We start from the raw sequence: 72,089 nt of genomic DNA on the forward strand, positions 1-72,089 counted from the left end.
TTAATAAAAAAAACCATTGAAAATGATAAAAATTTGTATATACCATCCATTTCCAAACGACTGCAAGTCTTTTCGGTATCACCAAAATTGTTTACCATGGCCATATATTTGTGTTCGGTTAACATTGCGGCTCTCATATTCTTCCAGCGAATACCGAAAACAGAACCATAAAAATCATCAAAACTCTCAAGAGCTCTATCGGTATTTGTCTTTTTCTTTTGTTGAATGGACCATCGCGTTTTGCCACTTTTCCATCGTTGTTGTATGATCCAGATATTGCGTGTTTTTAACATTTTAATTTAAAAATTTAAAGATGTTATGTCAAGTAAAAATATAAAATCGTATTATACCACACGTTCTTCTGCCGGTATTCTTTGTTTTGTTTGAACAGCTGTCTGTGGAATAGTCATATGTTTTTTTCTTTCATTGTAATAGATTTTTAAAATACCCAATTGGAAAATCAGAGGTTCATGCTTTTTATACCCTACCCCACTTTAGTGGGGAGGGTATATTGGATTTGTGCTGATGTTTGTAACATATAAAAATATTCGTCCTAGACCCACCTTAAAGTATACCAATCGGCTTAGAATCGTTTTCTGAGTCGATTAAGCTTTGTCCGTCCGTCCGTCCGTCTGGCTGGCTGGCTGTCCATGTAAACCTTGTGCGCAAGCTACAGGTCGCAATTTTCTAATTGGATGAAATTTGGCACGCACGTTTTATTTGACCCAAGGACGAAGCCTATTGAAAATGGTTAAAATCGGTCCATTATTTCACCTAGCCCCCATAGAACAGAACCCCCCGAAAAGGGCTTCTGAGCTCATAATTATGTTAAATATACAGATATATCGATAAAATACGGCACAACTAAGTTTTATAGAAGTCTTGATAACCCTGCCAAATTTCATAAAGATCGGGCCCCATTTGACCCTAGCTCCCATACAAAGTCCCTTCAGAAAATTACTTGAATGTCCCAAATTAACTTATAAAAACAAATATCGCGATGAAATTCAGCACAATTAAATATTATGTAAATATAAATATATTCACAAAATTTTATCGGGCTTGGTCCATATTTGCCCCTAGCCCCCATATAAAGCCTCTTTCAGAAAATTGGTTTTTCATCCATAAATTGCTTTAATGTATCGGAACAAGGGAATATTGAAGATAAATGCGATATTATGAAAAATAAATCACATTTAATATTCATAACTGGTGTAGGGTATCATATGGTCGGCCACGCCCGACTATACTTTCTTACTTGTTTCATATTTATTCTGTTTTCATCGAATTTTTAAATAAATTTTTTTTATTAAATAATTTATAAACTACATTAAAAATTCTTCGAAATTCACAAAAATTTTGATATTATTTTTAAAAAGTTTATATTAGAAATTGAAAAAGTTAGATAATGTGCTCAAATATAACTAAAATAATATTTTTGATTAGAGATTATTTTAGCATATTATTAAAGATATTTTTGGAACTTAACTTCGAATTTTCGAACATAATTTAAAATTAAATTTAAAGTTAACTGAAAAATAGAAAGAGATTGAACTCGTATTGTAGAATTAAAATGTACTTTAATGAATCCTTATAATGAAATAATTTTAATAGTTTTAAAAACTTTTCGAATATAAGTTTTCTTTAGAGCATTACTTCGAACTTCCAAACATAACAGTACAGTGTTCAGATCTATTCAGAAGTGCTAAATTTCTGCAAATTCGCGTTAAGAAAATTTAAGTTATTTGACCTAAATTAATATAATCATAAACTTAATGACTGAAGAAAATTACAATTCAATAGATTATTTAGATGGAATTTAACATTCCACTTTATCATAATATTCATTAAACTACGAAAGCTTTAAGAAAAAGAAAGGGAAGCAATTATACTTAAGTTTAGTACATAATAAAAAATTTAAAAATCTCGGTATTAAATCTTAAAGAAAGCGTTTGAAGAATGATTAAAGATTCCTAATTCCTTCGATTTTTGCTGTTTGTATGTTTTATACATTAGTCGAACTCATAATCGCTGTCGTATCGTTGTATGTTGTGCAAATTTTGTATTGTTTTTAAAAATTAGTTTGAGTACTACTTATGACATTGAACGATACGACACCGATTGTGAATGGGAAAGTTTTAAAAGCTTTTCTTTCGAACCGATATATAGAGTTACTCATTCCCTGTAAACCTCTAATTAAAGGTTCCACCCAATTAATAAAACCAAAAGTTTTTTTAATTTGTCATTCCTATATATTTTTCTTTTAAATTCTCTCAATATTTATAACATACAATAGAGACATTTGAATTATATATATATATTTGTTGTTGTACATAAAAAATAATAGTATGTTTTGTTGTAATTATCATTAAATGTAATTAAGTATTTTTTAGGTAAGACTACGCTTAATTATTTTTTATCATTCAATAATAAAATTGATAGTGATAATGCAAATGATTTTTTTTTTGTAAGTACAAAGGCGGCGGAGATAGTTTGTATGTGTTATTATAGGTGTATAATAATAATAGGTAGTATTAGGTATATATTTTTCTATATAAATTCAGAGGTAGTTTCTTTTTTGTAACATTTATAAAAGTACACAATGAAAAAAAGAGAATTTAACATACTTTTAATTGTTAAAAACAAGAAAAAGAAGTATAAAAGTAATTTAACGAACTTAAAACTTATACAATTTATACATTTAATTTAAACTTATAATCTTAATTTTTTTTGTTTAAATCCTTCAAAGGATAAAATAGTTGTACATTTTGTTGCTTTACTTGCTCGCTAGACTTAAGAAGCATTAGTAGTTTTATTCATGCCTTTTAAGGGAGTATTTTCATCTTGTTGCGCTTGTTCGGGATCAGATTTTTGGGCCATTTTATTCCAAGGTTGTTCTTCGCCCGAGCCAAAAATGACAAATACCAAGAATTCAATAATGAATAAGACAATGGTTACAAAGAAAATAATACGCCAGGCCCCAATGTTTTGCTAGAATAAGGAAAAAGAAACAAATGAATAAATTCCATTTTTTTGGCGAAATTTAATTTCAAAACTTACATTTCCTTTGGTAATGAAACCAACAAACAAGGGCACAATAATACCGGGTAAGGTAGCTGCGGTATTGGTGATAGCCACCAAAGTACCGGCATAATTAGGAGCAATATCAATGTGATTGGACAAGAAACCAGAGAACATGCCACCCATGGCAATAATGCCAATGGTCATGATAATAACAGCAGCAGTGTGTTTGCAGCCAATGTAGCACAAACTCAATAGACAAATAATGGGAATGATGGTGCAAATAGAAGTGGCAGTTTTACGAGCAATAGTGGTAGTAATTTTTTCTGTAAGATAAAGCATCAAGTTAAATTTATATAAGTATTTAGGGACTTAAGTTATCAAGAAAACTTACGTTTAGCTTTGAGTGTATCGAGAGTTTTACCCAAAATAATACTGAAAATCAACATGGGGAAATAGGGCATAGCACTGGCAACAGCATTGCTAGAGACATTAAAGGCCAACACTTGTTTCATATAGAAGGGAATCTCAATCAAGAACATGTACCAGCCCCAGTTGCTGCAGCAATGAGCAATCAAAATAGCCCAGAAAGGAACCGAAGTCAATACCTTCTTCCATGGTACGGGGGGATGTTCTTCCTTAACGGACGTCTGACCCAATGAAGAGTTAATCATATCTCTTTCCTCCATACTGATAAATCTTTGTTTATTGGGATTATCTGCCACCAACACAGTCCACAACAACATCCATAAACAACTGAGACCACCCATGACATAGAAGACAGATTCCCAACCAAAATTGCCAGACAAGACACCAGCTAACAGTATAGAAATAGCAGTACCGAAAGATGTACCCACATAAATAATGGTGGACATGACAGATCTTTCATTGGGTGGAGACCAGGCAGCAATCATACAATGCATAGCAGGGAAAGTGGCACCACCACCAATACCCTCCAACACACGCATAATAATCAAACCAACATAATGCAATTCAGTCATAACGGGAGTCAAGAGTGTACAAATAACATTAATGGCCACTGAGAATAACATAACCCATTTGGCGGAGAAGTTTTCAGCTACACGAGCCATGGGAATTTGTGATACCAAGTAACCCCAGAAATAGCAACTGAGCAAGGTACCCTGCAATGGTTCACTCCAGATAAAGGGACCATCCTGTAGAAGGGAAAAATACATTTTAAATTAATTATCATTATCATGGTTTTCAAAATAATTTTTGAATCAATATTTGATTGCTAATTATAGTATTTTTAAAAACATACTTAGTATTTGCTTAATAAATTCTAAACACCTGTTATGGAAATATTTTGCACGAAATACGTATCTAATACAATTATATTTAAAGAAAAGTAAACAACCCGTGTCTTTAACAAAAGTATTGTTTTAGAATGGAATTTCCGGCAATTGATATTTTCAAATCTAACGTTTTTGAAATTTGCAATAATACAAATCTATTTACTGTTCATTTAAAATTCAAAATGAATGTTTATCTTTTACTCACCTCAACCTTTGTGGTTTCATTTGTAGCACCACCAGGTGGTTGACAAACTTCATATTCTGGCGAAGCTGCACTAACATTTCCACCATGATCTCCACCATGAGAACCATGGCCAACAGCAGTGTGATTTAACATAGCAACCATAGCAACACTAAGATTTACTTTCAAGCCATAAATAATGGCCATACCTATTGAACCCAAAACGGCCAAAATATAACGTGCTGGTAGACATTCTGTTAAAATGAAATTAAATAGGAAATGGTAAATAAATTATTAATAAAAGACAATATTTAAGGAGGGGTTTGGGGAATTATTATAGGGTTGGGCCATATCCTGCTGTCAAATCTAAACATTTTTGATTTCCTTAACACATACTCACTATAAATAGACATTAACCGCGTAAGAAATTTTGTAACCTGGATTTACTACAAATATTTATTACGTCAGATTGTAAATGAATACATATTTGACTTTCTTTTGATTTTCAAAATATTCAATTTCAAATTGTCAATTTGTTGTGTTGTTTTTGATTTAGACAGTATTGGGTTACCCAATTAAGTATAGTTTCATAATAATTATGGGAGATTTATTTAATATAAAAGGATACAAAAAGTAAATTGTTTTGAAATAAGAAAATTCCTTTCTGTTTCTTAAATTTAGAAAACAATTTTCAATATAACTTTTATTTAGGTTGCAATGTTGGTTTATTTGTTGTTTTAAACCATAATTTATAACCAAATTTGAAATTTTCAAAAATTTAGTTTTGATTTTTAGATCATTCGAACTTTTGTTCAAATAAATTTTTCAATATTCGAATTTATGTTTGAAAAATTTGTATAGCAGTTTCATAAAAATATAATATAAGTTTTATTTGAGTCCAAAAAATTCTTGAATTTTTTAATTTCGAACTTAAAAACGTTTAAAATTATTTTAAAATTTTCTTAAATTTTAAAAGCTTATTTTAAAAGTATTTACTTTAAACTTCAATATTATTAAATCGTTTCAGTAATATAATAAAAACGTAAGTCGACTTCAGATAAATTAACTAAATCAAAATTGTTATCTATTAGCTTGAACTGTTGCAGTGAAAATGTACAGTGTTAGTCATAATTATTTAAACAAATTATAATTTAATTTAAAACTTAATATTTTATGCATAAACTTGCAACAAAAACTTTTCTATTAAAATTCTCAAAACAAAATTTAAAGTTCTTGATTGAAATCCCCCAAAAAATTATAAAATATATGAAATATTTTTAAATTTATTTAAAAAATATATAATGTGGGTCACTGCAACCTTGTCTACAAATCGATGATGTCAACAGTTAAATATAGATTTTGACGATATTTGAATTTAAATAAATCTCATTTTTATTTCACCCTCTATATAATGTTTTGTTGTCATGTCTAGCACTCCTGCTATTATATAACATTCCCAAAAATAATGACATCCGTCAAATTCTTAAGCAGTCAGCAGATACATGGTAACAAATGAAAATATACAATGTTATATTTTTATTTTAACAAATTTGTGTTAGGTCAGTTATCAATCACGACGCTAAACCATGTGCTCTAATATAAAACTAAAGACAATATTTTAACGGTGAATTTATGAAGAGTATTAAAACGTAATTGATTGGCGTGAACAAAAAAAAAATGTGTAGGCATAGTATTTTTATCAGTTCTCGAATAAGAATTTCCTTGAAAATATAAATTTATTTTTGATAAAAATAAAAAAGAGATTTTTATTTGTAAAGTGAATATAGAAAAAGTTTATTAGTTTTAAAGACATTATAATAAATAACAAATATTGTTATTGTAATTGGTAATATTTGTTATATTAATAAGCATAACTAATGCTGTTGGTGATAATATTCAAATAACAAAACTAATAAATAATTTGATGAAATATTGTCAATTAGAAAAACGCGTCTAGATATAATTTTATCTATATAATTAGTGTCGTGTCATATTAAAGTAATAAAATGGTAATATGACATATTTCTATGCAAAATTATACTTTTTAATATGTGCTATATGATTTGCAATTATTATTATTATTATATGACTCTTGCAGTTTTCTAATTTGAATTGTGAAATTGCAATAGATAAATAATGAAGACCTTATTATATATCAGATAAGAAAAGTTTTTTTTTTAGGCTAAATAATAATAGTGTGGTTTTGAAATTGTGCATACAGTGTCATAGGTTTATAAATTATAAAAATATTGTAGATTACAAGACAACTTCTGTTTTCTTTTACTTCTGTTGAGTATATAATTTGTGGTTATGGTATTTGTTTCTTTGATATATAGTAATGGTAAATAATATTCTCATTATTACGTTAGTTTTTAATAAATTTTCTAATAAACAAACTCGGTCAAGAATTATTATGAGACAACTTTTTTCACATTATTTGAAAAAGTATTTTATTAATAAAATAGTTATTAATAACATGTTTTTAAGAGGTTTGGATCGCTTTCGAATGTCAAAATTTTTCCCCTGTTTTCAACAATTTTCGAATATAAGATCGAATTTTCTAAAAAAAAATTAAGAATCCTAGAATGTTTTACGTTATTTTAACAGCTTAAATATCAGCTTTAACATAATTTCGAATTATCGTGTTAAGGGAACTGGTCCCCTTTCTCTTTTCTTGTAAATTGAAGAACTAGAAATTGGCTTTTTGGAGGTATTTTTCATGCTTTTATGGCTATAGTGATATGTATTTGTAACGCACAAAAATATTGATCATATACCCAACTTAAAATATACCAATCGACTTAGAATAATTTTCTGAGTCGTTTAAGCCATGTCCTCCGTCCGTCCGATTCGTTTCGATTTTGGTTGAAATTGGTTCATTATTTCACCTGGTCCCCATACAATCGTACCCTCCGATTTGGGCTTTTTAACTAATAATTTTATTCAATGTGCTGGTACATGTCTCGACAAAAGGTTGTATACTATCCTTTATGAAACTGGCGAATCTTGTAATGATCGGACCTCATTTGACTCTAGCCCCCAACAGAAAATTAAACTAAAATTCACTTAAAAATATTAATGCAATTAAAGCCACTTTTACATTATACCACAATATGATCTATCGAAATGCGTAGAAGAGTACGGATGTGATCGTCTAAACGCAATATGTAATGAAACCATTACACATTGAAAGAAGTATGGCTCTCTTAATTTTTTGAAATGATTCAAAAAACAAGCAAGTCGCATTAGATTAGGGATGTATTTTTATGTTAACACATACAAAAAAACGAAACAGTTGTTTGTTATAGTTTTATAAAAATCGTGATCGTGTGATCGTGTAAAGCGCCCTTTAAAAAGACTAATGCCCCGAAGAAATTCAGCATAAATAGATTTTATGTAAACGTAAATCCATCTGCCAAATTTTATGAGTACCAACCCATATTTTCCCCCAGCCCCACATAAAGCTTCTTTCAGAAAAATAGTTTTTCACCAATCAATTGCTTAAAATTTAAGCCTTAAATATATCGGAGACAAGGAACAATTCAACATAAATGCTTTATTGTGAATAATGAATTACATGTTCATTCCCATAACTGGTCTAGGCTATCATAAGGTCAACCACGCCCGAATATAATTTCTTACTTATTTGTTAATATTTATTATCATAGTCTTAGAAAAGTTCGGGACTATTTCTTTGTGTATAAAAACTGTTTAAAATTTTAACTCGTTATATGCAGCCCTATTCTGCATTAGGATTACGTTTCTGCATATAGTTATACTATGATCGAAAATAGGGGTTCCAACAAAAAACGGAATCGTAAGAAAAAGAAGGAGCAATTCCATTTTATTTCAATGCTTTACGATTGTGTGTATTCTGCATTACGATCGTAGATACGTTTTTGTAAGTTGTTAAGCTGGAGGTCCACACTACGCGTTTTCGCGTCAAAGCATTGCGTGCTTTTCATACCTTCTTTGCATCAAGTTACATGCAACGCTTCTTAAGCGTAAATTTTTTAAAGAACTTTGCATATTTTTTAAGTGTTTATACCCTACACCACTTTAGTGGGGTTTGGGTTTGTGCTGATGTTTGTAACGCACAATAATATAGGACCTATATCCACCTTAAAGTATACCAATCGGCTTAGAGTCTATTTAGCTATGTCCGTCCGTTTGTCGATTTAGTTGATTTAGCTATGTCCGACGGTGCTTGGAATGTAGTGACGGAGCTTAGAATCGAAATGTAGAATACCAATACGATTCGAATTGAAATGCAGAAAAGGGATGATGAAGTTTTCTTATCGTAAGTCCCTAATTTATAGGAAAGAAAGGTAAATGGAATGAATAGAAAGGTGTGCAAACTTGCTCGTACTCCGAAACTTATTTGGTGTCAGACGCAGACCAGGATGGCGCTCAATATGTGTCAGACGCACCATGGATTTAATTTCAACCAAAAACATTCGGACTGACAAAACTAGATTGTAACTTCCAGTCGTCCTTAACATAGGGAACAGTCCCGGACCGACATCGAAAAGAAAAACGAGGGAGGAAAAACTAAATGTTTTAATTGTGCACAAATTTCTGGCCTATTTAATGAAGGCGCAGTCTAAAGGTAAATGAACATAAAATTTTGAATTCATAAATTTTTAATTTGTTTATCAAATAGTGTTCAAAATTAGATTTTTTTAATATTGTTTTGATTTTAGCATAAAATTAACAAAATTTTTATACCGGCTTTTAAAACAAACATTTATATAGTAGGTAGTAGGTTTGTAAATTCATTTAAAAATTGGATATTTCATTTTTGAGAGAGAGAGTTTGTTAAAATGACCTATTTTCAATAACAAATGTCATATCTGAAGTTTTGTATGTGATGTTGTAAATGTTGGGAGGACTGGGTTTGTTTGAAGGTTTTTCTGTTGGAATGGAATGTATGACTTGTTTGACATTCATTTCTTATTTATAGCGGTGTTTTTTGCGGTTTTCAAAACCTCAGAAAAAATTACATGCTACTTATACATAAGTTGACATTGTTTTCTTTAGGTTTTTTTTCTAATATTTGTTTACTTTTTGAATAAAGCTAATAATTTCCAAAAAATTAAAATAAACGATAGATAACAAAAATAAACATAAATTTAAAAAACGTGCATACTTTAAATGTTAATAGGTACATATTTAGATTTCTTAACAAGTTTTTAATAAAAAAACAAATTGGTAAACAATAACATATTAATATTGTGGAAAATATGTTTGCTTTAAACAAAGTAAACAAATTCCCAAATTTTTACATGTTTTTTTTATGATTTAAAGAAGAACGAGTTTTATTTTCTGCTGCAATTTTTATATCAATATTTATATTCTTGGATACGTCAATCAATGACTTTTAAACGACCTTTATAATTTACCACACTACTACTAAATGTGGAACTGAGATATTTGAAATCTGTATTTATTTCATTTTTTGTTTGGTTCTTTATTTTTTGTTTGGAATTTCAATTATGAAATTTTTGCGAAATAGACAGAGAAAATATTAGGAAAAACTATAAATTTTGAAAATATGTATAATACACTCATACACACACAAACACATTTTGCCGCAATAGATAAATATTAAAAGAAGCTTTCTCTTCTCTTGGTTGTTACTCTCTTCTTCTATCATTAACTTTCGTTATTTTTTGTAACGGTGTTGGAAAACAAGTCCTGCAGGATTTGATGGTTTTATGAGATATTATGTCTTGTTTTGTAGGTTTGTGACCTTTAAATAATAACAGAAGGTCATACGCGTGTAAAAATTTTTATGCGTTAGAAACATTAGCACACGTCTTTTTTTGTTGTTGTTGTTTAGGGTGGATACACAACCACTTTTTCCAGTTTAAATTTAAATTTACTTTTGTTATTTTTAAACACAAAAGCTTATTTTTGGCAGCCGTTATTTTATTTAATTGTTTGCTTTTCTTTTTTACTAAATGTTTTTCTTTTTTTTTTTAACAAAAGTCTTTTGTTTAGTTTATGATACTTACTTCCTAATATGCCACCCTTTGCTGGTACTTCTTCTGCCATATTTGTAATATTATTTTTTTTTTTAATTTTTACACTTTTGTTTCTATAAATTAATTCTTAAAAATTAAAAATTCTTTTATTTTGTTTAACAAAACACATCCGTTGTTTTATTTGAATTTATTTTTTTATAGAGCGTTCTCACACTCACTCACGTTTGCCGGAAAATGTTTTCCGTTTGACAACAATCTTCACCAACTGTGTATTAACAACTACCACTGAATTCTGGATAACTTTGGGCTTTTTGTTTTATTTGGTTGCCCTCATTGGTGGTTTAAGTACCATAGTGTGTTAACATTAAACTATTTTACAGTAAATGTTAAGTAAAATGTTATGTTAATAACATTTATCTACTCTCTTAAACGTTTAAATAACATTTGTTTCCAATTTTGTTTGCTTTTGTTTTATTAGTTTGGACTGTACCGTGACGTCACGTTTCATGTGAATAAATTTTGAATTACAAGTGTGTAGAAAAAGTACGTTATTTAATTGCAATGTTATTTTTTAAATGTTAATTTTTTTCTTTATTGACATTGTTTTTTTTTTGTTATCGCTTACAAATCGCCACATTAGTTAGAAGTTAATTTTAATGAAAATGGGAATTTTGTCATTTAATATTTTCTAGCGTTGTAGTTTTAATGTAATTATTGCACTTTTTTTAGAAAATGTTTTAAATTTCATAATAAATTTAGAAACAATTCAAAATATCGTATATGTTTTGAAACCGTTGTACATTTCATAAAAGTAATTTAATATTTATACTCTACACCACTGTAGTGGTGAGAATAATGTGCATTTGTGCTGATGTCTGACTATAGAACAGTCTATAGTATGGACTATAGAACAGTCTATAGTCTGGACTATAGAACAGTCTATAGTCTGCACTATGAAACAGTCTATAGTCTGGACTATAGAACCGTCTATAGTCTGGACTATAGAACCGTCTATAGTCTGGACTATAGAACAGTCTATAGTCTGGACTATAGAACAGTCTATAGTCTGGACTATAGAACAGTCTATAGTCTGGACTATAGAACAGTCTATAGTCTGGACTATAGAACAGTCTATAGTCTGGACTATAGAACAGTCTATAGTCTGGACTATAGAACAGTCTATAGTCTGGACTATAGAACAGTCTATAGTCTGGACTATAGAACAGTCTATAGTCTGGACTATAGAACAGTCTATAGTCTGGACTATAGAACAGTCTATAGTCTGGACTATAGAACAGTCTATAGTCTGGACTATAGAACAGTCTATAGTCTGGACTATAGAACAGTCTATAGTCTGGACTATAGAACAGTCTATAGTCTGGACTATAGAACAGTCTATAGTCTGGACTATAGAACAGTCTATAGTCTGGACTATAGAACAGTCTATAGTCTGGACTATAGAACAGTCTATAGTCTGGACTATAGAACAGTCTATAGTCTGGACTATAGAACAGTCTATAGTCTGGACTATAGAACAGTCTATAGTCTGGACTATAGAACAGTCTATAGTCTGGACTATAGAACAGTCTATAGTCTGGACTATAGAACAGTCTATAGTCTGGACTATAGAACAGTCTATAGTCTGGACTATAGAACAGTCTATAGTCTGGACTATAGAACAGTCTATAGTCTGGACTATAGAACAGTCTATAGTCTGGACTATAGAACAGTCTATAGTCTGGACTATAGAACAGTCTATAGTCTGGACTATAGAACAGTCTATAGTCTGGACTATAGAACAGTCTATAGTCTGGACTATAGAACAGTCTATAGTCTGGACTATAGAACAGTCTATAGTCTGGACTATAGAACAGTCTATAGTCTGGACTATAGAACAGTCTATAGTCTGGACTATAGAACAGTCTATTATAGTCTGGACTATAGAACAGTCTATTATAGTCTGGACTATAGAACAGTCTATTATAGTCTGGACTATAGAACAGTCTATTATAGTCTGGACTATAGAACAGTCTATAGTCTGGACTATAGAACAGTCTATAGTCTGGACTATAGAACAGTCTATAGTCTGGACTATAGAACAGTCTATAGTCTGGACTATAGAACATTCTATAGTCTGGACTATAGAACAGTCTATAGTCTGGACTATAGAACAGTCTATAGTCTGGACTATAGAACAGTCTATAGTCTGGACTATAGAACAGTCTATAGTCTGGACTATAGAACAGTCTATAGTCTGGACTATAGAACAGTCTATAGTCTGGACTATAGAACAGTCTATAGTCTGGACTATAGAACAGTCTATAGTCTGGACTATAGAACAGTCTATAGTCTGGACTATAGAACAGTCTATAGTCTGGACTATAGAACAGTCTATAGTCTGGACTATAGAACAGTCTATAGTCTGGACTATAGAACAGTCTATAGTCTGGACTATAGAACAGTCTATAGTCTGGACTATAGAACAGTCTATAGTCTGGACTATAGAACAGTCTATAGTCTGGACTATAGAATAGTCTATTGTCTGGACTATAGAATAATCTATTGTCTGGACTATAGAATAGTCTATAGTCTGGACTATAGAACAGTCTATAGTCTGGACTATAGAACAGTCTATAGTCTGGACTATAGAACAGTCTATAGTCTGGACTATAGAACAGTCTATAGTCTGGACTATAGAACAGTCTATAGTCTGGACTATAGAACAGTCTATAGTCTGGACTATAGAACAGTCTATAGTCTGGACTATAGAACAGTCTATAGTCTGGACTATAGAACAGTCTATAGTCTGGACTATAGAACAGTCTATAGTCTGGACTATAGAACAGTCTATAGTCTGGACTATAGAACAGTCTATAGTCTGGACTATAGAATAGTCTATAGTCTGAACTATAGAACAGTCTATAGTCTGAACTATAGAACAGTCTATAGTCTGAACTATAGAACAGTCTATAGTCTGAACTATAGAACAGTCTATAGTCTGAACTATAGAACAGTCTATAGTTTGAACTATAGAACAGACTATAGTCTGAACTATAGAACAGTCTATAAATGAGTGTAACTTTTCACCTATTGGTCCAAGCAAAAATTGTCCAAAGGAGTTCAGATAGCTATTTCTTCATTGTATATAATTGACATTTTATTTTTCTTATTTATTTCATCACTTAATATGTACGTATGAAAGAATTTATGACCTAAAATTAAGGAAATATTTTAAAACAATTTAGCGAAAATAATATGATGGATTTTTTTTTTTTTTGCACATGTGATGATGTTTATTGGCAAAAGTGTCTACAATATCGTTGACTAATCTTGGGTGTTTTTTTTTTAATATTTTAAAATAATAAAAAAGAAAACAACTGAAATATATTTAAATATTTTAATTGTTTATGCTGCGTGAATATTTTTGGCACAATATTAACTCTGTATAAACATAAAATATTATTTTGACAAATAACCAATTCTAACTAATTATGGAGAATTGTTTGTTTCTCAAAAAATAGTTGTTTCAATATTTATTTGCTTATAAAAAAGGGTATTTAAAATTCGTTGTTTTCGTATTCCAGCTTTTTTATTTCTTATGACGTAAAAAAAGGGATAAACAAGGAACATAACATTATTTCTTCGGTTGCTGTTCTTTAAGTCGTCACAGGCAACTTCTATATACGCATTAGCTTTTTACTCCACAAAAAAAAAATAATAATATTAAAAGAAAAAACTTGTCTCACGAGAATTAGATGTGTATAGAAAGAAAGATTCTGCACAAATATTATTTTCAACAAAAAAATGTTACACTTAGAAAAATTTAGCAAAATCTTCTATGAAATTAAGTATAATAAATAAAAATGTCTTAAATAAGGCAAAAAAATTATAACAATAGCAAAAAATACAATTTTTAAAAATATTGTTTACAAAAATTCTTTATAATTTTCAATAAACCTTTACTAAGTATTTTAATCAATCAAATCTATGTCATATTCCATAAATGTCTAAGACTCTAGTTATTTTTTTTTTCCAAATTTATATGCATTTGTTTATATTGAATAATAAACAATGAATAAATTGTATTTTTATGTACTATTTCAAATAACTTGTTTATATCTAAAAAAACATTCACTGCGCATGCGTCGCTCATAAGCAAACAAATACCTCGATATCTTTAAAACGCGCACTTCTTGCGTGAGTGGTTTTTCTGTTAGAAAAGGTAAACAAAAATAAACCAAAAATAACAACAACAATAACAAAATACATATTGTTTAGGTTACACTCGTTAGATAAGCTCAGGTACCCATCAATAAAAACAACAAAAACATACAACATATTGTTTTGTTAACCAGTACTTTAGTGTAAAATTTTTCAATATTTTTCCAATTCAATGTTGTGGGAGAAAAGGGTTCAATGGCCGTTTTAAAATAGTGCAATGAGTTAGAGTGAGCTGGTTGGTTTCAGAAATTTGTTATACATCGATGAATTTGGAATGTTATTGTTGATGTTATTTGTTGTATAGAATTAAATGTTCTTTATTGTTTTAAATGCGTTTCTTTTATCATATGGGGTTCTGTTCCAATTAACCTGTTGTATTCAATTGTTTATCTGATAGCTAGATTGTGTTATACAATAATGTTTAACACACATCACAGTTTTTGTGATCTATATAGGAGTCAATCCACATCAAAACAAACATAGACTAATCTAGAATTTTTTAATTAAGCTTCTTACTGTATTGTAAAAAATGCATTAAAATTAATGAAATGCATATTCTGATCTGCTACAGTATTTGTATTTTCGAATAATTTTGATTTTGTATTTTTTCAAAAATTTTTAACATTAAACTTATCTGATTATGAGGGAATATTTGTGTAAAATTTCCACTGTTGCTCTTTACACAGATAGACGGACATATGAATTTGATTTTCTAATAAAATTCGAATTTGTAGTGAAATTTGGGATTTCTATTGAAATTTGGGATTGCTATTGAAATTTGGAATTTCTATTGAAATTTGGAATTTCTATTGAAATTTCGAGTTTGTAGTAAATGATATTTCAAATTTGTAGTAAATTTTAGAATTTCTAGTGTAATTTCGAATTTCGAGTGAAATTTCCAATTTCTGAAATTTTGAAGCTTTACTAAAATGTCGAATTTATAGTGAATTCAAAAATTTTTTGTGAATTTAAGAACTTTTAGTGAAATTTCGAATTTTGAATCTGTACTGAAATTTCGAATTTATAGTGAATTTAAAAATTTTTAATGAAATTAGAATTTCTAGTGATATTATGAAATGAAATTTTTAGTGAAATCCTTTTTAATTAAAATTTTAATTTCCAGTGAAATTTCAATCCCTAGAAATTTTGAATTTTTAGTGAAATTTGCAATGAATTTTCGAATTTCTAGTGAAATGTAGAATTTTTGGTAAAATTTCGAATTTAGTGAAATTTCGAATTTATAGCGAAATATCGTATTTCTGGCGAAATTTTGAATTTCTAGTGAAAATTCGAATTTCTGAAATTTCGAATTTCTAGTGAAATTTCGAATTTTTAGTGAAATTTTGAATTTCTAGTGAAATTTTGAATTTCTAGTGAAATTTTGAATTTCTAATGAAATTTTAGATTTCTAGTGAAATTTTGAATTTCTTGTGAAATTTTGAATTTCTAGTGAAATTTCGTATTTCTAATGAAATTTTGAATTTCTAGTGAAATTTTGAATTTCTAGTAAAATTTCGAATTTCTAGTGAAATTTCGAATTTCTAGTAAAATTTCGAATTTCTAGTGAAATTTCGAATTTCTAGTGAAATTTTGAATTTCTAGTGAAATTCTGAATTTCTAGTAAAATTTCGAATTTCTAGTGAAATTTCGAATTTCTAGTAAAATTTCGAATTTCTGAAATTTCGAATTTCTAGTGAAATTTCGAATTTCTAGTGAAATTTTGAATTTCTAGTGAAATTCTGAATTTCTAGTGAAATTCTGAATTTCTAGTGAAATTTCGAATTTCTAGTGAAATTTCGAATTTCTAGTGAAATTTGGATAAAATTGCGATATTCTAGATTTTCTGGTGAAATATTCCATATTTTCTTTCCGATTGGGCAATTCGCTTCCTGCACATACATATTCCATTTAATGACATTTGTCTGTTAGGTTCCATTCCCCTCCAACAGTAATTTATTTTAGGTCTCTATTTATTTATGTTGTCATCTCAATACCAAACAATAATGATCAAATTGTTTGGATGATTTAATAACACGCGTGCGTATCCCATTTTGGTGTTTTTTTATAACAAAAATTTGTTTCTTCAATATTTATATTCATTTCAATTAAAAATGTTGATTAGTTGGAAAAGGGGAGTTGGAAGGGCAGACAATGTTCTATCAATTGTTCGATTCAATTAGACGAAAAAAAAAAACATAAATATTTGTGCTCATTCTCAAACAAATACATTGTCTCAAATGACACTATTTTTATTATTTAATGATTCCTTTATAGTTACGAATTAATCAATAGCCATCATCATAATATTTAATTGATCAACTACAACACACTTTCAAAATTTCTTTTCATTTAGGAAATGGAAACAAATTATAAGAAAAGGGGGAAAATGAATTAGTTTTAATTTCTTAAACGAATTTCAATTTGTATTACATTTGTTTATTGTTTTACATTAAATTTCTCTTACTTTTTAAACAAATTTAAAATTACTCTTTTAGTTTACTCTTGAAATTTATTTAAGAATTTTGTTTGAATGAATCAGTTTCTAGTGCCGCCTTTGTATTTTTAAACATTTTTTACCCACATTTACGCTTTTTTGTTTAACTTGACATTGTGGAATGTTAAATGCGGTTTATGACGTTCCCGGCTGCACGTATGAATTGTATGTCTTTATAGCTGCTCTCTGCCAACTTGTTGCTTTCATTTTATAATGACGAAATTTTAAAATGTTTTAATGTAAATCACAACGGAATCTTTATTTCATTATTTTTATAAACAATTGCACTTTCTTTTGCAATAATAATGAAAAGAAAATTTTAATCTTTAAGAGAGTGAATTATAATTTGAAAGATTTTAATAGAATGTGTTAATATAAAGTTTAAATAGTCTATTAAATGAAAAAAAAAAATCGTTTATTTATTGTTTATTAAATAAATCAACAATAAGTGAAAAATACTTAATAAAGCATGTTTAATAGTTTGGTTAACATTTCTTGCGGTTTTAACAATTTTTAACAGTCAATGTTAAAGTCAACACCAAAGTTTTTTTGTTAACATGTGAAAAAAAGCTTTTTGTATTGGCTGTTTAGGTACAAAATCGGCAATCTCCATTTTTGTTCAAATAATCATATAAGGCCAATTGTGAAAGATTGTGATCTCCAATTTCACATAAGATTTGCCGCAACCTTGTATATGTGAATTTAGTTCAAACATGCTTAAAATCATCATTCTATCCTTTTATATTAAATTGGGAAACTTATAAATCTTTTTTTTTAAATTGATAAAAGTGAAGATTGATACCTTTGCTTCTATATAAGTATATCTTTCGTCAGAAATCTCTGTTACTTTTGTTAAAAGCTTTCGTCTTGTTGAAACATTGAAAAGTGTTACCAGAAATTTATTTTTTATACCCACCACCAACAAATTTAGGGGTTAATTACACAGGCCGACAAAATTTAAAAAAAGTCCAAACACTGACAATAACTTATACTTTTCTAAAGGCCCAAAAATTGCGTTTTTCAAATTTCAGGACACAATATCTCAAATCCTAGATATGATGGTGAAAATCTAAGTTCAGCTTTAGATTCAGCGTGGTTCACAAGTATAAATTGTCTTGGCAATGTTATACGTCTCGAAAATGACCAAAATTTACGTTTTTTCAAACTTCAGGACACGATATCTCGAATATCTCGATGTAATGGAGAAATTCAGAGTTTCTCAATCTTTTAGAAAAGTATACTTTGCAATGTATACCTGTGTTATCATTCTATTTGTGTATTTGGTGATAACGGTCGCGACTTCCCGTGTCTAGATTTGATCAATTTTTATTATGCTAACCTTCAAATCGTTATCACGACAAAAATTTAGCGGGATCAAAATAAGAAAAATTTTTATCCCTAAATAAAAGATTGAATTTTGGTACTTTTTAGTTTTTGTATCCACCCACACATCGAAATATTGGTCTAAGACCCACAAAATAATATATATATATTCTGGGACTATCTAGACATATCCGTTTGTCTGCCCGAACGGTAGGAGCTAGTGGGCTGAAATTTTCTATAAATATTTTATATTAATGCAAGTAGTTTGATATTGATAATGGGCAATATCGGTCCAGGTTTTCAATTAGTTCCTACATACAAATGTTTCCCGGGAAAACAGGCTTTACAATACTGATATAGTAACTAAAATCTATCTACCAAAATATATGATTATTATGTGGATCGGTACATAATTGACAATACCCCTAATATAACTCTTGTTACAGAAAAACAGTTCATTGTCAAAATAAATCGTTCCAGAAGTTAAAAATTATGATAAAATTAGATTTTTTATCTTAGGACGATTTCGGCTCTATTCTGAAAATCCTACTTAAGTTCAAATTAATAACGATATATAATAATAAAATTCTGCATAAGGTTGAAACCCGTTATCGCTAAGCTATTGTTACAAATATCTTTTCAGCACTACTACCGTTACCGCTGAAATATCAATAAGTCGAAATAACCATGTGTAAAAATTTTGTGCCACCAATAAATCAGAAATCAACCAATCTAACGCCGTTGCCATTTCTTGTCTCGCCATGACCTTGCGAGCTCATTACCGAGGCTATATCTCACTGTTATGAAACGCTCGGATATGGTTTTATATAACAAAAGGGCACTTTTTGCCCTTGATGATAGCAGAACACCAACCCAATTTATCCGGTGTTCTGCATTTCCTGAAAAGAGGAAATAGTAGCCCCTCTGAAGGTTTGTGGCCAGCGTACTTGACTTAACCCAAGGATGTCAGAGCTATAGTTTGACATTTCGTTTTGTACTTGATTAAGTTTCGTTGGTTCTGAGAAAGTTCTTACGTTTCATATTCCAAACATAAACCGGGTTCTGAATTTATATATCGTCATGAGAGGGGATTTCAGTTCTTATATAGCTTGTTTGATGTTTCTGTAATCAAGGTTTTTAAAGATGTATGCCTGATCGCATCCGCATCTAGTGCTGGGGCTGCCAGCAACCCTCTAGGTTTGCTGATGGTAAATATTTTAAAGACCTTTGGGCGCCACTGTGGGCCATTCTCTTAGCTTCTCCGCTGCCATCCCTACTGCACAATCCCATCATAATCGTACAAGGAGTAACACACCATGTTGAGGTGCTGTAGGTATTTACTCCATGCTGTGCTTAGGGTTATACCGCCCACGATCGGTCGTCAGAGCCTCGTTAGTGTGACAAAGGACACCAAGTCTCAGGTGGACAGTGGGATGAAGGGAATTGTCTATGTGAACAAATTGCGACATTTGTATTCGCATCACTCTCGCATTTGACCTCCAATAATGACCTCCAGTTCGAAATTCACTTTGTTTATATAGGATATTTTAAGAGGCCGATATCACGAGAAGTACTTCAACTTCAATTACCATATCATGCGTTTTACAGTTGGAAAATGAAACTTCGTAATATTTTAGTTTTTTTAGTTTGTTTTTATTGAAAACTTAATTTTCAAAAATAAGGCAAACAAAGAAAGTAACATTCGAATTAATAAAAATAATTACATATTACATTATGTGTAGAATTTCAACCAAACTTGTAATTAAACCTTTTTTATTAACAAAATAAAATCATGTTAAGTATACAATTTCAAATAAACACAATCAATAAATATTAATTAAAAAAAAAAGATTTGTTATTTGAAATAAAATCTTATTGACAGTATTAATTTTCTTGTTGTTCAAATTTTAAAACGCAATTTTATTTGTTAAAGAAGTTAGGTTTTTTTTTAGTTTATTTGTTGATCAAATATTTTATTATAAATTAAACACATACAATTAATTTATTTTAGGTTTGTTTGTATGTGTAATTTAATATGTTTATAAGGTTGCCGCTTCTGTGTATACGATATAGGTATTTATAATGGTCTTGGGTATGCGCTTCTAATTTTAAATAATTTTTTCTTTGATATTAATTTTAATTAGGTTTTTGTAATTCTTTTTTCTTGTCATTAAAGGTTTTTGTTTGCAAAAAAATAGTTTTAAAATAAATTTTTAAAATAAATAATTTTTTTTTATTTTAATATATATGTATATTTTTTATTTATGTATAGTATAATATAGATTATGTATAATATAATTAATTTTTATTTTATTTTAATAAATTCCGAAAAAACAGTCATGTTTAAATTTTGTTTATATAATATAATTTTTATTTTTTTTTTTATTAATTTATTTTGCATAAATATTTTTTTCTGTTAAAATATAATGCGATGAGCCACTTAATTTTTTCTTTCATTTAAATGAATAATAATTTTGAATTTTACATAAATACATAAAATGATCTTTTTGATAATAATAATTTTTTTTATATTTTTTTTATGGTTGAGTTTATAATAATTTACAATATTTATGTTTTTAACATGTATGAGGATGTATTTTTTAGTTTCTTGTTAATTAAACATTAATTTTTGTTTTTTATTTTTTTTTTTTTAAGATTGATTTAATAAATGCCAAATATGTAGGAATGTGGGGGTGGGGGTTGATTTAGTAAATTTTACATATATTGTTTCTGATATTGTAACAGATCTTCTAAGGGAATTAAATTTCCTTGATAAGGAGGGAAAATTGTATCGAATAAGTTTGTAAGAACAGCACTTTTTAAAATTTGAATGATTTTTTTCTAATTTTTATTTAATTATAGTCGAGACTATAGTCTAAACTATAGTCAAGAGTACAGTCTAACCTATAGTCAAGAATAAAGATTGAACTATAGTCGAGACTATAGACTCTATACTAAATTTTAAACTATAGTCAAGACTATAGTCTAAACTATAGTAAAGAATATAGTCTAATCTATAGTCAAAAATAGTCAATACTATAGTCTAAACTAAAGTCAAGTCTACCAAAGTCAAGGCTATAGTCTCAATTATAGTTAAGAATATAGTCTTAACTATAGTCTAAACTATAAGACAAGACTATAGTCTAAACTAAAGTTAGGATTATAGACATGACTACAGTATAAACTATAGTCAAGACAATATATGTAGTCTACGCTATACTCAAGACTAAACTACAGTCAAGACTATAGTCTACGCTATAGTCAAGACTATAGTCTATGCTATAGTCAAGAAGTTTAATCTAAAATCAGGACTATAGTCGAAACTATAGTCAAGATTAAAGTCTACCATAGTGAAGCCTATAGTCTAAACTATAGTCGAGACTCTAGCCAAAACTTGATAATATTAAGACCAAAGTCTTAAAAGGCTTCAGTTTAGACTATAACCTTGACTTTGGTAGACTATAATCTTAACTATAGTTTCGACTATAGTCTTGACTATAGTTCAGACTATACCAAAGTTAAGGGTATATTCTATAATATAGTCATGCCTATGGTCTAAGCTATAATGGAAACCATAGTCTAAACTAAAGTACAAACTATAGTCTAAACTATAGTCAAGGCTATAGTCAAAACTGTACTATAGTCTAGAGTAAAGTCAAGACAATGGTCTAAACTATAGTCAAGATTTTAGTCTGAACGATAGTCAAGACTATAGATTAAACTATAGTCCAGATTATAGTCTGAACTATTCTATAGTATAAACTACAGTCAAGACTATAAATTAATCTATAGTTAAGACTATAGTATAAATTAAACTATAGTATAGACTATAGTCAAGACTATAAATTAAAATATAGTCAAGACTTTAGTCTAAACTATAGTCCATATTATAATCTAAACTATAGTTGAGAGTATAGTCTGAGCTATACTATAGTCGAAACTATAGTCTGACGTATACTATGGTCTAAACTAAAGTCAAGACTATATATTAATCTATATTCAAGACTATAGTCTGAACTATACTATTGTTTAAACTACAGTCTAAACTTTAGTCGAGGCTATAATCTGAACTATTTAGATTATAGTCTTAACTATAGTCCGAGCTATACTATAGTCAAGACTATAGTCAAAACTATAGCATAGACTATAGACGAGATTGTGGTCTAAACTATATATAGATTTGACTATTGTTAAGACTATAGTCTTAGCTATAATCGAGACTATAGTCTAAGCTATAGTCGAGACTATAACCTAAGCTATAGTAAATATGGAGTCAGAGCTATACTATAGTCTATACTAAAGTCAAGACTTAATCCTGGCCTGAATAAATTAATCCCTTAACTGATAAGATCTGTTACAAATTTTTAGAAATCTAAATAATATTATGAAGTAGTGTAAATGATGATAATTTTTATATAGTATTTTTTTTTTTCATAAATTACATAAAACGCTCTTAGCGCAATAAGCCGCAAAAGGACTTTGAGTGCATTACAAAAATGTGCCAAGATCAAAAAGAGCAATTTGCGGATAAAACCGAAATAAAAAGGAAATGAAGAAAGGTAAAAAGCTTTTCTAAATTCTTACAGCGTTACTAATATAAATACTTTTACAAACCATATTTATTTTTAAAAAAAGGTCCATTTATCTTTGAATCAGACTGCTTGACATTACATGTATGTATTTTTTTTCTCATTTAGTTAACATTTAGGGTTTTTCTTCTCATTACCATACAAATATTTTTTTAAGTGTAGTTTTTTTGTATAGTTTAAATAATTAGTTAGTTAATTTTTTTTTTTGTATATTTACTTTTAAATATTGATATATTTTACATAAATGCTTTTACATCAATTGCACGTTAAATACAAATATAAGTTTCTTAAAAAAGAAAAAAAAAAAACATATTTTTATCGTAAAATTTGACACAAAACATATTTGATTTAAAAAAAGTAGTAAAAATGTTCATAGAAAACGTAGTTTATAGTTAAAATAAAAAATACTTTCTGGGGGCAAATAGTTTTTTTTTTCAATATTTCAAAAACTAAATATTTTGAAATATTTAGTTAAATTTAGTTTATTTTTGGTATATGGTGTGGTATCTTACAAATTTTTTACTATTTACGTTTTTTCTGTTTTTTTTTTAAGTAAACGCCATTTTCTTTTATTACTTAAATTTGGGAAATTGACGTTATTATTTTAGATATTTTTATTAAACGCAACTTTAAAAGAATGACTCGGGCTTGTAGGGTATTGAAGGTTTAGCAATGGATCTTTTCTTTTTAGCCACCATGAAACGTTTGTTGTTATAACCTAAAATATAAGAAAACATTTATAACTGGAAAAATTTTGGGTTTGGCTTCAAAACTTACGATTTCCATTTGTATTTAAGGGAAAACCATCACTGTATTTATTTTCTCTTGGTAGCTCCCTGGGCAACTCATATTTGCTCATGGCATCCATGTTAACGGGCACTCCATAATAGTCCACCATTGATTGTGGCTCAAACCAGCCATTATTGTTATTGTAATCTAAACTTTCATCGGCTTGAGGCATTGTGGGATAATCGTAAACATTACCAGCGGTATTGTAATTATTATTAAGTCCATAGGTTTTGGGTACATAGTTTTCAGAGGGATAGGTATAGCCAGCATCGGCATCTGTATCTTTGCGGGCACGTTCACCGGCTTCGACAAGTGCTACCAGGGCTAACATATCGGCTGGGGTTAGTTTTGTATCACGTTTCAATCTGAAAAGGAAATTAAAGGCATAGGTTAGGAATACAGTTTTCTATACGAAAAGTGTCTTCTCTGAAAGAAATATAAGTGACTTCATTCAAAGTCGGGAACGTGTCTTCAATTGAATATGATTTTTGATAGAAAAAGTGTCTTCAATTCAAGACGATTTTCGATAGAAAAAGTGTCTTCATTCGAAGGCAGTTTTCTATAAGAAATGTATCTTCTCTGGAATACACTTTTCTATAAGAAGAAAAGTATCTTCTCTAGGAAATGTGCCTTCTCTACAAAATAGAAAAAGAGTCTTCTCTGAAAGACAGTTTTCTATTAGAAAAGTGTCTTCTCTGCACGACAGTTTTCTTTTAGAAAAGTGTCTTCTCTGCACGACAGTTTTCTATAGGAAATGTGTCTTCTTTGGACTACAGTTTTCTATACAGCCTTCTTTGGATGACAGTTTTCTATACAAAAAGCGTCTTCTCTGGACGTATGTCTTTTTTAGAAGACAGTTTTCTTCAGGAAAAGTCTCATTGGAAGACACTTTTCTATAGGTAAAGTATCTTCTTTAGAATTCACTTTTCTATAGGAAGAGTGTGTTTTATGGAAGTCAATTTTCTATAGGAAAAGTATCTTCTATGGAAGTCACTTTTCTATAGGGAAAGTGTATTCTATGGAAGACACTTTTCTGTAGGAAAAGTATCTTCTATGGAAGTTACTTTTCTATAGGAAGAGTGTTTTCTATGGATGTTACTTTTCTATGGGAAAAGTGTTTTTTCTGGAAGACAGTTTTTTGTAAAAAAAAGTTTCGTTCTGGAAGAAAATTTTCTAAAGAAAACAATCTTAGTTTTCTATAGAAAAATGTCTTCATTTGAAAATCGTTTTCTACAAGAAGTTTACAAATTAATTACCTCATATCGGGGAATTTACTGGCCAATTGATTGAAGATCTTATAAGCTCTCTTATTGCGCTCAGTATCCAAACCGGAACTATAATAACGACCACTGTTATAGGGTAAGGGAACTGTATCCAAATAAGATTCGGAATTCAAAATGTTTTGTAAATTATCATAAGCTTTGTTTCTATATGAGGAAGCTAAATAATAACAACAACAACAAAAAAAAAACAATCAATACATAAAGACGAAACCAATAAAAACAAAAACTTACCCTTCGAAACGGGAGCATAGTCATCAATATCACTGTAAACAACATTACCGGGATCCAATTCATCACCCCAAGTACCTTGAGGTACATCATTGCCCACGGCGGGTAGTGAATCGAAACTACCGTAGGGATTGTAATAACCGGCAGAAGGTGAATTATAAATACCACTATTGAAATCATTATTGACACCAGCGAGATTACCCCAACCCAGATTAGCGGCTGAGGCCGAAGAGGAGGCACTACGATAAGGAAATTGTTGGGCACTTATGCCACGTTTATTTATGGCTGAGGAGGTTTGTTCATCATCTATATCATCAGCATAGAGTTGATGTTGTTTCCTTAATTGTTCCAACTCATGTTGATTGGCGGCCACGGCAGCAGCTTCTACAGCGGCAGCAGTGAGTCCAGCTGCAATGGCCGAACTGATAAGATCGTTATTCTTTTCCATGGCATTGTTATTGAAATTTAATTCATTTCCCTCTTGCCTTTGTTGTTGCTGCTGTTGCAGTTGAGGCATTATGGATTTGGGTTTTGGAGGAGCTGTATAGGAAGCTGGTACAATTTCTGGACTTGATTTTTTATTCAATATGGCGGCGGGTGAGTTGTTGTTAAGGTGTCCATCATTTTTATTGCCACCACTAGAGCGTTTAACTAAGGATTAGAAAAGAAAGATAATAAATTAATAATAATTTTACTTAAACACTAAAAATTGTATTGATATTAAAGTTGAAACTTTTTTATTTAAAGGCAAATATTGTAAAATATGTTTGTGTGTATTTAGGCTACACTCTAGTATACTTGAACTTATTTACTTTATAATTCAATAACCACTATTTTCAATAAGATCCTGTGGTTTTTATACCCAAGTACTACTACGCACTAGTCTTACAAAACAGCCGTTGTCCCAGTTTCTTCACCCAGCTGGGAGGCAAGCAACATTAACAACATTTTTCTACACAAAGTGTATCAATGCCAATACTGGTTGGAATGTATGTATGTATGTGTATTTATAAACGTGCCTATGTTTCTATACATATAATTTTTTTTCTAGGTCTATAATCGAATATTTTGTAAAATGTTTTTAGTTCAAACGTGTTAATTGAATAGATTTGAAATGAGTTTTTTCTCCACCATTAAGTGCTCCTACTTTTAATGTAACAGAAAAGGCCTATTGAGCCTATTTTTCACACATACTTTAGTAATATTTAATACAATTAAGCTAAATAGGAAGGGAGGTGAAGAAAATAGAAACATTTTCAATTTCTTTCATTAGTTTTGAAATACCCCGATTGGTTTTGTTGTACTGCTTAGCTGCTGTTGTCATTGTTCAAACACTTGTTGTTGTCATAATATTTAAGTCTTTGTGTGTGTCATTTTGTTGTGCATGTTGTGTTTTATTGACTCGTTTCATTTCATTCAAAAGTGTTAGCAGTGACTTTATGCATTGACGTAATTGGTCTTGCTGCGCAGTTATTTATTTTTCTTATATTCTATATTACTTTGCTTTTCCAAAATATCCTTGAAAGCCTTGCTGTTCCCCTTTTTATTTGTTGTTGAATAAATTCATTCAGGTTTTCTGCAACATTGTTTGCCACTTTCCGAAACACTTGTTGATTGTCATTGTTAACCCAATAAACATTTTTTTTTTGGGGATGACATTTGTGAATTTAGTTAAAATGTCAAGCGAACAAAAAACTTATTTCGTTTAAGAATTGACAGTCTATAACATTTACGCATACATATTTGACATTTCACCAAATGTGTGAAAATTGAAGATGCCTTTCTAGGAGCTTAGGGTAATAACTTATTAAGCCATTTCATGTACATTATTAAGTTTATTAAGATACTTGAATAATAACCCAGTAAACATTTTTAAAATTTTAGTAATGAGTAATGAAGGTAATGTAGTTATAGCTTACATTACTTTGTAATAAATGGTCGTTATCAATAACGTTATTTCAATTTGTTGAATACGATTTGTAGCCCATTGTCTAGAGCGTCTGTCTAACAAAAAGTTAATACCTGGTAAACATACTTTCATCCAATTAATTTTGGGAATCTCGTCTAACAAAATAAGTATTTATTAACCCCAAATGCAATATTACTTGCCAGTTGTAAGATAAGTTTTTACTGGGAAGTTTCAGATTAGGCCAAAAATCGATAATCGGTACTTAAAGAAAAGGATTCCGAATTTAAATTAAACTGTTATATTCGTTTATAACGAATCGTAACACATCAACAAAGCACGTGTCGTAAATTAAAAGTGAATTTCGGAAGTTGGATCTTAGATCTTTATGGATCAATATGTATGTGAACAACTTGCGTTATTAATATAAGGTGGCCTCCGGTAGGTTAGTGCTTAGTGTTTTAGTCTGGTAGACCGGAGGTGGTGGGTTCGATTCCCACCTGAGGCACTGTTTAAGGAGCGCACAACAGGCCCGATAGAGGCCTAGGTGTATTTCTTCGAATTTGATATCAGAATTATGGATGTAAAAGGAAAATATAAAATTAGGTTTGGCCCAAAAACAACTAATTTCTAGAAAGTTATTTCGATGTTAATTAAAACGTTGCAAGGCCCATTGGATTTTTCTTTCTAAACTAGTCCAAAACTTAAGGTCCCAAAAATAAACTATCAATACCTCTAGCAAATTTAATTGCCTCTGTGATACATCTTTAAGATGGTTCAGAGAGTGATTTATTTTAAGTTTGGATTGTCTACTGTTGGAATCATATGTTTTATTTCAAAGTGTCAACCGTAAATTAAAGTTATTGGTATATTGAGATATATACATTATTAACCCACTATCTAGTTAAATGAAAGAAAATAATCTTACCAACTAAATGGCCAATTACTAAAGTACAACATCTTCATAATCCTAATAATTAGACACATACAAAAATATATTTTCTTAGTTTATAATAAATTATTGCTCAGCAACAACCCCCAATCGAGACAAGGGTAAAAATCTCATTTGTTTAATCTTTTACTAATTGCAACGAGCTTCAATAAACCCAAGACACACAAACTCAAAATAACTCTTAATAAAAAAATAATAATTCTTATATTTTTTATAGAAAAAACACACTCATAAATAAGAAGAAAAAAATATATTGTAGAACAAATAAAGGCAATTAGAAGGATTATAGTTGTAAGTAAATGCTACTTGAACAACCAACCCTCAAGTAATTCTAATCCCCTTTTTACACAAATATTTACTACACAAATTGCATTTAAACCCACGTTTTAGAACTGGTGATGATGATGATTATCTTAAAACACCCACAGTTTTCTAAACTAGCAATAGCAAAATGTAAGAAAAAAATATATTAAAACCTAATTAAAATAATAAACTGCAGAAATAAATTATATAGATTTAGAGTTAAACCAAAAAGTAATTGAAAGAAATTGCATTAAAAATGGAGGGAGAAAGAAAGAAAATCAAATAAAAAAACTTAATATGGCAATTTATCATAAAACAGTTGCTTAGAAAACTAAAAAAAAACTTAAGAAATTAAATGCGTAGTTAATTATTATTTTTTTATTGAATTAACTCAAGAAATAACATTTATTAAATAATAAATAGCTTTTTGTGCTTAAGCAACAGGTGACATTTTAGTTAGCAACATACAATTTTCAATATTGTTTTCAAATCCCCTTTAACACGTGTTGAAGGTTTTATGTGGTAGTGGGTTTTTGGTTTCCATGAATGCATTTAAAGGTTATTTTGTGTAAACAATTTTTTTGTTTATTTGTATGTAATTAAAAAAACGTGATAATTGTTTATAGTTTGGAATTGAAGTCGTATTAAAGTTTATTGAAAATAATATTTTGACATTTTAACCAAAATGAACGACAGGCTATTTTCTATCTGAAAGATAGAAATTTTGTCTGAAAGATAGACCATTTTTTTAGAAATGTGGTATAAAAGACAAGGTAAACCTTCCTATAGAACTTTTGTTTGAAAGACAAACAATCCTTATATAGAAATATGAAAGACAGACAATTTATATAGAAATGTTGTCTGAAAGAGGGGCAACTTTTCAGACAAAACTTCACAGACAACTTTTCTATAGAAATACTTTCTGAAAGACGGACAACTTTTCTATACAAATGTTGTGTTAAAGACAAGACAATTCTTCTATAGAAATTATGAATGAAAGACAGAAAATTGTTTTATAGAAATGTTTAAATTTTTCTGTAGAACTTTTCAGACAAAACTTTACAGACAACTCGTTGTCGCAATCTAAACTTTATGCACATCCGTTGTCTAAAAGTTAACAAACGTTGTAAGCTCAAAATGCGTTATAAATAGTGAGCTTATCACGTTTGTTAACATTTAGACAACGGATGTGCAGAAAGTTTAGATTGCGACAACGAATTGTCTGTAAAGTTTTGTCTGAAAAGTTCTACAGAAAATTTGAAACATTTCTATAGAACAATTTTCTATCTTTCATTCATAATTTCTATAGAAGAATTGTCTTGTCTTTATGTTGTTGTATGCATGTATATACTTGACAATGGATGTTATTGAAAAATTTGGTGTTAATTTGGTACCAGGCGTGTACATTTTTTTCCTCTATGTAGACAATCTTTCTGCAGAAATGTTGTATGAAAGATGGACAACTTTTCTATAGAAATGTAGTGTAGTGTAGTGACAGACAATTATTCTATAGATAAGTGGTCTGAAAGATACGCAAAACTTTTCTATACAAATGTTGCGTGAAAGACAGACAATCTTTCTATAGAAATGTTGTCTAAAAGACATAATCTTTCTCTAAAAATGTGGTGTGAAAGACAGACAACTTTTCTATAGAAATTTTGCTTGAAGGAAATAGAAATTTTGCCTGAACGACAGACATGCGTTCTATAGAAATGTTGTATGAAAGACAGACTACCTTTCTATAGAAATTTTGCCTGAACGACAGACATGCGTTCTATAGAAATGTTGTGTGAAACACAGACATCTTTTCTAGAGCCATCTGAAATAGAGCCATCATTCCTATAGAAATGTTGTGTAAAAGACAATCTTTTTATAGAAATGTTGTCTAAAAGGTAGACATGTGTTCTATAGACAACTTTTTTATATGGAAATATTGTTTGAAAGACAATCAAGCGGCTTTTCAACCTTTCATATAATCATTGGCTGGACATTTCAACAAACAATTTTTCCACATTCATAATACATTCTTCCTTTTTATGAAAAATTTATATTTCTTATACAAATTTTATTTTCCAAATAACAACTTTATTAAAGGTCCTATTGTTGCTTCCTCTTCTTCTTGCTATACAATTTTTGTGTGGAAGTTTTTTTCCATTCCTTGTTTTTTTTTTGTATAACAATTGTCTCTTCTTAAAAACGGAAATTGTTTTCCAGCTGTTACTTGTCTTTGATATACACGTTAATGTAGTTAAGTTTTAGCAACTTGGGGTCATTTTTTTTTGCTCTGGCAAATTGATTTTCCTAATGGAAACTTTTTCGTTTATACATTTTCATTTAGTACAATTTGTTCTTTTATAGTTTAGGTACTTTACTTAGTATTTTAAAGGACTTCCTGTAATTTTCAGAAGAGTGTTTTATATGCTTCTTGTATATTTCTCTCTATTATAATTCAATTGATTAGCATTGTCATCATTAACTAGCGATGTCATTGAAAGAAAGAAAGATAGAAAGAAGTTAAAGATGAGAAGTAGGAGAGTATTTGGGAACAAGTAAAATGGACAGCATCATAACCTTCCATTTCGATTTTGTATTTAACAGGGTATTTAATATAAGTTGTATATAACTTTTAGCAATATGTTAATACAATTAAAAAGTTATAATACAATTTTATTTATTCAACAAAAAACAGAAAAGAAAAAAAATATAAACGCGTAATTCAATTGTAGCTATAAAAGCAAAAGACACTAGACAGATCCTGTGGCTTATTGTTTATATAATTAAATTTTATAATAAAAAATAAAAAGGAAATATGGAATACTAACTTTACTAAGGAATCAATAGCACATATTGTTATTTAGTTTTCCTTGCAATCCTTTTAGCTTTTCAATACAAAAATTACAAAATAATATTATGAAATTTCGTAAAATATTCATAATAAATTTCTTTTATATAGAAATAAAACTTTCCACGGCTTTTGGGTTTATTATTATTTTTGCAACTTGTTGCTGGGCGTTTTTTTTTTTTTTTTTGGCAAAAAAAAATACTCGTAAAGATTAGATAAAACATTTATTTATTTATTATGAAATAATAATAAATATGGACAAAATATACCATATGGCTGTTAACATTATAATTACAATTAGATAATAAAAAAATCCATAAATATGTTGTCTCTGCTTTGTTACAGATTACATACTTATATTTGAAAATAATAATTATTATTAAATAGATAATCCATACATGACATAATTGAGACCAGGTAGTTTATTGCATAAAGGAATGTTCCAGTATGTTTAAAAATTTATTGAAATTGAAAACGCCAATATGGTAACACTGATCATTAGATCTTAGCCCGTACCCTCCCTACTATATATTTGACCCAATTTAAATTAATCAAAATTTTTTAACTACAACGCCATCTATCGAGTAAATTTAGAATTTTTTTAGTTTTCGTTTATTTCTAAAGATTATAATTTTATTATGAATTCTGCTTAAAAATTCTTATAAAATATGATTGTATTTGAATATATGGAAATCTAAATTCAGTTTTCTCCAAGAAAACAGAACACATTTGTGACGACATGGCGTATACTTTATAATTAATTTTAATTTGTCGAATATTGCTAATACGCCACATATGTTTACACTGCCAATCAGACATGTAAAATAGACTATAGACTAGACTATATACTAGACTATAGACTAGACTATAGGCTAGACTATAGACTAGATTATAGACTAGACTATAGACTATACTATAGACTATACTATAGACTAGACTATAGACTAGACTATAGACTAGACTATAGACTAGATTATAGACTAGACTATAGACTAGACTATAGACTAGACTATAGACTAGACTATAGACTAGACTATAGACTAGACTATAGACTAGACTATAGACTAGACTATAGTCTAGACCAACGGTTCCCAAATGGGGGTCCGCGGACCCCTAGTGGTCCGTAGTAAAATCCTAGGGGGTCCGCGAAGACGAACGAAAAAAACATGAATAGACAATATTCTTTTATATGTATGTACAAATATCTCCAATTTTTGTGCAATAATCCCAAATTTTTTGGTGACTTTTTGAATTTTATTTTTTCGGTTGTTTATCAGGAAGAAGCTAGGCCCTACAAATTTATTGTATAACTTTTATAAAGTAAAGTATTGCGTGATTTGTAATTTTTATTTCCTGTATATGTACTGAAATAATGGTTTTTATTTCAGACAAATAATACTCTGCCTTACAATTAAATTAGGGATACTGGTATTCCGGAGTATGAAGTTCAATTCAAAGACAAGCTCATTACAGATTTAAGTTTATCAAATTGTAAGCAAAAATGTTCTCGTTTGAAGGGACTAAAATTATATATTTTCAAAACAGAGGTGACTCTTTATGCATCTCTTTATAAATATTCCAATCCGAAGTGATACACAGATTTTAACTTGATTTTGTCGACCAATACATATTATTAAATTAACATCAGAAAATCCATAGCGTTTCGCGTAAATATGTAGCCAAAAACCATGAATAATTCGTTGGTATTTTAAAATTCAAATTTAAGTTCCAAATTCACAGTACTTTAACAAAGAGTTCAAATCATATATTATGCGGATAACGCATTCCGCAACAACATAGAAGAAGTCCAACTTTCTTATATTATTTTCCCGAAAACTTAGCTCACTTACTCAGTTCACCCTTTGCAATCGCAACAAATTTTTGAAACGTGACTCCTTAAGCACATGTGACAATATTTGATAAAGAAACCTTTTCGCTACCTTGAAGAAAAATGAACATGAAAGATCTCACGATCATAAAATGAAACATCATGAAACATATCAACAAAGAAGTCATTCTATCTTCAAAACATGCAATTGAAAACCTTTCTGAAATATTATATATTCTCAATATACGGGAATATTTTATAGATATGACATCTCTACATTTATTAGACCTAGGGATTAATGGACTAGGTCAATTTTCGGATGGACAATTATTTAGAACAATAGAATATCAAAATATGTATGGGGGTCCGCGAAATTAAATAAGTTCTTCAAGGGGTCCGCGAAGTAAAAATCGGTGGGAACCGCTGGTCTAGACTATAGACTAGACTATAGACTAGACTATAGACTAGACTATAGACTATAGACTAGACTATAGACTAGATTATAGACTAGACCATAGACTAGACTATACGCCACATATGTTTACACTGCCAATCAGACATGTAAAATAGACTATAGACTAGACTATATACTAGACTATAGACTAGACTATAGGCTAGACTATAGACTAGATTATAGACTAGACTATAGACTATACTATAGACTATACTATAGACTACACTATAGACTACACTATAAACTAGACTATATACTGCCCTATTGATTGCTATGTAGACTACTATACTAGACTGGACAATATACTGGCCTATTGATTGCTATGTAGACTACTCATTCACAGGTTAAAAGTTAGAAAAAGTACCGAAAATATCGCGGGGGTACCGCGGTATTTATCGATATCAAAAAGTACTAAACTATTGATTTTTCCATGCCTGCAGTGAAATAATGAAAGTTAAAGCTGTGATACACGGTTGTCAGATCTTACAACGTTGCCATTAAAATGTACAGAAAAATGTCTAACAATCGTTTGAATTTATAATTTTTCTTTTGCAACGTTGTCAGAAAAAGCATTACTGACAATGTGCAAGACAAAATATGTAAGTTGACTCTGTTGTTAGACATTTTTCGCACATTTTACTGCCAACATTGTAAGATCTAACAATCGTGTATACACAGCATTAGTAAAATTGCTAAAAATATTTGTATTCTTTTGTTTCATACGTCGTTGTAGAAACATTATTAATAAAACTAATTAAATTTCATAATAATAACAAATAGAATCATTGTGACATATGACATTTGTAAATTCTATTTGACAATAAAATTTAATTTTAATCAGCTGAAATTCAAATATAAATATAATATAACACATTTTAAACTAATGACATTTGCAATAACAGGCTTTCTAAAGAAATAACTTCGTTACTGTTATTACTAATTAGATATTTATTAAAAATATATTTTTTTATTTATGTATTGTTTTGTTCAGTTTGAATTTCTTTGAAATATAACTAATTTTAGTAACATGTTCATGTATGCATGCTGTTATGCATAAATATTCGGTATATGTATATAAATAACCTACAGCTAAATCGAATTTGGAATAAAATTGTTATAAAAAAGTAGAGAAAACATAAAAACAGCAGCAAGTGTATTTACTTTAGTAAATTAAATATAAACAAAGTGAAAAACTTTTACTAGAAAAACATACATTGTTTTACATACACTCAACAGTGTTGCCAGATTCAGAATTTTTTTTACATTTTATCAAATAATATTTAGAGAAATATTTTAAGATCGGTGAACTCCTTTTAATAATCTCTTAAGATCTTTTAAGTTTTTCTAGCGCCATTTTATTTCCGATTTGGCTTAATTTTTACTTAACACCTGATACGCATAAAAAACTAAAACATGTTTATATCTTGGATATTTATGGATCGATTTTTGAATAGGAAACTTCTCGAAAGCATGTCTGCCAGAATTGTTGAAGATTTAAGTTCCAAATATATCTCAAAGATATTTTATTTTAACCAAATATACAGATGAACGGGCAGACGAATATAGCTGTGTCCTAGACTAGGTCCTAAGAAGTAAAGACGAACTGCTCGAGTTATGCGAACTAGATAGTGAAACTTATACAAACACAACGTGTAATCTACTACATCAAAGGTACTAGATGATGAGAACGGTCGTGAACCAGACAATATAATTGCGTAGAAGACGTCTTAAGCATAATTAATATGATAAACTGCCAGTAGGAGTCCGAATGCGCAGAGAAATGGAGAAGAATAACTGAATAGACTATAGCTCACCCCACGATCAAGCTATATCTGTTCGTCTGTTCTTGTGCCTGTCAAAAGTACGAGCTAGAGGGCTGAAATTTTTCACCAATGTTAATAGTATTAAAAATAGGCAACGTTTGACCCTAGACCCCATATAATGACCAATACAAAATACGACTAACATTCATACAAATACAAATAGAGTTATAAAATTTGATATGAACCTAAATCTCTTTACCAAATTTCACAAAGGTCGTTCCAATATTGACCCTACTCCCACTCTAAGAGAATATTAGTTAATTGTCAATAAATCCTTTAAAAATTAAGATATTTACCTATATCGCCAATAGAAGTAAAATTTTTGTTCCCTTGAAATTTTCGTGAACTTGTTGTGAACGATTCATTCACAATAGATGATTTTGTATGCAACAGCTGTTCAATGTTTACAAAATTCCTTCAACAAATTTCACAACAGGAGAATTTTTTTCACGACAAAAAAAAGTGAAAAGGGAACATATTTGACGTGAAATGTTGATTGGCGATAGGGGTGATTAAGAATAAATATTATTAGAACTTGACACTTTCTTGACTTCTAAAGGACCCGGTCCATAATTGACCAAAGTCCCAATTAAAACTCCTATTCCAAAAATCACCCTGTCCCTCATTTTAAAATCAGTTCGACATATTATTTCATAAACTTCAAAAGAGGAGATAACTACCTTTGCTTCTATAACTTTCATACCCTCTCCGTTTAAGCTTTAATTCAAATTTTCACTCTAATTCTATAAACATTTCAACAGCAACTTGTTGATATTCTTTAACTTTATTATACATACATAAAATTTGCAAGTGTGTATGTGTAAATTAACTCTAATAATCTCTCTGTTTTATTATACACTTATACATACATAACTATTATATTATACTAATGCATATAAAACTGTTGTTATTGTTTTTTTACTTTCATCTTTAAATCATTTTCATAAACAAATTATAATTCTCCACTTAGTATGAGGGTGTAAGTAAAAGTAGTAATAAATGAAAACATATGTTAGAATTTCTTAGAAAGGACGACACACAGGGATAAACGCATATGTACATACAAAGATGCAATTTGTTTATACTCATTATCCTGATGCAATATGTTTCTGCTTTTAATACAAAATTTTAGTGTTTACATTATCTAATAACACTGCTTGCTATTAACAAATAATATTAAAAGTTTTTCTAATTATACTTTAGCTATTAATAACTTTCTCCTCCCTTAGTTTATGCCAATTTAGTCCCTATTTTATTTATTTAAGGATTTATTAACACAATTTTTTGTATACATTGTAAATATTTGTCATGTGTTTGTTGTTTGTTAATTTTTAGTTTTTTTTTTTCTATTTCGTTTTCTTTTTTTGTTTACCAGACATGATAAGCATGAAAATGACCAAAATGTATTGACGTAAATTCAAATGATGATTATTATTGTTGTTATTATTATTACTCTCTATGTTGTTTTAGTATAAGTATTAAATTGTGTAAAAGGGTGGGGAAAGTAATTTTTTTTCTAACTCATAATTTGTATTACAACTTTGTTTCTCTTGCTCTTACTCTCTGCTGTTTAAGCTTTGCTTTTTGTATTTTTTTTTTTTTGTTATCCTTTTTTTATTATCTGTTTTGAGTTTTTAGTAAACGGAAATAAAAAGCTTTTTATTTTCTATTTGGTTTTTGTTACAATAATATTTCGATGTGTATATTTTTATAGGCGCCACTATGCTGTTGTCTATTTTTAACTCTAAATAAGCTTTTGTTTTTGTAAAGTTTTCTAGAAATATGTATGTACTTGCATTGTATGTGTTTAAAATACTTATACAAAAGTATTTGAGAGTTAAGAGGGGATAAGTTGCATTTACACAATTAAACTACAGGAATAATTTTAAACCTTTTTAGGCGATTGTTCTTTAATTGTTAATTAATGATTTATTATTTTAATATATATTTTTAAGTTTTTTTAACTTATTTATTTTTATGTTTAGAGGTTAATTGTCTAAAATTTACTAATTGCTTGGAAACTAAAAATAACCATAATAATTAACCCTTTAAAAGTTTGTTTCAAAAATGTTTAAATATTATTTTGCAGGAATTCATTTGTAGTAAAAAGTTTTATAAAGTTTAACAAACTTTTTCATTTATTTTAAAAAAAAAATTGTTTATATGCACCTTTTAACAAAGTAGTTTTTAACATAAAAACTTTATTTGTAGTAAAAAGGGTAAAAAACTAATTTAAAAAAATAAAAAAAAAACATTGAAATTTAGGAAATAGTTGAAAAGTAGAGAACTAAAGGCAGTAATCTTTACTTTTGAAGAAAATAAGAAAATTTTATATTTCTAAAGTTACAAAAACAGCAAACTCCAATAGAGGAAAACAACAGTATTTCCTTTAATCGTTAGATTGGGACCAACAATTTTATTGGCTAAAAGTCAATTTGTTATTGATTCTTCGGCTGATTACTATTACATATACATATGCAAGTGCTACAACGCCAATATATTATTTTATGAAAAACTAGACATTGCCTCCTTTGATTCCATACCAATCAAAAAGGGAAATTCAAAAATAACTTTTTTAAAAAAATACCGAAAATTTTCTTTAAAAAATAGTTTCTTGAACCAGTTTTCTGTAGGAAAATGGTCTACTTGGCAGTTTTCTAAAGAAAATTGTCATCTTCAGACTATTTTTAAAAGAAAAGTTTCTTCTTAAGAGAAACTTCTATATAAAAAGGTTTTCTTCAGAAAAAAGACATATTTTTATAGAAAGTCTCTACATAAGACAGTTTTATATAGAAGTGACATCTTTATACAGTTTTTATAGAAAGTATTCTATTGAAAAGTTTTTTTTTATATAAAAGATTCTTCTTATTATAAAAGATTCTTCTTACGAGAGTTTTCTTACCTTATTTAGAAAATTTTCAATAGAAAAGTTTTATGTAAGAAATTCTACTTTCTATAGAAAAGTGTCTACTTAAGACTTCTAAAGAAAAGTTTCTTCTTGGCAGTTTTTCGAAAGAAAAGTGTCATCTTTAGACAGTTTTATACACATAACTTTCTTCTTAAAAGAGAATTCTATAAAAGAGGATCTTATTTAAACAGTTTTCTATAGAAAAATCTTTTAAAATAGTTTGCTATAGAAAAGTGTCTTATCTAGACAATTTTCTACAGAAAAGTCTCTACTTAGACAATTTTTTTCTGTAGAAAATTTAATTTTAAGACAATTTTCCATATAAAGTGTTTTATATAAGAATGTTTCTAATTATGTCAGGTTTTTTACTGAAAAGTGTCTTCTTCTCAGTTTTCTTAAGAAAGTGTTGACTGCAGACAGATTTTTTAATTAAAAAGTATATCCTTTAGGGAGTCTTATATACACTAATTTCTTCTTAAAAGAGATTTCTATAAAAATAACCTTATTAGTACAGTTTTCTATAGAACAATTTTCAAATCAATTTTCTAAAGAAAAGTCTCTTCTTAAGATAGTTTTTTTTTTATAGAATACTGTCATTTCTATTCAGTTTTCTATAGAAAATAGTATTTCTAGAAAAGTATCTTAAAACAGTTTTCTATGAAAAAGCTACAATCTCTTTCTATAGAAAAGTGAATTTTAGACGTGTCTATAGACACGTTTTATCAAAGTAAGTCTCTAATTAATACAGTTTTTTACGGAGAAGTAACTTCTGAATTAAAGTTTTTTCTTGGCAGTTTTATTAAGAAAAAGTCACCTTTAGACCGTTTTTATAGAAAAGTATATCCTTTAGAGAGTTTCTATACACAGAGTTTTCTATAGAAAAGTTTTGTGTAAAAAAGTTTCCTCTTAAACAAATTTTTTAAATAAAAGTCTCTTAGGGCATTCTACAGAAAAGTATCAATTCTATACAGTTTTCTATAGAAAATTGTATCTTCTTAAGACAGTTTTCTATAAAAAAGTTACAAAAGTGTCTCCTTAAGACCGTGTTTTTTGATAGTTTTCTAAACATAAATTTCTTCTTGGAAATACAAATTTCCAAAGAAAAGTCTCTTCATAAGATAGTTTTCTATAGACAGTTTTCTATAGAAGAGTCTCTATTAAAAGATTTCTATAGAAAACTGTCTTAAGAAGATATGTGAAATTTAAAAAGTTGTCTATATAAAATATCTTTTTAAACATTTGGCTGTATAAAATTTCTTCTTAAGAAAGATTTATATATAAAAGTGTCATCTTAAGACTATTTTCTATAGAAAAGTTTCTTAATTAAATGGCCTTTTATAGAAAAGTGTCTACATTAAACAGTCTTCTACAGAAAAGTGTATACTTAAACAACTTTTTTTTATAGATAAGTCCCTTATTAACATTTTTTCTATAGAAAAATTTCTTCTTTAGAAAGATTTTTATAGCAAAGTTTATTTTTTGTAATACATACATATACTCCATTATTATTAAACACGATTAATTCATTATATTTGACATTTAATAAAATTAATTATTTTAAAATTCACTATATAAAGGTTAAATATCAATTTACTTAACAATATGATAAATAAATAAATAAATAAATAAATAAAAATATGGTATAATTGACCAGAAAAAAAAACGCTTTAACCTTATAACTTTTTATTAATACAGACACACACACTCACACATAAGTGTGTTTTGTATCCATTCCATATAATTTAATTGTCCAACATATCAGACTCCAATTAAACATTTTAATTTTTTTCTTTGAAAAAATAATAAAAAAAATCCTACACAAAAAATAAAGATGAATATGTCATTATTATACTTTTTTCCAAAAACTAATTATTACTAATTAAAATGAGTATGATAATGAAACATATACATCCACAGTTTAATAATAATAATAAAATGTATAAGAGAGAGGGGCAATGGCAACATTGCAATTAAAAAATCCAACAAAATTGTACAACTCAAAAACAAGAGAATGGCTTTAAGAACAACATTATTGTTATTAGAAAATAAATAAAAATAACCCTACACACACTTATCCATAAACATTGGTACATGTGTTGTAGGTGTAAACATACTCATACGACTTAATTCACTTACATACAAACAAACATTTAAGCTTACACATGGTTTAAGTATTAGTTTTTTGTTTTTGTTTTGTCTTTATTTTACACTCTTTATTACTCTTCTCTTTCTTTTATTTTACTTTCTACTTTGGGCTTCTTCCTGTGTTAAGGCATGTTTGTAAGTGAATGGGTGTTTGTGTGTATTTTTGTGAGGTAGAGAAGAGAAATTGCGTAGGTCGTTGCATTAACAAAAAAATATAAACAACAACTACAATAACAACAATTATAACAAGTATACGCCGTGTATGCATGAGTATTTGAAATGTTGTTAGCTTTGTTTTGCAAGCACAAGAATAAAAATGAAAAAAAGCTTTCATCCTACTTTTTTTCTTAACATTTGCTGTTGAATTCTTTTGAATCCTACAACAAAACATAAAGTGCCAAAAAAAGGAAATCCCTAAAAGTGTGGTCAACTTTAGCAGGAAATTGTTGTGCAATAAAGTTAAAAACCCACGGAATTTGTGTAAATTATACATTTAAAGTTAGAAATAAAGGTTTGTTTGCCAAGAAATTAGCTTTAGACTAATGTTTATTGAACTAATTGCTGAAAGAAAATGCTTATAAATAAAATGTTTTCTGTAAGAATTTTGTCATTTTGATGAATGACAAATAAAAAATCGCTTAATTGACCTTACTAAACGTAAAAGCATGAAGAAATCTATCCTTTTTGCAAAATTCTTTATCTTGTTATTTATAAGAAGGCGTTAAGTCTATATGATTCTTTTGGCCCAAACTCCTAAAAGCATTTTTTCAGCTAAAAAACAAAACTAAATAAAATGTTGATATTTTCTCTCTTTTCTAGGACCTATTATTTTTATTGCTTTTTAGCACAAGTAGTAAAGAATACTTCGACCCAAAGTGTTAGTGTAAGAAAATGTTGATTTTATTAAAACCCCTAGCAAAGTTTCTTTTAGCTGGAACATTCTTACCAGCAGCAGCAGTAGCAGGAGTTGATGTTGTTGTTAAAAGAAAATCTTTTTTTAGCTGAATTCTATTTTTAGAATTCATTCATTTGCTAACTATATGATGTACATTTGATAATGTATACAATATTTACACATTCACACTAACTCGCACACACTCAAACATTTTATATTTATAACTAAACAAACATATGAATGTACATATATACATACATATATAAAATATATAGCAAATGTTTGAAACTTTTGTATACTCATATTACGACGTTATTTTGTTCATTTTCAATCTAGTGACGTATTGAAATTGTTAATCGTGTTTATATTATATATACAATTGAAAATAAATACATTTACGAGGATTATAATAGTACACACTCACATACAGGCACTGCAAGTTTATGTTAGGAAATTTCAAAAACTTTCATTCAGCTTTACGATGTAAGGGAAATGAGAAATTTTTTGATTAATTTTGAAAAGAAAGAGTTTTTTAATATTCTTTTGATTTTAAGTGGTATACAAGGCGTATGAGTTATATTTATTTGATTGTTTTAAAAAAAATATTTATCATACGTATTAGGTTAAGGTATTTAGGAATTTATTTATTCATCTGAATTTCAATATATTTTTTTTAAATAATAGTTTTCCTTTCCTTGCTTTTTATGGAAAAGTCACTTTTAGAGACAGTTTTCGATAGAAAAGTATCTTTTGTCCTATAGAAAAGCCTCTTCTTATGCCAGTTATCTATAGAAAATTTAGAGTCTCTCTTCTTCATACAGATTCCTTTAGATAAATCTTTCCTTTTGACACTTGCCTATAGAAAATTCTATTCCATAGACTTTTTTCGTTAGAAAAATCTCTTCTATAGACAGCTTCCTAAAGATAAGTTTCTCATTTCAACAATTTTTTACAGAAAAGCCCCTTTTATAGAAAGTTTTCAATAGAAAGATCTCTTCTATGGACAATTTTCTATAGAAAATCTTTTCATTAGAAAATCCTCTTCTTAACACAGTTTTCTATAGAATTGAACTTAAACCTTTTGAAAGTCAGATAGTTTTCAATTCAAAAATACCCTTCTATAGACAGTTTTCAATAAAAAGGTTTCTTCTATGGGCATTGTTCTATAGAAAATATTTTCTTTAAAATATATATAAAATTCTCTACTTTAAACAGTTTTCTACAGAAAAGTCCCTTCATCAGTCCATTTTCTATAAAAAGACTCTTCTATAGACAGTTTTATATAAAAAAACTTTCTTCTATGGACATTGTTCTATAGAAGAGTATTTTCTTTAGATAGTTTTCTTTATAATATTCTCTTCTTAAGAAAGTATTCTATAGAAAGTCTCTTCTAACAGTTATCTATAGAAAAAGGTATATTTTTAAAGTCTCTTCTTCACTGTTTCCTTTAGGTCTCTTCTTTTGACACTTTTTTAAGAAAATTCTCTTTTTAGTCATTTTACAATAGAAAAGTATTTTCTATAGACCTTTTCCTACAGATAAGTTTCTTTTTTAGACAGTTTTTTATTTATGAAATAGTCCTTTTTGTAGACAGTTTTCTATAAAAAGACAGCTTTCTTTATAGAATTTTCTTCTTAAAACAGTTTTCTATAGAAAAGTTCCTTCTTAAGACAGTTTTCTAATGAATTTTGAATTTAAACCTTTTGAAAGTCAGACAATCTTCTATAACTCTTCTATAGATAGATTTATATAAAAAGCTTTCTTCTATGGACATTATAATATTCTCTTAAGAAAGTATTCTATAGAAAAGTCTCTTCTTAAGACAGTTTTCTATAGAATTGAATTAAACCTTTTGAAAGTCAGACAGTTTTCTATAAAATATACTATTCTGTAGTCAGTTTTCCATTGAAATGTCTTTTCCATAGACAAAATAAAAGTCTTTTCTTAGGCAGTTTTCAATGACAAGTTCTCTTTATAGAAAAGTCTCTTCTTAATACAGTTTTTCATAGAAAATTTGTTTATTAAGACAGTTTCCTACACAGTCTCCTACTGTCTTTTCTATAGACAGTTTCCTACAGATAATTTTCTTCTTTAGAAAGGTTTTTATAGAAAACTACCTTCTATAGACAATCCTAAATAGTAAGATTTCTTCTATGGACAGTGTTCTATAAAAAGTCTTTTCTTTAGACAATTATCTATAGAAATTTTTCTTATTAAGAGAGTTTTCTACACAGTCTCCTACTGTCTTTTCTATAGACAGTTTTCTACAGATCATTTTCTTCTTTAGAAAGTTTTTTATAGAAAACTACCTTTTATAGACAATCTTCAATAGAAAGATCTCTTCTATGGACAGCGTTCTATACTTAGTTAGTTAGTCAGTTTGAAAGGAGTATATATATACATCAAATGCGAAGAAATAAACCAGGGTCTCAGGAAGGAATCGAAACCTCAGATCTACCAGACTAGAACACTAACCACTAACGTACCGGAGGCATCAGCGTTCTATAAAAAAGTCTTTTCTTTAGACAGTTATCTATAGAAAAAGCTATTCTAAGGACAGTTTTTAGAGTATTTTAGACAATTTTCTATAGAAAAACTTTAACTTTTCAAAGTCTCTTTCGCAGACATTTTTTTTATAGAAAAGTCTCTTGTATAGATAGTGGAAAAGTCACTTCTATAGAGAGTCTTCTATAACAACAATTCAGTGAAAATTTTGAAAGAACAAGTTTCGAAATTCTAGAAAAATTAGATTAAATCAGTCTTGCAATAAGTCTTAAAGCAAACACAAATTTTCTTAAGATTTATTTATTAATTTAAAGAATTTTAAATCAGTTTTTTATTTTTCATTGCAGCACTATAATTAATAATAACATCAAAAATTCCCCGAAAATAATCTTGCATAATGTAATCAAATAACTAATAAGGTAAGTGTTAATTTTTAATAGAAATTTTTTTCATATTAATAATTTTCTCCAAAGTCTTAAACGGAAAGCAACACCTAACATTTCTCAGAAATAGCAATTTGTTTAACACGATTAACAACAAACATTTGTATATTACAACAGCAACAAATAACTTAATACTACGAAAACAATTTAATTTAAATAAACTGACATTTTCATTTTTCTAACACGTAAATTCATATTAATCATACGCTCCCCCTTCTACACAAAAATAAATTTACACAATAATAATTTTCAAGAAAATTTTAACAACTTTATTTAAATATAAATAATGTCGACAAAAGAACAATTTTATTTAAATTTAAAAAAAATGGACTTTTAATAACATTTTTATAATGTCTTGCATAAATAAACAACTAAAATGTGTAAGAAAAACTCCTTCAAAAAAAAATACATAAATTTGTTTCTAGTAAAAAATAAAGAGAATAAAACATACGCGAACATTTTTTAGATAATAATTTGTTTATTATAAAAGTAAAGTGGAAAACCCATATTTTTAATATATAATATAACGGCGTGTGTTCTTCTATCATTAAAATGTGGAGTCAATACCACTTGAAAAAAAATATCCACCAACCAACCAAGCGTAAACGACAGCAGCAGCAACAGTAACGCCAACGCAATCAACAATTTCTTTTTTTTTTTCAGTTATTTTCGAAACTATGTATAAGCAAACAAAGAATCAAGAAATATACATTTTGTATGGAACCTAAACCCTCCTACTAAATGACAGGTTGCCTTACTGGCTAACTGACTGACAGTGTGACTGCCTGTCTTTGACTTTAGGCGTTTAACTGTTTATTAACGATAAGTATGTGTGTTTTTGAATACATAAATACTTACATACATACATACATATTTGGTATAATTTTCGTTTTTTTTATTCCACATATTTTATAAATTTGTTTAAATACTGCAAATGTTTGGTTGACAGAGTCAGTCATTCATACATAAATATGTACATATATGTACATAAGTATAAGTGGATGTGCCCTCTTAATTGTATGAGTGTGTTCAAATAGAAAGTTTTTTTTTGTAATTTTTTTTATTTAAAATAAACAAATACGAGATTTAGACATATTTTCAGGGCAAATAATAGATTTCCAAGAATTTGTTATGCTGTAATACTGTAAACTGTTTGTAAAGGAATTATTTCATTTTGAATTTGGAAGTGAATTTTTGATTAAAGATACTTGGATCTAACTTCGTCGAATGCCTGACAGTGGTAACGAAAGTACTCCAAAGTTTCACTGTCCTCTCCACATGCTCTACATTCGTCTGAATCCGCACATCAAATTTTGTATAGATGTGCCCGTAATATTGTAATATTGTGTGTCCACTCAGAATACGTACCATGATACTAACCTTGGACTGGCTCATTGTGAGAAGATTTTTCATCTTGCTCTCATCAGGGTCACCCCATAGGATTTATGTGGTGCTACCCAAGAGGCCTTATAGGATTCTCTCAGCCATATTTTTAATTCAGCTTTTGTTGCGTCGAATGGTTTTGCTTAAGTCAGGTTAACTACCTCGAGCTCCTTTCCCTTTAAAGCTATTACATTCGCCCTTTCGTTACCGACTACTCCCGAGTGGCCTGGTACCCATATGATACAAACCTTACCTCTGGGAGAAAGGTTTCTTACAATCCAATACGGTTTTAGATTTAATTCTATCACCTGATATCGCCCTAATTGCCTTCTGGCCATCGGTAAATATATTAAGCCCTGTGGACACCATATTTATTCTAATCCAATTTACACATTGCTCGGGCCTGGCAGCTTGTGTTATGATTAGGTAAACGGTGGTAAATTTCTGTTTCTATGTCTTCAATATAGAACCCCAGTCCCACTTTGTCCTCCAATTTAGAGCCATCCGTGGAACAACGGTTTGCTACTGGTATTTGCTCCACTTGACCAAGACATTCTTTCAGCGTTTCACAGTGGGGCAGAATGGAAATTTTTTGGAAATAAATCTGGCATTTCTAAACGGCTGATCCGATCGGCGTGAGCGTAGCCAAGGAGTATTCGAGTTTAAGTTTTGAAGATGAACCCTGCAGATGCCCCAGGGACGGCGCTGTGGCGGCTCAAAGTAGGGTACCTACGACATGTAAAATTTTTAAACTCGTGCCATTTTTTTGTTTTTCACCCAAATACAAAGATTTCTTCATTTTAGATTTATTAAATATGGTACTTAAAATAGTCTTTAATAAAATAATTAACTAAATAATTTTTAAAAATTGTCCAAATATTTTATTCAACACCAAATGTATGTTCTGTCATACTTAATACTAAAATATGAAAAATATGAAATTAAAGGAACAGGTTTAAATGAACATATTTTTGAATGTAATTGAGATATTGGCTTGAAAATTTTTGTAAAGAATCGAGAATTTCCATATCTAACTAAAAAATGATATTAAGGGATAAATATGGACTAAATTGTTGTAGCTATCTGCGATCCTATTAAAATTTTGATATAAATCATAGTTTTAGAAATTAAACAAATATGTAATATATGACAAAATCTTTATTTATGAACAAAACTCAATGAAATTTTCAACGCTTGTTAAATTTGGCATTTCAAATAAGAATATGCAAAAAAAAATTGAAAAGGTCAAAGGGCATCCCGCAATTCCCAAAAATAGGAATGAAAATCCCAAAAATGGGATTTTTTACTTTTTTGCCCATAGGGTCCACATTTCTTTCAGGGCTGGGAAAATACTTTTGGAGTAAATAGAAAACATATTGAGGTTTCCAAAACTGCTTTCAGTTTTCTGATCCCAGCTTTGGGATTTTAGAACATGTCGCCCAAAGTTGAAGTTTTGATAAAAAATAGGTCATATTCGGAAGGACGCAGTGGCAACATTTTAAAAAAATAGGACAAGTTTTTTACGCCAAAGCGTTCTGCGTAAAGATATATTTTAGAAAACTATAAAATTGTTATATGTTCTTAATAAAAATTTTATTTTATTAATAAAAGAGTTAAGACACATTTTTGGCAAAAAAACGCCAAAAATCTAAAATTTTTTGAATTTTTAAATTAAAAAACGTATATTTTTGGATCTGTAAACGATATTGATCTGAAATTTTTTGTATATTATTGGAAATTTTGTTGTCTAACTAACAAGAAAAAATTGAGTCCATTTGGTCCAAAATTACGCCCGGTATTCAAAAAAAGGCGGACCAAGGTATGGTAAATTTTGTATCACTAAATTTTTAAATGCCTATAACTCGGATATTATAAGAGATAAGTAGTATGTCCAAGCATGTTTTTTCAAGATCTCGTCGAGCGCTTTCACAAAATATAAAAATCTTTGTATTTGGGTGAAAAACAAAAAAATGGCACGAGTTTAAAAATTTTACATGTCGTAGGTACCCTACTTTGAGCCGCCACAGCGCCGTCCCTGGGGCATCTGCAGGGTTCATCTTCAAAACTTAAACTCGAATACTCCTTGGCTACGCTCACGCCAAATTTTATCCCGATCGGATCAGCCGTTTAGAAATGCTAGATTTATTTCTTTGAAACGCCCCACTGTGCGTTTCAAAGTCTCCGACAAGAAAAGTTTTAACGTATAAAGTATTCTTTAGAAAAGTTTATTCTGATAAAGTTGTTCTATAGAAAATGTTTATCCGAATAAAGTTTTTCTATAGAAAAGAGTATCTTAGAAAAATTTTTCCGGATAATAATTTTCTTTATAAAAGTTTATCCGGATAAAATATTTCTATAGAAAAGTTTATCTGAATAAAGTTTTTATTTAAATGTTTATCCGGGTAAAGTATTTCTATAGAAAATTTTATCTGGATATGGTTTTCCTTTAAAAAAGTTTATACGGATAAAGTTTTTCTATGGATAAGTGTATCTGATAAAATTCTTCTATAGTAAAGTTTTTCCGGATAAAGTTTTTGAATAGAAACGTTTATTGGATAATGTTATTATACGGGAAAGATAATATGGATAAAGTTAAACTAAATAAAAGTTTGTTGGGATAAAGTTTTCTATAGAAAGATTGTCTGGATTAATTTGTTTTCTATTTTCTAATGAAGTTTTTGTAATGAAAAGTTTATCCGGACAATGTTTTTCTATAGAAAATTTCACTTGGATGCAATTCTATATAGAAATGTTTATCCGAATAAAATTTTTCTATAGTTAATAGTTAAACCGTATAAAATTTTTCTATAGAACATTTTATCCGGATAATGTTATACTATAGAAAAACTTTATTCGTATAAATCCTTCTATAGAAAAACTTCTCTAACAGTTTTCAATAGAAAGGTCTTTTCTATGGATAGTGTTCTATAGAAAATCTTCGGTTTTCTATAGAATGTTTTTCTATAAAAGTTTACCTGGATACAATTTTATATAGAAATGTTTATCCGAATAAAGTTTTTCTGTATAATAGTATATCCGATTAAAGTTTTTCTATAGAATAGTTCAATCGGATATAGAATAGTTAATCCGGATAATGTTTTTCTATAGAAAAACCTTATCCGGATAAACTTAATAATGCTTTTTATATAAAAGTTTATCCGTATAATGAATTAAGTTTTTTTTAAAAAAAGTTTATCGCCACAAAGGTTTTCTATAGAAAAGCTTATCCGTGTAAAGTTTCACCATATACAATTTTATCCCGATTAAGTTTTTCTATAGAAAAGTTTATCTGGTTTATATTTTTGTTTAGAAAACTTTAATCGGATAAACTTAAATTGAATTTTTCTGTAGAAAACATTAATTTTTTCTTTATTTAGATAAAGTTTTATACGGATAAAGTTCTATTCAAAAAGCTTTAATCCAGTAACGTTATTCTTTAGTATTTTTAATCGATTCAAGTTTTCCCGTTTCAAAACTACTTCACTCTTTTAATTAATTGAAAATTTTGTGTTAAATTGTTATTTATAATTTATCATATTTTTTATAATTTTCCATAAATAAAGAGAAACCCTATTGTAGAAGAAAAGATTCCTAAACGTATTTATGAACATGCAAATTTAATGTAAAGTGAAATATTGTTTATTTTACCATTCTATTTTATAATAATTTCTTTTCTAGTCTATTTAAAATATTTATTCAAATATTCCTATTTCTCTAACACAAACAACTGTAACGAATTTTATTTACCCTTTATGCTGCTGTTTTACTCTTGCCATTGATAAAAATAGTAACGAGTTGAAGAGTTTTAAAGACAAAATATTTAAATAGTTTAAAAATGTTAATTTTATGTTAATATAGCAATATCTACATATTGTTTTTGTGGAGTGTGTCATTAAAAAAGATTTGAATTTATAATGTAAACAAGAAAATATGATCAGATTGTTTTGAGGAAACTAAAACCGATTTAAGCCATTATCTTTAAAATATGAATGATTTCTTTCGTAGTTTGTTCCTTAAGAAATTTTTAATTCAATTCCAAAAAATTATCATTTCTGATAATGAAACGACAATCGGTTGGTCGCTCTATGACAACAATTTACTATAAATATAAATGAAGGATGTAAGAAAAACTTTTTTTTGCGGATTATTTCTTATTTTTACGATACTGCTCTGCATCAAGAATTAATTTGTTGTAGCAGTTATTTTTATATTTATCAGCTGTTGATGGCCGCATTAAAATATGTATTGTCGTTCGTTGGCCGCATGGAAAATATTGAAAGAATAAGAAAGAAAAAATACCAAGAATTGAAAGATTCTTTTATTAGATGTTTAAAATGAAAAAAAACATGTTGAACTTATTTAAAGGATCTTAAATAAATTGATAGGATTTATTGGCAATATTTAAGGAAAATGACACAAGAATATACAAATGATGTGAAAATTTTTAGTTAACTTTATGGGAACTAAAGGCAGCCTGAGACTGTAGTATTGTGACAACTTGTAAGTTCACAATTGACAAACAATCCTTTGCCAATAGTGAGCCTACCACGTTTGTTAACATTTAAGGAAAATGTCATATGAATATACAAATGATGTGAAAATGTTTAGTTAACTTTATGGGAACTAAAGGCAGCCTGAGACTATAGTATTGTGACAACTTGTAAGTTCACTATTGACAAACAATCCTTTGCCAATAGTGAGCTTACCACGTTTGTTAACATTTAGACAACGGATGTGTATAAAATTTAGATTTCGACAACGAATTGTTGCAATGTTGACAACGTATTGTCGTACGTATGTACGACAACGGATGTTATTGAAAAATTATAAACTCTTTGGTGTCAATTTGGTACCAGACGTGTATATTTCCTTTACCCTCAGTGTACGTATATTATAAAAGTTTATCAGAATCAAGTTTTTCTATAAAAAGTTGGTCCGGATAAGTCTTTGTAGTTTGTCCGGATAAAGTTTGTCTATAAAAAAATTTGTCCGGATAAAGTTTTTCTTTAAACACTTTATGAAGCATTCTTTATCCGCATAAACTTAGCTATAGAATCTGTATAAATCTTTTTACATAAAATTTTATCCGAATAACTGTCCGGATAATCTTTTCTATATAACAGGTAAACTTTTCTATAGAAAAACATTGTCAAGATAAAGTTTTCATTAAAAAAACTTAATTCGGATATACTTAAGATAGAAAAACTTTATTCGGATAAGTCTATAGAATGAAAAATTTATTCGGATAAAGTTTTCCTATCTTAAGTATATCCGAATGAAGTTTTTCTAATGAAAAGATTATACGGATAAAGTTTGTTTTATAGAAAAGTTATTCGGATAAAATTTTTGCTTATACATTTTCTAGAGAAAAGTTTATTCGGATAAAGAAAGGTTCGAAAGAAGAAAATTTATAAAACTTTAGGGAACTAAAGACAATCTGTCTCTTTAACATGACGTTTTAAGAGATATCTCCTGACTGGAGGTCCACACTACTCGTTTTCGCGTCAATGCATTTCTTGCTTTTCATGCCTTATTTGCATCCTACGCATTAAGTTACATTCTACACTTCTTAAGCGTCAATTTTTTGCTTTATTTATAAAGAACTTTGCGTTTCTTTTTAAGTTTTTTATTTATATTTTTCACAATTTAAGTTGTTTTAGTTTATTTAAATTGATAAATACACATTAAAAATAGAATATAAATTGTCAAAATCAGCTGATATGTTCATGCGAAAGAAAGTAGATCAACTTTAAACATTCTACGCGTCTAGGCATGCTACGCTTTTGTGCTTGTAACTTGTAGCACACAACATTGATTCTACTTTTTTGACAGCCGCGTAGAATGCGAAGAAGAACGCGTAGAACGCGTGGTGTGGACCTCCAACTTTAGATTTTTTTGTAATTTCTCATATTTGTTGAAATCAATTATCAATTTTCCGCAGGCTATTTTTCAATTATCAATAAATAAATTAAAAATGCTTATAAAAACTCGAATTGCTTGCTAAACTAATTAATTTCATTGAAATTTTCCCCCATTTAATTTTTGTCTTGTTTTTTTATTTCTAATTAAGTAAATTAATTTTAATGTTTAAATATAAATAAATATAAAGTATCATTATTATTTTAAGTCTAACAGAACATTAATACTTCTCTCAACAATATACTCTAAGGGTCTGTTTTTTGTGTGTGTGTTTTAGAAAGTGTTTTTTGTCTTCTGTTAAGGATTTATATTAACCTTTGACCTTTTAATAATAATCTTTTCATGTTGCTTAAAATTAAAAATGTATGACAGTCAAAAAAAGAAAAGAAATATAATCCTAATAGAAAATACATTGGAATCTTTTGTTTTTAATGATTATGTGTAAAAAATTTATTAGGAATTTAAATTTAAACGTTTCTATAGAATAATAAATAAATAAGAAAAAAAATTCTAGAACAAATAGAACATTTCTAAGAACATTTTAGTTAAAAAAAACGTTTCTTCAGAAAAACTCCAAATCCAAATGAATTTTTCTACACAGACTTTTCGTTAAGGTATTTTCAGACTACAATACTGAGTATTAACACACTTCAAATTAAAAATATTATGAAAATAATTCGCATTTTCAAAAAATCAATCTGAAATATACATTTTATGTTTACACTATAACATTTGTAATATTTTTTATCCAATTTTCAATTATTTATGCACTTTTCGTTCTTATTTTTAATGTATTTTACACTTTTTGTTTGTTTTTTATTGTATTTATAAAATACATACCGAATACGTTTGAAAATAAAAAGGTTTTGAATTGTTTTAAAAAATTTATGAATACCGACCGTATGCCAAAAAAATCAGTAATATTTTTGAAAATCAAATTACAAATTATATTTAGACTAGTAAATTGTATTATGATACAAATATTTTTGACAAGTATTAATACTCAGTATTGTAGTCTGAAAATACCTTTAGAAATACTTTTTATGATTAAAGTTTATTTAATTTTTTTTAGAACATTTAAATCAGAAAACTTAATTAGTATTAATATAATCGGATAAAGAATAAAGTTTTATCGGATAAAGAAACTTTTATCGGGATAATGCGTTTTTATAGAAAAGTTTGTCCGGATAAAGTTTTGCTGTAGTAAAGTTTATCTGAATAATATTTTTCTATAGAGAAGTTTATCCGGTTAAGATTTTCCTATAGAGAAGTTTTTCCGGATAAAGTATTTCTATAGAAAAGTTTATCCGGATGAAGTATTTCTTTAGAAAACTTGATCCAGATAAAGTTTTTATATATAAAGTTTTTATATATCCTTTAAAGTTTTCCTACAAAAAGTTTTTCCGTGTAAAGAATTTCTATAGAAAAATTTATTCGGATAAATCTATTCTATTGAAAAGTTTATCCGGATGAAGTTTTCCTCTACAGAATTTTTCCGTGTTAAGTATTTCTATAGAAAATTTTATACGGATAGAGATAAAAAGCTTATCCGGATATTGTTTTTCAATTGAAAAGTATATCCGAATATAGTTTTTCTATAGAAAGCTATATCCGTTTTTTTTTTTGAGAATAAATTACAACAAATATAGACAATAAAATGATTATTGGAACTCTATTAATAATAGTAGTACGGACGGAAACCACTAAAAACTGAATGAAACATATGGTTTCCCAGTCAATTTATTTGGAAATTTTGTCAATAAAATTCACTTCAACATTAAATTTAAAAAAAAATCTAAACATTTAACAAAATTAAAGCAAACTTACCTTTAGTCATAACATTGTTATTATTGTGATTTTTATTAGAATCTGCATGATTTTGTTGAGCATTTGAGGCCAATTCGGAGTTTTGTACCAAAACAGATGTTGGCACTGAAGCAACAGTTGCAATTAAGGCCAACCACAAAAATAGTTTAAAACTATTTATTGATCGTAAATAAAAATATAATTTCATTTTGTTTTAGTTTAGGTTTCTACTACTTCCTGTTTTAGGTTAAAAGTTTATATATAGTTTTTTAAAAACTAATTTTATTTAGTTCAAAACACTTTCTCCAAAAACAAAAATTGCACTTTAATAATTTCACTTTTTATTTGAGTTATAATTTACTACCAAAAAAAAAATCTTCACTAAATTTTTCTTTTCAATTATTTTGTTTATTTGGTTACAATTTCCAGGATATGTTTACAGCACCAGAGTCCTGTATGAACTGCTAAAATATTTAACAAAGCAACAGTTTTTATTGTATTTTTGGCCTCAATTTGTAGTTTGGTTGTCTTGTTCTTCTTGTTCTTCTTGTCGGTCGTTCGTTCCTTCGCTATTCATTCAACAGCCAGCAGTATAAAAAAACAAAAACAATATTGAAGAAAAAGTGTAAAAACAACAGCAACAAAATAAATTTATGTAGGGGGCAAAGCAACCCCGGGCTTGGTTCAATATTGTAAGTGTTACTCTTACATACACCGACACTGACACTCACACATAACTACTCTCGCGTTTTTATTTGTTTTGTCATACTCATCTCTATAATGTTTATCGCAGCAGGTTGTTGTTGTCGTCGTTGTTGCTGCTGTTTTATTTTCCATTTTTTTTTATTTTGTTCAACTCCTGTTACAAACATAGACACCAACATTTACATACATTCTCTACTTTCATTCATTTCCCAGCCAATATTACCGTTAAAAAGTATGGTCATCTTAGCTTTTTTTATTCGATCACTTTTTCTACAAAACTTATTTATCCAGATAAAATTTATAACATTTTCTGAGGTAAAGTTTGAAAAACTTATCCGGAAAAACTATTTTATACAAAAACTTTATTCGAATAAACTTTTCTATAGAAAAACCTTATCCAGATAAAATTTTCTATAAACAAAACTTATACGGATAAACTTATCTATAAAAAAAAATTTTCTAAAGAAAAATTTTACCTTATCCGAATAAACTTTTCTATAAAAAGACTTTATTCGGATAAACTTTTCTATAGAAAAACTTTATTCGGAAAATCTTTTCTAAAGAAAAACTTTATCCGAATACTCTGCTATAGAAATACTTTATCCGAACACACTTTTCTATAGAAAAACTTTATCCATATACTCTTATATAGAAAAACTTTATGCGGAGAAAAAGGTTTTCCGGATAAACTTTTTATAGAAAAGCTTTATACGGATAAATTTTTCTAAAGAAAAACTTTATCAGGACTTTATCCGAATACTCTTCTATAGCAATACTTTATCGGATACTTTTTATCCGGATATCCTTAAAAAAACTTTAAAAATAAAAACTTTATCCTTTTCTATAGAAAAAAATTATCCGGATAAACTTTTGTATAGAAAAAAAAGAAAATTTTATCCGAATAAAGAACATTTCTAAAGAAAAACTTTATCCGGATAAACTTTCCTATAGAAAAACTTTATTCTGATAAACTTTTCTATAAAAACTTTATCCGGTTAAACTTTTCTATAGAAAAACTTCATCCGGATAAACATTGCTATAAAAAAACTTTATCCGGATAAAATTTCCTATAGAAAAACCTTATTCAGATAAACTTTTCTATAGAAAAACTTTATCCAGATAAAATTTCTTATAAAATATATTATCCAGATCAACTTTTCTATATGCAAATATTATCCCAATGTATAGTCCCACCTTTATCTACGCAGATCCTTTAGGTTATTTTCCATAAAATAAATTTTCCCTAATTTAAGCGCTTTTAACCTAAACAAAACGTTAACAACTCTGTTAGCAAGAACAGCAGTAACGGGAGCAACAACATCACCTCAAATGTATGACTGACAAAAAGACCGAAAACAAAAAACCTGCCTAGTTTTCTCTTGATTTTCTTATCTACGTCATTGATACTAAAAATCAACGTATGGTTGTGTATGTGGCTGATAACCGCAATTTTTATTCCATCACTTCATCTATAGTGTGTCTATGAGGTTACGTCTTTGCCAGCTTTAAGGGAAATGGGGAAAAAATAAATGAAAATAAAAAACAAAAACTTTTACAGAGAGTTTTTTTATTATTATTTAAAGATTTATTTTGTCATGCGTAGTCTGATTGTAGTTACATATGTGGAGTAAACGTAGAAATGGAAAATATTAAAAGCTTTTTAAGGATGGTTTTTGTCTAGGTTGTTTTGAAAATAAGCATTATCACATCATCTAAAGGATATGCACTAAGAGAAAGTACATACTTATAACGTTCTTTTTTAAACTTTTGCTTTCCAATTACACATTTTATCCGAAAAAACTTTTTGGAAATGTTTTAGCCTGATGAACAAAATCATGATTCTAAACAAAATCATGAACTTTTTATAGAAAAACTTTGTCTGTATAAACTTTTCTAAAGAAAAACTGTATCCGAATAAACTTTTCTAATAAAAACCTTTTCCGGATAATCTTTTCTATAGAAAAACTTTATCAGAATGAACTTTCCTTAGTAAAGACTGTATCCGGACAGACTTGTCTATACAAAACTTTATACAGATAAACACTTCTACAGAAAAACTTTATCCGAATAAACTTTTCTAAAGAAAAACTGTATCCGGATAGACTTGTCTATACAAAATCTTTATACAGATAAACATATCTATAAAAAACTTTTTCCGGATAAACTTTTCTATTAAAAACCTTTTCAGGATAATCTTTTCTATAAAAAATTTATGCAGATAAACAATTCTATAGAAAAACTTTATCCGGATAAACTTTTTAAAGAAAAAATTATATCCAGATAAACATTTCTATATAAACCATTTTCTGGATTAATTTTCTATAGAAACAATTTATCCTAATGATCTTTTCTATAGAAAAACTCTATCCGGATAAACACTTCTATAGATAACTGTATTCGGATAAACTTTTCTATTAAAAACCTTTTCCGGATAATCTTTTCTATAGTACAACTTTATCCAGATAAACACTTCTATAGAAAAACTTTATCCGGATAAACTTTTCTATAAAAAAAACCTTTTCCGGATAAACTTTTTTAGAGAAAAAATTTATCCAATGATCTTTTCTATAAAAAAACTTTTTTCCGGATAAAATTGTCTATACAAAAACTTTATCCAGATAAACATTTCTATAAAAACCCTTTTCCGGATAAACTTTTCTATACAAATACTTTATCCAGATAAATATTTCTATAAAAAACCTTTTCTGGATAAAATTTTCTATAGAAAAAATGTATCCGGACAAACTTGTCTACACAAAAACTTTATCCAGATAAATATTTCTACAAAAATCCTTTTCCGGATAAACTTTTCTATAAAAAACTTTCTATACAAAAACTTTATCCAGATAAACAATTCTATTAATTTTCCTTATAAACTTTTCTATAGAAAAACTACCGGATAAAGTCTTCTATAAAAAACTTTTTCCGGATAAACTTTTTTATGGAAAAACTTCATCCAAATAAACTTTTCTATAAAAAACCTGTATTCGGATCATTAGCCGGTCGAATTTCTCTATAGGAAATCATTATCTGGATATGTAGAAAATCTTTTCCGGATAAACTTTTCTACAAAAGCTTTATCCATATAAACTTATCTATAGAAAAACTTTTTCTAGATAAATTCTTCTGCAGAAAAACTTTATTCGCGGTAAATCAAGGTTGTTAAACTAAGAAAAATGTCGATTGGAACTCAATTACAGAATTGGGGAAGTTTGTTTATAAATAAAAAAAATGAACATTTCAAATGAGAAAAACAAAACATCTAAAATATTTTCAATAAAACAGTTTAATTTTGTTTCTAAAATGGAATAAACAGATTAAAATATAAAAATATTAGCAACTTATAATTAAATTAAAAATAAAAAACTGTTAATTAAAAGAAAAAATATGGAAATTATAAAGAAAAAAAGTCATCATAAATATTAAAAAACCACATGTGTATGTTTGTAAGTACTTCCTGTGATGGTTAGGGGAATTCCAAAAACTTATAAAAAATATAACAATAACTTTTTTTGTAATGAAAACATTATAAATTTTAAATACAAATCTTTATAACATTTTCATTATAAAATAAGAATTTTGGGATTTCTTGCTCTAATATATTTTGTTTTACTTTTATTCTAAAGTCTACGTAAAATTATACAACAATTACGTTAATTTAGAACCATCCAATGTCTGAACAATATGCTTAGATACTATAGCTGTAGCTTCACTAGCGTTTGGTATTAGAAAACGATCCATATCGGTTATAAGAAGACCATCACCATCGGGAAAACCATATTTGAATGTTATTAAATCACGATGTCGCTTCTTGGCGGTAATTTTAACAATACTCGCTAAAGGTCGTCGTACTATAATCTGCGCCTGACCCTTGCCCAATTCACGTAATACTATCAAATGGGTGGGTGTTATAATCAAATGCGAGTCATACATATAACCATTGATGTGCACTTCTTGACATTTAAAGGCGTTCATAATGTCGGGAGATTTTAAATAGTTATTTAAGGTGACAATTTCTTTAGCATCACCAGGTAATTTTGTTGCCGCATTTGCGGGTGAATCCCGGTTATCGTCTTGTATATTATTTCCTCCTTCCAAGTCACCATCGTGTTCGTCATCAATACTGAAAACTGGAGCCACGTTGCGATAACGTTTACCATTTCTATCGGCTGCCGAGACATGACGTTGTTGTACAGCTGCTTGACTACCAGCCTCACCGGTGGCTGTTGTGGCACTAGCACCATTTGTAGGATTCACAATAATGTCTAATAGTTTACCTTTAACTTCGGCCGATTTCAATTTCATCACTTGGGAGAAGCGATTAAAGAAATCCGATGAAGAACCTTGTTTACTGTTTGCATCTCTTTTTGCTTGTCCTGCCTTAGATCTCATTTGTACGCCCTGAATTTCTGTAGAACTACTCTTACAGCATACCATACATTTTTTAGGATCATGATCCTCTAGGCAATCAGCCATATGATCACCAAAATAGTCATGTATGGCATTATAGCCACCACTAAGCAGTGACACATATTGGGTGTTCTTTTGTAGAAATGAGGCTACCACCATGTGTGTATACTGATCCTCCTCGACGCGACCACTGCCCATAAAACATAAATGTTCACCACCAGCATTTGAATTGGCCTCTATTGATTGACGTTGAGCTGATAACAAGCCTTGGACGGCGGTAGCAAATGCTACCGGTTCTTGCAACATTAAATTGCAATCTAAATGAAAAGCTGTAGAAAGATGGCCGGCATTGTATTGATCTGCTGGCCGACAGTCAACTAAAAAGAAGCGTACAGCATCCGGTGATGTTAGATCAATCGATGAATTTTCTACTAATTCATAAACGGAAACGGGAAGACATAGTGCCTATAAAAAATATTCAATTTTATAAATGGGATTTTAAAAATATGTATTTCTACCTCACCTGTGACACTAGACAGGGTTCCTCTTGGGTTCTCTTTTCGTTTTGTTTACCATACAAAGCCTTAAGGAAATCAGTTTTAAATGAACTGGGTGTTTTCATTGAATAGTATTGAGCCAATGAGCAAAAATCAACTACATCATCGGTATCCAAAGCACAAGGCATATTGGATAAAAATTTAATAATACTTTCTTTGGGAGCATCTTTCATGGCCAAAATTTGATCTCGTCCATTGATTAGAATAATCAAACCCAAGAAAAATACCAAAAATGGATCAGCATGTTGGAAATACAAATCCCACATGGAAAGTATCACGGACAAACCACAGCTAGAGGCAAATATGCATTGAAACCACTGCTGCGAATACAAGTCGGGAGAAATCTTTTTGGTATCCAACATGGTACATAACTCCGGATCATGATAAAGTATTAGCAAGCGAAAGACATGGAAAACATTTCCTTTTGGTTTGCAACCCTTGGGTATATAAGTGTCACGTATGGCTTCAAAGAGATTGTAGGTATCGGAACGATTTAGTTTTAAGGCCAACAACGGCAACAGCAACTCAATCCAACCATTATCGCTTTCATATTGAAGATTACGATTTTTGCAATAAAATGTTAATATTGATTCTAGATCCGATAAAACCGATACTTTATCCTCGTCATCATTGCCTATACGTTCCACCATTTTGTGGCAGTCTTCACGTAATTTGTTTTGAAAAGGCAAGTCGTAAATCTCGTTAAATAGAGACATCTGGTCACTTTTGTGTCTTACATCCAGACACACTTGCCACACATCTGGTCTAAGGGCCTCAGGTATGGCTTTACCTTGGCATATCGCATAAATGTCATTGACATTGCAGTCGTCCAATAGAGCAGACTCCAATTCTATGAGCCTACAAAGAGAGAGGAATGTAAGAAACAAAAAACTTTTTTATAAAATGACTCATATTTTGCAACATTATTAACAAAAATATTTTTAGGCCAAGCAATCAATCGACTATCTTTGTTACATTATTTATTATCTTTTAACAAAAATACCTACACACAAACTAGCAAATAGAGATAAGAAATTTACAAATTGCATATTTGTCTCTAATTTTTTTCACAACTTACCATAAATTGTCATCCATTTTTTTATTAACAAACTTTGTAAAATATTTAATTTCTTTATAATAACATGAAACAACACACCATAAGCTTTGAAATTTTAATAATAACAGTTAAATTTAATTATGGAAAACAATTCAAATTGCCAAAAACATTGAGAAAATTTCTTTAAAATTTTCTTATTTGACTTCGTTTTTTTTCTATTTGTTTTTTTTTTCTTTTCTTGTAAGAATATAAATTGACGTAAACTGTTAGCTGTCATAATAAAAACGTTTCATTTTGGCAATTCTGTAATGATTTTATATGTTATCACTGCCTAGTGAGTGCCAGCTAAAAACAAAAAGTTTGATGGAGTCTCAAGAAATCTTATTTTTTAGGGTATCTCCTAAAAATATTCCCTTTTTTTGTCGAGATACAGTTATATTTAACATAATTATGAGCAAGCCACAGTCAAAAAAGCGGTAGTGCCAAAAATATATAAATAGTATAAAATTATATTTAAAATTGCGACGTTTACCTTGCGCACAAGGACAGCCAGCCAATTAATTGGTCGCACGGGCATGCCCGGGTACATCTTAATCGACTCAGAAAATTATTGTAAGCTAATTGGTGTACTCAAAGCTGTGTATGGTTCTCCTTTGATATTTTTTCGATTGATATATAACATGATCCCTTCGACTGAGAACCAGGGTCGAATTTCATGTTTTCTAATATAGACTTTTATCGAAATATATCGATATAGTGGGACCTTATATCACACTAAATATTGTAGACAACATTTATGTGAGAATTCTTACCCATGAATGAATGTAAGTTTAAAATTAACATTTTCGAAAACACTGATTTCCATCAAATGCAAATATACAGCCCGATTATTAAACTATAGTCGATATGTGTCAATGAAATGATCTATTATACGTGTTTCCATTTCAGTCTTAAAGGGTTATTCATAATTTTTAATATCGTTGAACATTTGAATAACACAACTGAAAAACGCCGTCGAAATGTTTCAATCAGCGACGCTGTAAATATTTGTCGGCGCAGCTCTTTGTTTTGTGTGTGTTGTGTTTTTTCTTAAAAAACAACTGAATATTTTTGCTCAAATTTTAAATTCTTGTAATTTACAAATAATTGCCAAATATTTAAGTAATTTGTGAATTAAAAAATTTCTATAAGTTTTTTAATTGTTTTAAAGAAATTAAATCAAAAAAGTGTGGTGTTTTTGGTGGAGCGTGTTTGTTGTAAAAAACTTGTTTGCCGAGGAAGAAAGAAAAAACAAGAAAAATAATTTATGTGTTTGTGTGTGTTGTGTTTTTTCTTTACAACTGAATAGTTTTGCTAAGGTTTTAAATTCTTGTAATTTACAAATAATTGCCAAATTTTAGTGTAATTTGTGAATTAAAATATTACTATAAGTTATTAAATTGTTATAAATAAATTAAATAAAAAATTTTGGTGTTTTTGCTGGAATTTGTTGCTGGAGAGTGGTTGTTGTAAAAAACTTGTCTGCCGCGTTTCTTCCGTGTAATAAAAAACATTTTTGCATAAATTAAAATAATTTTGCACTTATCTTTTTTTCATAAAGCTAAGTAAGTATTCTTTTAATTTTATTTGCAAGCATATTGTTAAACTTCCAATAACTTTCCCTTTGTGATTTACATCATTTTTTGGTGATAATTTTTTGCCTATAGTTTTTTTGGCATCATTTACAAATTTTCAGTTTTATTTATTTGTCCCCATGCCTTTTATAAATGCTTTCAGCATGGTTGCCATAAAACGACGCATGACTTTGTAGGTTTTGCATCAAATCGTTCTTGTTGTGTGTATTGCTTCCTCCTTGATGTATTGTTATAGGACTCTGATTGTTTGTTCTTTGTTTTTTAAAGTGAGTGAAGTTGTTGGTGTTCCTAACTTGTCTTAAGATGTTATTTGTTTGGACCTTTACACTTTATTAGGCCTTAATGTAGCTAATGTTTTTAAATACTCAAGTTTTGTTTGTAAACTTTCCATGATACTTATTGGGTGAGAGTGAAAGTAGTTTTCCTAAGATTAAATTTGTTCACATTTAATGATGCTAAAACAATTTTTCATTAAGTTACCCACAAATCTTTCTATGAATGTCTTGTTAGTTGTAGCAGTTTCGTTGAAAGCTCTTCCTAGCTAACACAGAAGTCTTTCAAGAGCGAAGGTAAAAACGGACAGTTTAATTTGTAAAGCTCCTTAGAAAGTGTGACTACAAATTTGTGGCACAGACTCAGTATAAATAAAAGGCTTGTTTTCGGTGTTAAACAGCGATGTCTTGCTTTATATTTCTTTATTAACTGCAGCCTCGAATGTCTTTGTTTAGATTTTGGCCATAAATATGAAAACAAGAAGACTTTTCACAAACTTTCTTTTAAATACCTTATAGTTATCTCCTAAATAAATTTAATAAACAACGCAACCAAAATTCAATTTAAATATCTGGCTTGTATTCTCATTATTTTAAGAAATTTCCTTGTTTAACATTTTGCAAATTGACCCAGTTTAAGAAACAAGAATATTAAATTTGTTGGCTCATAACGGCAACTGAAATATATGATAATGTCATCATACAACCTACTTATCAGACATACAATCGCAAACACACAACACCCTTCCATATGAACGTTAAATATATGTACATACATGCATCCACCCGTTGCACCATTTAACCATGACCAACATTAAAATGTTTTTGAAGAGCAACCAAGCAAAATCCAAGTACACAAACAAATGTTCTACACAACTAACTTATAGTATTAGGAGTATAACGTTTAGATAATTTTTGAAAAATATTTAAGCGGCACGTAGGTTATAGAACTTTCGGCGGCAAAAGCACTTGAGGTTAGGCTAATTCTGTCGAAATAAAATTTTTAATTTCTAATAAAAAATTGTTAAATTTTCTTTAAACAACTTTGACTTAAGACAATTATATGAAGAACAAACAAAGGTCGGGGCTGTAATTTGTCTGTTGCTTTTTCAAGGCGCTACAAGCGATGCGAAGCTTTGCGCTACAAACTTTTGCTTGTGTTTTCTCACATCAATCTTCGTTTTCACTCTGACATGACACATTTGAAAACACAAGGATAGGTTTGTAGCACATTGCTTGTAGCGCCCACTCTGTAGTCAACTTTAGGCTTTAATTTTGGTTATCACCCTATTGTATTTTTTATAAACTATTAATATAATAACAACTACACGCATCTATGCTTATAACTAACAACTGTTCTTTTTACACAACTATTACATACATATATACATACATATGTATGTATGGCCTAATATGCACAATACATAATGCAACAATTGTTGTTTTATTTAAATATTTAAAAACACTTTATTGATTTTCTATTTTAAATGCACATTTTTAAGTGCATGAATGTGTACGTTTATACAAACAAACAATCGAATGAAAAAGCGCCTGCGTTGCAAATTTTTTTTTTTTTTAAGTTGGCACTCTATATAAAGTTATTTTATTAAAGCTGAATAGAATGTAACTTTTAATTACAGATTTTCAAATAATATTAAAATAAAGATCATTTCTAACGAATTTTGTACCTTATCTGCTAAATTCGAAATTGTATCAAGACCAAAGATTGATACTTATCACGATTTTGTTTAGTTATACATATAAGTTGGAACTCTTAAGATATCTTTCATTGATTGCATTAGTAGCTCACCTTTAGAAGTCTGCTTTGCCTAAGTGGTCTTTTTAAGTCCATTTGCATTTAGCGAATCAGTCTCAAAATTAAAATAATTTCATAATGAAGAAATTTTTTTAAAATATGCCATGATGAAGGGTACTTACGTTTCGGCATACTATTTCCTATTATTTTTTTTCATGTTGACTTTTTGCAAATTTCATAATATGAACTTTTACCTTTTCCAAGTGCCATTTAAATTAAACAATTTTTAAACTTAAATATTCTTAAAAAGCACGCATGCATTGAATGTTATTAAATAATAATGTACTACAAACACACTTAACAACAGAAACATTTTTAATACTTAATTAATTTCCTTTTTTGTTTCGTTTTAATTTTTTTCAGTTTAAAAACAACTTTTGGAAAATGAAAAATCGTCCCACTACTTCGAATATTGTTTCCGAATGGGAAGATAGTGTTCTTTTCGATGCTGATGATCCTGATTTTTGTAATATTAATCCCAATGAAACGAATGTTTTAAATAATATTGCTGTTGTGGATAGTGTTGGTAGTGCTACTAACATTTTTATACCACCACCACCTATATTAGATTCTATAGCTAATGGTTCATTTAACTTTAAGGGTAAGTGAAAAAGAAAACTTTTTTATTATTTTCATTCTAATATTTATATTAAATTACAATATTTCGCTTAGTGTAAATAAATTCGGTTTTTCCATAGCGAAGATCCAATTATTGTGTGGATGTAATTCTCAACAAAAGCTTCTTTAAGAGCTTTTTACCAAAAAAGCTTTTTATAGAAATTGCTTTCCATAAAGAAATCTTTTTATAAAATAGCTTATATTGAGAGCTTTTTTGGAAAAAATTTTTTCATGAAAAAAGTTTTTTAAGTAAATTTTTATGAAAAAAATATTTTGGAAGAAAACTTTTATGAAGAAAGCTTTTTACGAATAGGGGTTTTTACGAAGAAAGTTTTTTACAAAAAAGCTTTTTAAGAAAAAAGCTTTCTAACTTTTTATGTATTAACAAAACTTGTGTATAAATTAAACTTAAAAAAAAAAAAACTTTTTATAAAGCTTTTTACAAAAAAGCTTTTTCGAGAAAAAAGCTTTTTAATATTTTAATCTTTTTTAAACATTTTTTATAATAAAAAAGTTATCAAATTCTTCCATAAATTCAATAAATTTAGTTTTTTCCATTCTTAATTTTCAAAACCACACATCAACATTTCCATACATACGATACCTTCAAGTGTGTGAATTTTAAAAAGTTTCAATTATCGTCTGCTTGATCTGATTGAATAATTTTTACAACTTAATGCGGTAAAGAAATACCAAGCTAAACATAAATTAAAAAAAGAAATTAATTAAGCAATTATAAAACTTGTAAATAGGTCATCGTCCACTATACACCTTGCTTTTTTTTAAAAAAAAGGTGTCAATTACAACAAATGCACTGAGCTGTGGACAAAAATAAAACAGCAATTCAGCGAAAAAATAAAACTTTAAATTTTTTGTAAAAGTAAGAAATTTCCATGGCTAAAGTTAAACAAATTATTAAATTTATTATAAAATAAAACATTGACATTTTAAAATATTTATTTTTTTTAAATAAATATTTATGATTTTCTAATTGTGATCATTTAACTCATTAAGGTGCATTCATTAATTTAAATAAATATTTTCTTTTAGCTTAAAATAGTTAGACATTGACGTCAAATTTGCCATTTAAAAAATATAATGAATAAATATGAGTTTCAAAAATAAAAAAACAACTTGTTCAAATATATATTTTTTCACTTTCTTAAAAAAACACCTTTTAATGCAAAAATTAAGTAATTGTAAATATTTCTTCTAAAAAAATACTTAAAACAGCTTTAAACAATGTTTTAAAATAAAAATAAATTCAAAAACAAATATTTAATTTTGACACTTTGACGTGTTTGTTGGTTTAGAATTTTAAATATTGCATGTCAATACAAATATTTATATTTTCAGTCGAAGCCCTAAAATATGCCATAAATTATTTGTATTTTAAATTTTTGGATAATTTTTTGCGTGTTAATAAATTGATAGTTAAACATAATTAAAATAAAATTATAGAATAATTTTAAATTTTATTTAATTAAAATTTTTTGAAATAAAATTTCATGATTTATATTTATATTTAAAGAACAATTAAAGAGAACATTTTTCAAAAAGTGTGTCGGCGCTATAATTTTTCAATGATACTTAAAGTTAAGTTTGTTTAAGTTTTCTATTTATCGATGTTAGATTTTCAAAAAGGCCTTTTGTATAAAGGTACACAAATTGCTTAAAGTTTTATAACAGCTTTTTGTATAAACTAATACCTTCACTTAACTAATCTTCCATTAAATATAATCAAACTCTTAAATATAGTTTTCATTACAAATTCCTTTACAATACCCAGTTATTGTTGTTGTTTATTACCACAAAACCTTTCTAAGTTTAAAGTTTTATTTGATTATTTTACAATTTGTTATAAATTTACTTAAACCAGCTGCATTCCTTTGTAAAATTATCAGCTCTTTTTTTTGTCATTATTACTTGTTGAGGGTATTTTCCAGCTATATACTCTTTTTGTTTGATTATTTTATGGCTTTTAGAAAAAAATATTGACCGTTTAACTTTCATTATAAGTGGGAATAAATCATAAAATTAATAACAATTTATTGATCGCCGCTATAATAATAGACGTTTAGCTTGCTTGCTTATCTAACATTTAAATTAAAAGTACCTACTTCTTGCCTTCCTAATAGCAAAATCAAATGAATTTAGCAAAATCATTTCCCTTGTTTTAATTTTAAACATTTTTATCATGTTTTAATCCCCAATCTCATGATTAAATTTATAATACCTCAAACAAAGTTTTTCCATGATTTTAATCAAATTTTTTTTATTTTAAATTTATTATATTCTATTCTATATTTATTTAATATTTACTAGCAAAATATTGTTTTGTAAATAAAATCTATGCATTTATATGAATGAAATTATGATTGATCGCTTGGTGTGAAAGGGTGTTAGCTAGACGTCAGTTCATCTTTGTTTTGGCCTTTCATTGTTTATATGAATGAATTTGTGTTTTTTTTATCACAAACGGAAAAGTATTTGTACTGTTAAATAAAAATAAAAACAGATGGCGAGTTAAACTTTAATTATAAATAACTAAACAATATTATTCAATTACTATTATTATCATTACTTAATTGAGCAATTAACGTAATAGTACATTATTATTATTATAGTAAAATGATTTGCATAAATTGATAAATAGTTAGTTATATTGTTCCATTAGTATTGGTTTTTAAGTTGCATTTTTTAATAAATAATATTGTATAATACAATGTTCCATAATCGTTATTATTATTACATATATAGACTAAACTAATTTTTAATTTTTTCTAATATTCTCTAATCACGTGAAAATATTGTAAATGATGCGGTTAACAACTTTTAATAGTTACAACATTTTTTTGTTCATCATCATCGATCTTATTCCTGATATTTAAATCGTTAATATGTTTTCAATGTTCAGAATTTCCGACTGCACTATATACAAGACTATAGACTAGACTATAGATTAAACTATAGATTAAACTATAGACTAAACTATAGACTAAAATATACTATAGATTAGACTATAGACTAGACTATAGACTAGACTATAGACTAGATTATAGACTAGACTAGACTAGACTAGACTAGACTAGACTATATACTAGACTATAGACTAGACTATAGACTAGACTATAGACTAGACTATAGACTAGACTATAGACTAGACTATAGACTAGACTATAGACTAGACTATAGACTAGACTATAGACTAGACTATAGACTAGACTATAGACTAGACTATAGACTAGACTATAGACTAGACTATAGACTAGACTATAGACTAGACTATAGACTAGACTATAGACTAGACTATAGACTAGACTATAGACTAGACTATAGACTAGACTATAGACTAGACTATAGATTAAACTATAGATTAAACTATAGACTAAACTATAGACTAAAATATACTATAGATTAGACTATAGACTAGACTATAGACTAGACTATAGACTAGACTATAGACTAGACTATAGACTAGACTATATACTAGACTATAGACTAGACTATAGACTAGACTATAGACTAGACTATAGACTAGACTATAGACTAGACTATAGACTAGACTATAGACTAGACTATAGACTAGACTATAGACTAGACTATAGACTAGACTATAGACTATACCATATAATAGACTAGAAACTGTTTTATAGACTGATATATACTTAGACTACCACGGGGGTACCGTGGTATTTTTCGAAAATGGTATTTATCAAAAAGTATAAATATGTGTGGAACTCGATCAAACACATAACAAGATCTAATTAATGCATCCAACAATAATTCTCGATTAAGTATCATAACTAAACCTCTGAATAACTATGATCTTATTAATAATCTTTATGGGTACAAATTATTTCCAGTCTCAGTATAAACCAGAGTAAACTAAGAATGAGGCCCTAAATTATTTGCAATATAAATGCATCAAAAAACTTTCCTTAAGGCAATTGACACTTTAATTTTATAAATAAATTCTTATAAATAAATTTTACGCAAATTTTCCATTTTTAAACAAAATTGTTGACATAAACAACATTTAGACGACATTAAAAAACCGCAAATAAGTTAATAAACGTCTGCTGCCACGATTAGTACGTAATTGACGTCAAACTACAACAATTAAAATGTACACAATAATAAATTATTCCTATTTACTGACAAGTTCTTTTATTTTTTTCTTTAAAATTTAAAATTCCAACAATTCATTAACATTAACAGCAAATTATTGACAAGTTTCTTTATATTAGATGGAAACCACTTCAAAAATTGTTCACCTTGATGGTGTCAGTCAATAGGTATGTATTTTTGTTGATTTTGATCTCTCCTATAAAATGCAATTTATCTACTAGTAGTTAATTTCTAGTTGTAGACAAATATTTACGCTTCTTTTCCAAAAATTGTTGTTATAACATTTCATTCATAGAATTATTTGTATATTTTAAGCAAAATAAGATAATCAATGTGTTTTTATGGAGATTTAACATGAATTTTAAAATGTTTTTGTTTTTATTTTGCAAAAAGCTGAAAATCACAATCTAATGTTTGTTTTTTTAATAAAATTTTACACGTAATTTTAGTATTATTCTGTTTTTTTTTTTTTGTTTTTTTTTTAAACAAATACAAAAATAATGCGTCATTTTTAATCTCAGAGATAATTATATAGAAAAAATACTTTCTTTGTAACATTCCAGAGATGATGGAATTTTTAATTGACTTTTAATCATCACAACAACATCCTCGTGTTTGTATTCTATTCTGTTACCATGTAATGTAATAATTACCTTGTCTATCATTTTACTAATATAATTAACAATAATTTATTAATACTTTTTCGATTACGTTTTTTTTTGCCTCATTATTTAATGTAAACAAAAATATTTATTGTAATTATATTATTTTTATTTATAGGCAGTTATTTATATTAATTGAGAAGAAATTTATAGAATTTTTTTTTGATAAACATTTCGTGCATATGCTTTCATGTTTTTCCTCACTGCACTATTTTTAATATATGATGTCAATTTTTAGATTTTCTGGGAAATATATTTTAGTATAAACAAGTTCATGATTTCCCGACAAATATTTGAAAAATGTTTCCCTATAAATGTCATCGTTTATTTGGCATTTTCTTGTAAAGTGGGCGTGCTTTTTGCTATAGAAAATTTTGAGTGAATATTTACAAATATTGCAAAAAAGTCAAAAGTTATTTTTAATTTTGAAATAATCAGACTGTGATGATGAATACTTTCCATTTAGGCAGTGAGAGATGAGAATGATTTCTATTTATAATTTAGATATTTGAAATATAAATTTAGGATTTTTTTTTGGAAATTTAATCAACAGATATCTATATGTTTTGAGTTTAAATGAAAGCTAAATGTGTCTTGAGATCCCCATGTGTTCTTAATTGAGATTTTATTCATTCTAACAATTCTACTGTATTCCAGTCACATTTTATAGTAACTTGTTTCCACAATAAATTTTCTTATCTTTCGTACCTAATATAACCTCAAGACTTATCCATCACATCAGGTTTTCCTAATATCGTGTCATGAAGTTTGAAAAAATCGTTATAACAGCGCGAAAACACCTTCATTTATAAAATTTGTTATGTCATCTGAAAGTCCAATCCTATCCACTTCAAAATAAATATTTAATCCCTGTTATATCTTCTTCTTTCGAAATGTCCTTTAGAATAAGATAAAATTCAATTTTCAATTTCTGAAGAATTAAGTATTTATTCGTAATATTTCTTCGAAAAAAGAGTCACCCCATTTTAGACTCTTGAGAATTAATGTCGAAGTGCTTTACGCGAACACCTGCCGTGTTGGCCTATTTCACGGTGGTCTTTTTCAACCAGTGGGTGAGCTTTTGTAACGAATCAACACCGCCACATTGTGCTTCTTACACGCAGGTGGCAATTTACGTACTATATATGGAATTTCCGGTAAAGAATACGTGCATTTTGCTCAAGTACTTGAGTCGCCAACAGTACCTAGAGACATAATCGGTAAATCACAGTGACACACTGTGGTAAATCTGGTATGAACAGAGTTTACACTTAACATACCTTTCATCCATCACCATTCAAGCCAGCACACATTCATAAGAGAACAACATACGACAGACTCACTCTAAGTATACGGGCGGATGAGTTACGTATACCCCTATATTCATACTGTATCATATGCAACTCATTCCAACGCTTAGTCCCACAGTCACTCCTCTTTGGGGCATCTGTTGTCACTCGGCAACAGCACCGAACTTATCCCGAAATATAGATTTCACCGTCCATCAGTCTTTTAACCACAACTTACCCTTGTCGCGAATTTGAGTTTAAACCACAGCCATTATGTGGAACCAAGGACAAGTCCTGCGGGAAATGGCCACCCGTAGTAACACATTATGTGGTTCTCTGGTTAGACCCCATGTCAAATCATTCCAAGGACTAGCCGAGGAGTGAAATGACATCACCAGTTTATAGTACTAGAGGTTCTGGTAGCACCTCTTTACTCCAGGATTGCAATACTCCAAGATGAGGGTCTTTCACCAAGGAAACGTGCCCCAGGGGGTAGACTCTTGAGAATATATATTCATGGATCTTACAATTGATAAATCTGACTAAAAACTATAACTACTTTATCTACAAATATAATTTGTCCTCCCCTATTGCCAATAGAAGTGACATCTTTGTTTCATTCCCCTCAAAGGAGAAATTACAATCGCGAACTTGCCGTCAACAATTCATTCACAATAGTTGAATTTAGTTGCAACAGCTGTTCATTGTTTACAAAATTCCAACAAAAAATGTCCCCTTTTGTAAAAATTTTTCATAGTGAACGAAAAAAGTGAACATTTTTGATTGGCGATAGGAGTGAATGGTGTTTTTCAAAATTTTTCAAATTTTTTCTCAACTTGTGAAATGCTTTAAAACATCTAAACACTGACTATGAAATGCATATTTAGTTCGTTTAGGTTTCATTTAAATAAAATTAATCAATTAAAATTACTTGTAATGTATAATTGAGCAGTATTTGTAATTGAAGTTAATCCATTTACTTGTAATTGAATTTCATGAATTAAAATTACTTGTAATTTAGGTATTAACAATAAGGGGTAAAATTCAAAATAACCAGTAATTGTAATTGACCAAAGTTCAATTTTGCCATTACATAAAATGTAATCATGCTAACCGATGTAGAAAATATGCAAGACTAAGACTTTTTCACTAACACAATCAAAAAACTTACCGTTCGAGTCAAACAAATTTGATGTGTGGCCGTGACGCTTAAAAACATTTAATTGTCAGTTTAGAGACGGTTGTAAGGAAAACTTACAATTTCATTGCCATATCTGTCAACAAAAATTGTCACCCAGTTGTTAGAAATTTCCTGAACAATTTAATGCCAACGCTGCACAGTGGTATAGGAAAAAAAAAAAGAGGGAAATAATTCGGTAACTTCTAAACGGTTA

At 28.5% G+C, this 72,089-nt stretch overlaps 4 protein-coding genes across 5 annotated transcripts in view; all 4 read right to left on the minus strand.

The window, feature by feature from the left end:
* LOC119606899 (5-methylcytosine rRNA methyltransferase NSUN4) overlaps window positions 1–379 on the minus strand; it is a 1,886-nt gene extending 1,507 nt beyond the window's left edge. Inside the window, exon 1 of the mRNA XM_037960555.1 lies at window positions 44–379. Within this exon, the coding sequence (XP_037816483.1) occupies window positions 44–293 (250 nt within the window). The 5' untranslated portion in view covers window positions 294–379. The remainder of the gene's footprint in view (window positions 1–43) is intronic.
* Window positions 380–2,229: 1,850 nt separating this feature from the next.
* Window positions 2,230–10,823, minus strand: LOC119606897 (sialin). Of its 2 annotated transcripts, none has more exons than XM_037960554.1 (5): window positions 4,919–5,005; window positions 4,543–4,772; window positions 3,416–4,196; window positions 3,061–3,347; window positions 2,230–2,991 (listed from the first exon to the last, which is right to left on the minus strand). In XM_037960554.1, exons 1-5 carry the CDS (start codon window positions 4,929–4,931, stop codon window positions 2,794–2,796), a joined length of 1,509 nt encoding a protein of 502 aa, XP_037816482.1. In that variant the 5' UTR covers window positions 4,932–5,005; the 3' UTR covers window positions 2,230–2,793. The 2 variants fall into 2 exon arrangements, with proteins under 2 accessions (XP_037816482.1, XP_037816481.1); XM_037960553.1 differs by lacking the exon at window positions 4,919–5,005 and adding an exon at window positions 10,536–10,823 and having other exon boundaries at window positions 2,490–2,991.
* Window positions 10,824–21,195: 10,372 nt separating this feature from the next.
* LOC119606912 lies at window positions 21,196–54,007 on the minus strand. Its single transcript, XM_037960575.1, has 5 exons — window positions 53,566–54,007; window positions 25,436–26,083; window positions 25,178–25,361; window positions 23,910–24,286; window positions 21,196–23,850 (listed from the first exon to the last, which is right to left on the minus strand). Exons 1-5 carry the CDS (start codon window positions 53,750–53,752, stop codon window positions 23,762–23,764), a joined length of 1,485 nt encoding a protein of 494 aa, XP_037816503.1. The 5' UTR covers window positions 53,753–54,007; the 3' UTR covers window positions 21,196–23,761.
* Window positions 54,008–57,826: 3,819 nt separating this feature from the next.
* LOC119606904 (TBC1 domain family member 23-like) lies at window positions 57,827–60,542 on the minus strand. Its single transcript, XM_037960565.1, has 3 exons — window positions 60,295–60,542; window positions 59,183–60,074; window positions 57,827–59,124 (listed from the first exon to the last, which is right to left on the minus strand). Exons 1-3 carry the CDS (start codon window positions 60,309–60,311, stop codon window positions 57,898–57,900), a joined length of 2,136 nt encoding a protein of 711 aa, XP_037816493.1. The 5' UTR covers window positions 60,312–60,542; the 3' UTR covers window positions 57,827–57,897.
* Between the last annotated feature and the right edge of the window lie 11,547 nt (window positions 60,543–72,089).

The sequence above is a fragment of the Lucilia sericata genome, unplaced genomic scaffold, assembly GCF_015586225.1.
Source record: "Lucilia sericata isolate MDLA Ls3-8-SP2 unplaced genomic scaffold, ASM1558622v1 Contig000634F_arrow, whole genome shotgun sequence".
NCBI lineage: Eukaryota > Metazoa > Arthropoda > Insecta > Diptera > Calliphoridae > Lucilia > Lucilia sericata.

Coding starts and splice junctions, on each gene's coding strand:
- LOC119606897 (XM_037960553.1), bottom strand. CDS start 10,575: ATGGCAGAAGAAGTACCAGCAAAGGGTGGCATATTAGGAA. Junction 3,348..3,415: donor CGATACACTCAAAGCTAAAC/GTAAGTTTTCTT, acceptor TTTATCTTACAG/AAAAAATTACTACCACTATT. Junction 2,992..3,060: donor GTTTCATTACCAAAGGAAAT/GTAAGTTTTGAA, acceptor TCCTTATTCTAG/CAAAACATTGGGGCCTGGCG.
- LOC119606912 (XM_037960575.1), bottom strand. CDS start 53,752: ATGAAATTATATTTTTATTTACGATCAATAAATAGTTTTAAACTATTT. Junction 26,084..53,565: donor TAACAATGTTATGACTAAAG/GTAAGTTTGCTT, acceptor TCTAATCCTTAG/TTAAACGCTCTAGTGGTGGC. Junction 24,287..25,177: donor AGTAAATTCCCCGATATGAG/GTAATTAATTTG, acceptor TTTCCTTTTCAG/ATTGAAACGTGATACAAAAC.
- LOC119606904 (XM_037960565.1), bottom strand. Junction 59,125..59,182: donor AACCCTGTCTAGTGTCACAG/GTGAGGTAGAAA, acceptor TATTTTTTATAG/GCACTATGTCTTCCCGTTTC.